The sequence below is a fragment of the Lagopus leucura genome, unplaced genomic scaffold, assembly GCF_019238085.1.
Source record: "Lagopus leucura isolate 7727_CA_CO unplaced genomic scaffold, USGS_WTPT01 Super-Scaffold_702, whole genome shotgun sequence".
In the NCBI taxonomy this organism is placed as follows: Eukaryota; Metazoa; Chordata; class Aves; order Galliformes; family Phasianidae; genus Lagopus; species Lagopus leucura.
Genome location: NW_024962254.1, coordinates 8,696,908 through 8,767,534, shown reverse-complemented (window position 1 = coordinate 8,767,534; position 70,627 = coordinate 8,696,908). Strand labels below are relative to the sequence as shown.

The window sequence follows — 70,627 nt, the reverse complement described above, 5'->3', positions numbered from 1 at the left end:
TAAAAGTCAACTGCAGGAGAACTGACTTCTCTTGGTCTCAATGGCACAAAACAGCTTGCTGGCAATCATTTTTTTTGTGCAGATATTTGTCAGTTTCAGATATTATGCAGTTAGGCAGGAATTGTCTCTTCTCACACACGGTGTTCTCTGGTACTGTTACTGCTGATGAGACAGGAAGAGTAAATAGTTGGCATCAAATACTGACTTTAATTGTGTTCTGTGCAAATGTGAGATTCCAGGTATTGTACTTGCCTTTACTTTGATTTATGCCCAAACTTTTATCTTCTTGACAGAACTGAAACTTGCATGTTAGTTCTAGGCTAGCACACCCGATTAAGCTTGTTTTCATTTCATGCTCTGGAGAGAACACCCTGAGTATGTTTGTGAATTTTACTCTCATAAATTAACCATGAAATTCACCTTTTCTTTCTTTCTTTCTTTCTTTCTTTCTTTCTTTCTTTCTTTCTTTCTTTCTTTCTTTCTTTCTTTCTTTCTTTCTTTCCTTTTTTTTTTTTTTAAAGCTAAAGATGTTACTTACATCTGCCCCTTCACTGGAGCCATCAGAGGAACCCTTACTGTTACCAATTATAGACTGTACTTTAAAAGCATGGAACGGGTAAGCCTTTGTAACCATCTGCTTCTGTGGGCTGTTCAGTCTTGAGGACTTAGGTGTATTTTGGTTTGTGGTTTTTAGTGTAGTTGTGTGTGAATGATAGCTGTATGTTTGGGAATATAGGCATAAGGGAACAGGAGCTGGGATTTTCCCCCCTCCCCTTTTTAAACTCACAAATCTCAACTGTCTACAGGACCCTCCTTTTGTCCTAGATGCATCTTTAGGTGTTATCAACAGAGTGGAGAAAATAGGAGGTGCTTCCAGTCGTGGTGAGAATTCCTATGGACTGGAGATTGTGTGCAAGGTAAACATTTATGTTTTACAGTGAGAGAAAGGGAAAATGTATTTTAAAAGATTTTCTCTATAATATTGTAAGAAGTTCTGGAAAACCTGTCAAATGTCTGATTTTGAAAATCACTTCCAGGACTCTCTAGCTCCACTCATTAGAGATGAGATCCAAACCTTTTTTAAGGCTTTGTGCTAGGTAGCATCTTTTCATAGTGGAAACCTAAGTCTGTATCACAGTAGTGCAATCCTCAAGTCTTTCGCATTGCTTACCAGGACTTCCCAAGAAGACTCTACTCATTGTGCAGTATGGGATGCCTTCAATGCGATTGCACTTCAAGAGTAAAAAAGGGGTTCATGATTCTCATTACCTTGTGTCCAGCTGCTGCTGTGCTTTGTGGTGAGGAACTGGAGAGTAACCTTCAGCTCCCCTTGAGGCTACTCTTGCATTTCTTTCAAGGTAGTAAATTTTTAAAGTGTGCCTCTCAGGAGCTGTTGGAGTCATTGAAAATGCAAACTGTAGTGGAAATAATTAGTTCACCTCCTAGTGTTTACTTATTGTAGACCCCAAAGCAGATAAAGGCAACATCTGTTGTCCTAAAATCCATACCTCCTCTGTTCACCAAGGCACAACCCCTTTGCTTTTCTCAATGGCAGCTTGGGGAGAGCTAGATTCTGAACCTCGAAGGTCTTAGGATGTTACTTTCTGCTTGAGAGCAGATGGATGCATGAAGATGAGTCCCAAGCAGTGCTGGGCACTGCTGTGATTTTGAGGCACCAGGAAGCTAAGCAGACTCTCAAGCTGTGGGCATGCTGAGTCACAAACAGTTGATGTAGCCTGTACCCAATCACCCAGCTGCTTCCTCAGCCTACTGTAGTCGTAATCCTCCAAGGCTACCATGGGGGTGCCTGTGCTGGCAGGCCAATTTGTTCCCTGTTCTGCTTTGGATTCTTTGTCCTCAGCCGTGTTACCCATATGCAAACTTGCTTACACAGGCAGGTTTAGAAAGAACTGTATTATTTCCCTGGATGGGAAACTCAGGCACAGACTAAAAGATAGATTTCTTGGTACTACACAACATACATATATATTGCAGCCCACTTGGCCCAGGGAATGCACAGCAGTTTAGTACACATAGAGCTTATGCATTATGAAATTTTGTGTGAGCCCTGTCACTTCATCTCAGTCTTGTTAGACAGTCTTTGCCATTTTCCTGATTCTCTGACTTACTGTTCCATCTTCATGTACTTGACCTTGATGGTTCACTTCCTGCTGGTGGCTGTTAAACTGTTTACTACAAATGTTTGAGTTTGTAGACCTGAGTGGAAAATCATGGCAGTATAGAGATGCTTTATTTAGTTCCTGAATTTAATTTTGTAGATGAGTACAGAAAAGATGTCCTGGGTTACCCCTCGTTGTGGAAACTGCTGCCGTGCAAAGTGGAGGAGTTCTCAGTTTCACTCAGCCTTCCGAGTGCTCTGAGTTGCAGGTTTTAAAGGGAGCTGGCATTTGTTACTTTGCACTATCAAAGTAGCAGCTGGGCTTCAGCTTCCAACGTGCAGTAGCTCTATGGAGATGCTTTGTGAGACTGTCCCTTCCAGTAGTGTTCTAGCACAGCTCAGCTTGGGAGCGCAGCAGGAGCTGTCTCGCAAAGTCCTGTCAATCTGAGATAGTTGTCCCTAAGTCTCTCCCCTAGACTTTTAGCAGGTAGGGAGCTTCATTTGGAGGCAGGGTACTGCCCGTGCACTCCCTTTACTCCCTTGTGCTTGTGGCAGGCTTTGTGAAGGCTACAACAGGTCATCAAGCCAAATCCAGAGCTGCTGTATGACACTGATCAACATGCAATACTAAATCAGTACTGTAAAGAACATCATGATAGAACATCATGATGTGACTTTTGTTTTGAATGCTGACTTTTGGAGTTCTGTTGGATGTTAAAATGGTTTAAAACCTACAGTTTGATTTCCTTTTTTTTTATTAGGACATTAGAAACTTAAGATTTGCTCATAAGCCTGAAGGGAGAACTAGACGATCCATATTTGAGAACCTAATGAAATATGCTTTCCCAGTTTCAAATAATCTTGTAAGTATGTTTGGTTTTATTTTGTTTTCTTCCCATGTTGTTACCAAAAGGTGCAGAGTGGCAGTGAACTGTTTTGTTGAGTTTCACCTCCCAGGTGGAATATTCACATGATGTGTTTTATGTTGAACAAGATGAAATGCTGATTTTAAACCTGTCTGAAGATTAACTCAGTCAGAATTGTATAGAAAACAGGAAAAGTCTACTACCTGGGTTACTTTGTTAATGAAGAATAACTTTCTGATTATCCTCATAGTGGATGTAAAATATTCCAAACACAGTGACATCCATCAGAGGTTTACAGCTAATGGTGACTGCACTGCTTCCAAACCTGAAATGCAGTTCATCTGTTCAGTCATTTTGTGACTCTGCAGTTGTTGCTTCAAATACTGATTGAGTCATACAATCACTGGATGGTTTAGATGGGAAGGGGCCACCTCTGGATCCATCTGATTCATTCTTCCTGTTCAAGCTGGGATACCCATGTTGCCTGGGATCATGATCATGGAAGGATCCAGTTTTTAATATGTAAGAGTGTTCTTGCACAAGTAGTCTTTTCTTTCTCTCTTATAACACAGTTCTTTTGCCCATGAAGTACTGGGTGATAGACAAGAAAGACTGGGGTAGCTGGTATAAATGCTGTTGAAGAAATGACCTCCTACAGTCAGCGTGTTGATCTTTTTAACAAAACCTTAAAAGAAAAGTAATACAGTGGGGGAAAAAAAAGGACCCATCAAGGATTCTTATTTTAGATGTTAAGCATCCTGGAAATGGACACTGAATGGGCTCTTAATGGCACATTTTCTTTTTCTCAGCCGCTTTTTGCATTCGAATACAAAGAAGTTTTTCCAGAAAATGGATGGAAGGTGTATGACCCTATTTGGGAGTACAGAAGACAAGTGAGTATTGTGTCATACCCTTCCTCATCCTCTCTGTTTGTCAGAATGAGGCTCTGTGCAGCAATATAGAATTACAGGTTGTGTGAACAGAGAATTATCCTACTGACAAATGTCTCGCAGACCGGAATAGGACACTGTTCTCCATAGTGCAGTGATTGATGATGGCAGTTTTAGGGATAGTAGCATCCACTGACGAGAGATTATTCAGGCAGCAGAAAGATGACTTTAGGTTTTGGTAGGAAAAAAGACTATTGCTTTGTCATCAAATTGTGCTGGTGGTAAGAAACTGACGTTGGTATTTTGCACTTGTGGGCATCTCATTGTTGAGTTTCATGCCTCTATTCTTGCTTCTATTAGTTTTAATTATTTTCAGCTTTCTCTAAGATATCTCAAACAAGAACTGGAGGGAGGAAACAAATCTGAGTGTAGAATGCCTTCATTTTTCTGGGGAGTCAGAGTAGAAGGCAGTCTGAAGAGCAGACAGTTTTAATGTGTCCAGAATAGACTGGTCAGAGGGTTTTAATGAGCACAAAGTGACAGGCTGTCAACTAGAAATACCAGGCTAAAAAGCTGAGTGCATCTCCCTAGGGAAAAAAAAGACGGGGGATTTTTTTAATTTTGTATTTTTAACAACAAAATAGCTCTTTTCCTGCAGTGTTCAAATTGAGGAAACAACAGTTTGGTGATGATTCTGTTCTGGATACAGTAAACTTTTGCTTCATCCAGATCTGTCAGGATAAAGTCAATTTTCCTGTGTAAAATGAGGTCATTTACAAACATATAATTTAAAGCTTTATTTGGATCTTTCCCATAAAACAAAATAAGACAAGACCTATGTCCCAGTGTTGTTCATCTGATTCCTGACATCTGAAATCTAAAGAGGGAATCCATTTTACTAGCTTTAGTCTTCTAAAATCTGGGCATGCTTACTAAATTGCCTATCTGTGCCTATCATTAACAGATGGGGAGAGAGAGCTTCACTGTTGGAGGTGATTTGTTCCCTTCTAAAATAGCTACCTAAGATAGATCGCTGTCTTCTAAATTGCTATTTGAAAGTGAGATGTATCATGCCCCCACTGTCTTCACTGCAAAAGAAAAATATATGTTTTGCAGTGATACTACAATATAAAACCCCAAAAGAAACAAATTCTCATGTGATCAGATTGACTTTGACTTGTTAGACCAGATATTGGCAATCAAAATAATCTCAATTGAAAAGCACAGCATTCATTCAGCTAAGCTGCAGATAATAAAGATGAGGCACAGAGGACATTTGAACAAAATCTGGATAGAAGAAAATAATTTCAAGTTATTAATATAATTAATATAATTAATCCAGTTTCTCAATCCTGGTGAGCTTAGAGTTTTTAGAATGTAGGCTTTCTGTTCATATTACCTTTTATACTGTGACTCTCAGTACCTTAAATTTGCCATGGGCTTGGTTGAACAGTGGAAAGATACAGAGATTTACATGTAGGTGATTTGCAGCTTTTCTTGGCCTTTCTGCAGAGCAGATGAGACTCAGGGTCTTGGAGTCTTGAGGTAGCAATACAGCGTGTTGGTACGTTGTTGTGACATTGCTGCAACATGAGCTGCTTTTGTAATGACTTTTGCTCTTGCATCATTTTTGAGTGGACAAGAAAAGCTTAGCCTGACTGCTTTTCTGTCAGGAAACCAAACTGCTGTCCAGATGCTAACACCATCAATAATTTGCTTGCATTGATAACTGCGAAAATGAATCCAAATGAGTTTTGTTTGCAGCCATGGCCTATCTGAGCTTTACACATGCTGGACCACCATCGTTCCCATTCCAGATCACACAATCTATCTGTCCCAACAGCTTATCTCCAGAAGTGACCGACGCCAGCTGCTGAAGAGGCAAACCATGCTGCAGTAGGCGTTTGTGTTGTAATCTGGCCAGGAGGAGACTTTCATCCCTTTCATTATAATTGATTTAAGTCCTGCAACATGAAGTTTTATGTCCTCTCCAAAACTTTAAGATATTTCAGTCTGTTTATTTAATTTTGGCATTTATAACTATGGATGCTCAATTTATCTGTGTGAATGTCTTAGCCTTCTTTTCTTTGTCCAGCCAGGTTCTGTTAAAGCAATAACTGCTACAACGGTAAATCAGGATTATGTCCTGAAATGGCAGCAGGGATTTGTTAACAGTGAAACAGAACTGGCATCATCTAATCAGATAATGGGATTACCTGTCTCTGAGTGTATGAATTATGATCAGAAATAGAAAAGCAGGACATGTGCGCTTTCTGCAGGACCTTTTGGAATTGGTTTAAAAACTAATACAGAAGAGCTGGCCTAGGGCAAAAGCGACCCAGCGAAACAGTCAGGCATTAACTTGGGGCATGTTGGGCAAAGCCACTCATTTCCCTGTGGGAGCAGGAACGCAGAGAGAGGGGAGCAGAGCAAAAGCAGAAGCCAACCACAAGGCATCCAGAAAAAAACTTTTTGATGAGGCTCCATGGTAAGATCTATGTCTGCACTGGTAGACATGGCAAGGTCTGTGTGTGGTATCAATTTTTTTTTCAGAAAAGTGTGTTGATATGATAGAGATTGTAGCAATTAGGGGCTTACTGAATGTCTTTCCTTACTTTGCTGCTAGTGTTCTTGGGAAGGATGGAAATATGTAACTTATTAAAAATCTGTGATTGTGTAAAACTATGGGGAGTAATAAACAACCTGTGGAGAACAAAAGGAACTTAGAGAGGTTTGGGATTTAGTCAGTAAATGGAATCACATGTGGCAAATGAAATTTAAAACTGAAATTGCTCCCTGATTTTTATTACACGCGGGCTGGCAGAGTATAAAACAGAATTGCAAAGTGAATAAGGCTCAGCTGAAACCAAAAGGCCTTGAGGTGCCTTTGGAGTAACTTAAAGCTTTCATTTTCCTTAACAAGGTGGGGAGGATTTGGAAAATATTACAAGCGGTTGTGAAGCTGGAAATGTGTGATGTTTCCCTACAGAAGTCTTGCTTGTCTAATTCTATGCTCTGGTCTTAAGTACCACAGAGCCACAGTACAGGGCTGTGGTTGCTGCTTTCTGAAAAAGCATATAGCAATGAATAACTTAGAAGAGAAGCTGAAAGTACCAAGCGTTAGTTCAAGCCAGAGTAGGAAAGGTAAAGCATAAGAACGGAGACCTACAGGGGAACATTGGGTACATTTCAGAGAGGATAAAGAGAATTGAATTGTTAAATGTCCCATGTTTTAACTGCAATCCTGCTTACGTGAGGTATATCTCTGCTGCAAAAAGGATTGTCACTTCCCTTGTGCTAAGGGACGACCGTGTGGGCTGAGCACACAGCTGGAGGGACCAGCTTGGCTCTGGCAGCTGTAGCCTGTGTTGGTGCAGGTATGTGCGTGAGCTGAAATGTTCAGCTTCTTGATATCTCCTGGGCCAAATCCGTTTTGGGAGAGGAAGGGCTGTAGGTAACTTAGGACCCTTCTTGCCGTGCCTGCTGCAGCTGCATAGGCTAAGCTCAGAATCAGTCTGCTAGGTCTAGTAGAGAGAGATGTCTTGCAAGGACCTGATGTTTTTGCCAGTTAGTGAAAGATCATCATGTGTTTAAATTTAAACACGCGTGTATGCTTTGCAAGGTGCTGATTTCAGTGCTGTGCTGGCTTGTGTTAGCTGTTGTAACTTGCAGATGAAGTGAACCCAGTCTTCTCAACATGTAGGTCAAGTGATAACTGAGTATGGGTGATGAAAGTAAGGTGTGAATGACTAGCCAGAGGGAAATTGAGTTTTCTTTGTGCATGGAGATGACACAGTGACTGTGTCTGTATGGTTGGATGATGTGGCCATAAGGAGTGCTCCCGAGCACTGCCTTCATTACAAGTTCCAGGCGTGGCTTCAGTCATTCTTTTGAGTGAGTGTATTTGAGCATTTTTCACCATGCATGAAGAGGCTGTGCCAGTAGACTGAAAATATAAACTTACTGGCTAGCACTTGGATTTAACTAACTACTGGGCTGAGTATTAATTCTTACTCCAAAGAAGCCATCAGTGGAGACTTTCTTGACCAGGCAGGTGTATGTGAGAGAAGAAGGATCAGCCTATCTGCACCTTCCTTGGTTGAGTCACTGTTGCTTTCTTCCACCAGTAATGCCAACACCAACACACAGGATGACTGAGTTGTTGGCCTTCGAACAATGGCTGCCCACTTGTTTTTTCTTTTAGGATTTTACATCTTTTCATGGTGGTGTTATATCTCTTCAAACCATGAGTTACCAGTGATCCCCATCTCAACAGTCTTCTTTCCGTATCTATAATTTTATATTTCTTATCTTTCTGTAGATTTTCTCACAACACTTCCTCATAACTCTGCCAGTCTGAGTTACAGATGTGCACTACACCCTGGGAGAGGTGATTTTGAGCCACGATGGAACAGAGTCGAGAGAGGTTTGGAAGGCCAACCTGCCTTCTCCCAGGCCATTATTGGGTACAGTTCAGAGGCTGCTGCAAGCCAAAGATCACAAGTAGACTTACAACTTACCAGTAAACAGTGAAATGCATCTTATATGAGGAAATGCCAGTGTGCTTTATATTGTGTTTTTTTCTATTGATTCCAGCTGGAAAAATTGCAAATCTGAAGCAACATGAATAATTGCACCACATTGTAGCAAACGTCCTGGGAAGATGCAAGTTCAGCTCTCTTCCAGACTACTTTGCTTATTTCTGCTTGCTTCAAATCCTTAGGGGAAGTCACAGTCTGAATCCAAAGTCCTCTATGGGTGGTGCTCTGATTCAGGACATTCCCTATGATTCAAAGGAAATGAAAAGCTCAGTGACATGCACCCTCTTTTCTTTCTCTGGGGGTTGTCATGGATTTTCTTGGCCTGGGTTATTGCAGATGCAAAATTTCATTTGGCAGAAAAAGTGTCCGTAAGACCTTGAGCTTTGGAGGTGGCAGTTCTGGACTAAGCAGTGTGCACTGAAGCCAGTCTTCCTGGTGCAGTGAAGATGCTTTACATTGCTTAGTCTTTTCAGTGAGTTTCAGTAGAAGATACAGAACACATTGCAGCACAGTCACATACTCATTAGGATAGGACTGAGAACAGTTTTAGAATGGGACCAGGAGATCCCATCCTTCGTATGTACAGCAGGTGGGCCTCTGAGCATGCTGTACCCATCAGTAAGCTTGAGCTGTGTGCATACACAGTTTGTTTATAGTTTCTGCAGCTTTGGTTTCAGACAGCACCAAAGCCATCTTCCTCCGAGTTTTCTGTGTACTCATGATCCTGATGGTTTTGCTAATTCCTTGTAGTAGCATTTCCTTCCCAGGGTGTGCCCCAGGGCCAGAGGAGGTTCACAAGCTGGGTGTGACCAGTATTAGGCACAAGGTCTGTCTCCTCAGATTTCTGAGGGTGACCTGTTCTGACAGCGTGACTCACCGCTCTGCTGGGGAACTGGATGCAGTCTGTGTGGGTCAGCCGTATGACTGCAGCTCATCTGACTTGTGTTAGATTTGTCATTTATTTCCTGTGGGAGCCATGGCAGGGGAAACCAGTCACCCACCACCTTCCTTGAAGCGAAATACTGTTTTTAAGAACAAAAGCGTGTATTATTTTAAAAGCTGATCTCTCTCTAAGACTGACTGCCTAGCAGCCTGCCCATATGCACAGAGGACCTGCAGTAGATCTGTATTCTCACAGCCTTCTTCACTGATGCTCAATGTCAGCACTCACCCTGCTGCAGCATGTGGCTGTTTAAATCTTTCCTTGCAGGCATTACAGTAGCAGCCATTCCATTTTGATCTGTTGCCTCTGCACATTGGCGAAACTAAGTCTACAGATTTTCAGGACCTTCACTCTTGTGCTTCAGCTTGTGCTATTCTGGACTGTGCTGAGTTGCTTCCTCCCAGGCACGCTGCGTTCAGCGGTGTGCTTGTGTGCACTCTGTGACTTCTCCTCCATCCTGTCTGGTAGCTCTGCTTTCCATCCCCAGTTGCCACCCAGCCTATTTGAGCTAAGTGCTGCCAGAGAAGTGGGGGCTGACAGTCACTGCTGATGCCCTGCTCCTTGCTCACCTGTAACACCATCATGGAAGCAGAAGAGATGTTAAAGAAGCCCTTGGGGGACAACCTCATCTCTTGCTTCATCTGCAGCCTCTACGGTTCATTAATCCTGGACAAACCATCCTGCAGTCCTCTAATTTTCTTTTGTCTTCAGCAACCTGAGCAAAACATCTGCCCATCCAGAAAGGGGCATGAAATGCAAGTTGCCAAGATAATGCAATCCTGGGGTCCAGCTCTAAATGCCCTTTGTTAACCAAAGTTGCCTTGGATTTCTGGTCTTGGAATTTAACTGTGGTGAAGCCTCAGAGCAACTTGTTTGCTAACCTGCTGTTGTTTCCTCTTAAGGGAATTCCCAACGAAAGCTGGAGGCTGAGCAAGATTAATGAGCGCTATGAGCTGTGTGATACATACCCTGCCATTCTAGCTGTGCCCGTAAACATTCCTGATGAAGAATTAAAGAGAGTGGCATCTTTCAGATCAAGAGGACGAATACCAGTGAGTGTGACAAAAAAAGCCACTTTGGTGTGGTTTTGTTACATACCTTTGGGCCATAAATAATGCTAAGATCAGGTTAAGTGGATTCCAGGGAGCAAATAAATGGTCAATGGATAATAAAAGTGACAGCAACATGTCTGAGGAGTTAGAAAACAGCATTATCTGCTGGAACTACTCTTGTGAAAGAGATGTAGACTAAACGAAAAGGAGAAGATAAGATAGCTTAGCACAATCCAGACTGAATCTCAGTTCAGTTCCTGGGACACACAGTAGCCCTATTTGGTTGTTTACTGTTGTCTGGCCTCCTCTGACACTTGAGGACAGAGGAATACTTATCAGTACTCTTAGTGAAAATGTTTATTGTTTCAAACTAAGACAGAAGACAGCAATATGATGGCTATTGCAGCAGCAACTGAAAATGTACTTTTCCCTCTCATACTTACAGAAAATTAAACCTGTTCCAAGAGTTCTTAACTTTGACATGCTGAAACATAAGGTGAGACATAGCCCAGTGACGGCAGACTGTGAAGGTGTTTTTGTGACTCACACAACTGTGAGAAAACAGTCAGACTTAATCCTGTTCAATCACCTCCTGTTTGTTTCGACTTAGGCAGTGTAACCAGAATGAATAAGTGCAGAATGAATAAATGCAGTACATTTGGTTCATTTGATCATGACTTAATAAAATCCAGCCTTTTGGAAGCAGGTAGTGTAGGGAAAGCTCCCAGAACAAGCCATTGTAGGTAGAACACTCATTTAATGAATCCTTATTGTCCCTCATTTCTTTTTCGTTTCTGAAGGTACTGTCATGGATTCACCCAGAAAGTCAAGCAACAATTACTCGCTGTAGCCAGCCAATGGTGGGAGTAAGTGGCAAACGAAGCAAGGAAGATGAAAAGTACCTACAAGCCATCATGGATTCTAATGCTCAATCCCATAAAATCTTCATATTCGATGCAAGGCCTAGTGTGAATGCTGTAGCCAATAAGGTCAGCTTTTTTGTTTCCTTTTACAAGAGTTGTGAATCCAGTCATTTAGAACACACATCCCACCAACATTTCAAATTATTCCTGAGAATCACGAAGGGGTTTCCACTGAAAATACATACAGAGTGATCTGATTAATTAGTCAGACTTCTGCACCTGCGCTAGTATCAGTAGATATCATAGAATCATGGAATGGCCTGGGTTGAAAAGGACCACAATGATCATGTAGTTTCAACCCCCTGCTATGTGCAGGGTCACCAACAACCAGACCAGGCTGCCCAGAGCCACAGCCAGCCTGGCCTGGGGGGATGGAGCATCCGCAACCTCCTTGGGCAGCCTGTTCCAGTGCTTCACCATCCTCTGTATGAAAAACTCCCTCCTAATATCTAGGCTAAACCTCCACTGTCTCAGTTTAAAACCATTCCCCCTTAATGCATAACTTGAAATGAGATTAAAAGGGAGAAATCAAGGCCGAAAGATGAACAGGATACTGATACAGACTCCAGCATGCTGGATTTGATGCATCACCGTTTTTCAAATCACATGACTGGAAATCTGCTTCCTCTGAGAGTTTCAGAACTCCTGTTAAACTTGATGGGAGCAGGGAATGCTCATCTCTTCTGAAGATAAGGCATTGTGATCTTTAATTTCAGAACATTACCTCGTGTTCTCTAATGTCCAGAAGTATCACTGTTGTGATATTTCTGCTGTTGTGTCTCATGCCATCACTCTGAGCCATGTTGTAATGGTAGAACTACTTTGCTGCAGTAAAACTGATTTTTTTTTTAATCTGTCTTTTCAACTACTTAAGAAAGGCAATTACTGTGTGGGATATACTCCTCTATAATAGTATGGTAAATTTGTAAATGACAGAATAGCGAATCTAATGAGCTAGCAGCTTGAATGGGGATAAATGATAATTACTGAGAAAAAGAAAGCTTGCAATGTGATATTATTCAGTGATAATTACAGCATTCATTACTGTTGCAGGAAAGAGACACAAAATGTGTCCATGTATATATTTGTACTCAATTGTAAGATAAATCCAGTGCTTTAGATAGCATAGACACTGTGCTATTTTGTCAGCTCATATTTGCTCATACAAACTATTGTAATAAAATATCAAATATGCTTTCACTTAGTGATTTTAATGCTTTTTTTTTTTTCTTTTTTTTATTCTTCAGGCTAAAGGAGGAGGCTATGAGAGTGAGGATGCCTATCAGAATGCAGAATTAGTGTTCCTGGACATTCACAACATTCATGTCATGAGAGAGTCCCTGAGAAAACTGAAAGAAATTGTGTATCCCAATATTGAAGAGACTCACTGGCTGTCTAATTTAGAATCAACTCATTGGCTAGAGCATATCAAGGTATGCTTGTCTGCATCCACTGGATGTAACGGAGTTTGTACCATTCTGTCACGGATTTGACCAGATCAATCTATGTCTGTGACAGGGGCGACAGGCCTCTGCCCTCCCCCCCCCCACCCCAGTCCCACAAAATGGGAAGGAAGGAAGGGAGGAAAAGAACAGCGGCAACAATCTATGGAGGAAAACTTATTTTACTATAATATTGGAATACAAGATAACACAATAGATACAATTTAATTGCAATTGAGATGAATAAATCAGACAAGATGAGAGAGAGAGAGTTCCCGGGACCGATTCAAACCTGAAAAGCTTGGAACGGCTAGGAAAGCACCCTCCAGCACCCACTGCCAGGCAGCAAGAGAGCGCCCCCCCCCACCCGGAAGGGCCAGATCCCGTGACTTCTGTAATGTACAGGGATAGGTACCTGGGATTGGGCAGTGACACTTTAATGCCCCGTACACTACATGATGTTTTGATGTGGAATACTGAAACCCAAAAACAAAAAAACAAAAACAAAAAACATAGAACCATGACACATTCTGTCTATTGGGAAATGCCACTAGAGCTAACTCCAGTGACAGATCCTCAAATAATAAGAAATTTAATTATTTAAGATGAAAATTTAATAATTTCCAATTTAAAAGCAACAAAAATACAGTGTCTGGGGATGGGGAATTTAGAAGAGATGGCAAAGAGTACCAGAGAGGGGGTGACAAAACATTGAAAGATGGTGTTTTGGAAGCATACTGTATTTCTGGGTAACATGTAACCATGAAAGCACTCCTGAGAACATAGGAGTCTGTTTCCAACCTCTCAGCTCTGGGATCCTTGCCATCCAGGTGTTGCTGCCTGGCCCAGACCAGCAGGTGTTGGGTGTTGATGCCTTCTCAGCCTTTCAGGAATTGGAGCAGAATCAAAATGAATGGGACAAAACGCTTCAGCTTGTACAAATGTTCATCTTCAAACTAAGCTTTCTGTCCTAAGAGATGTACAGCTTACACTGTCTGTCAGTTAATACAGAAAGAACTTGTCCTGCTTCTCAAGCAATTGGAAGGCAGCAGCCATTTTGAGATACAAAATGCTCCTGAGCTGAAATCCTGGCCTCTCCAAGGATGGCTGAGCTTAATGCAGGGTTTTTTTTACAGGGGTGCCTACATTATGGCTTAGATGTGAACACATTTTTGTAACGATGACACCAATTTGCTGCCCTAGTTATAAAGAGGTTGGAACTGATTTACCATTCTCCTTGAGGCACATAGAGCCCTTGGTTTGTCCTATGCTGTCAGTAGCTGTTTGTCATGCATAATTTCTGTTCCAAAGACATTTTTGTAACTTCTTTTTTTCTTGTCCCAGCTCATTCTTGCTGGAGCCCTGCGAATCGCCGACAAGGTGGAGTCAGGGAAGACATCTGTGGTTGTGCACTGCAGTGACGGCTGGGACCGGACAGCCCAGCTCACCTCTCTCTCTCTGCTGATGTTAGATGGCTACTACCGAACCATCAGGGGCTTTGAAGTGCTAGTGGAGAAGGAGTGGCTGAGCTTTGGACACAGATTTCAGCTGGTGAGTTATGAGCCCTTGGAAAGCTCGTAACACAGAAAGCTTTTGTATACCTTGAAGGGATTTTCAAAGGAGTTTAGCCTTTTCTGTGAGAAGTCTCCCAGCTGAACTTGCAGAAGAAGGGTGAATGCTACTGCTCCTCTTTTCTGTCTATAATGGCTATCATGTCTTAACCTCCTTGGAGACAGCCTTGCTTAGATAGGAGGAACAGGAAGTATTTACCTTCTCAGCTCCTGTGCTCAGTCTTAAACTAGCAGTGTGCGCTGGGTTCAGTATAAGCTGGGAATTGGCAAACAGTGGGGTGTTTTGTTTGTGTTTTCAGTTCAGTCCAGTTTTTAAGGCTGCCTGGATGTTGTCAACAAATACCTTAGTACTGAAGAGGTTGGGGAATTTTGCAGTGGCCTTGAGCTCACATTTTGTTTGGGCACATTTTGCTTTTGGGGAAGCTTTTAATGTTTAGGCAAAAGACCAGCAGTTTGAGATCGTGGATGTGTGCAGAGGGGCAGCTTTGTGAACCTGTGACTTGGCTGTTTGTCATGATTTATACTAGGGGAATGCTTCAGTAGTGTCCGTTTGGTCTTTGTTCCTATGGTGTTTTGATTGTAGCTGTTCTCCTGCGGTTGTTTAGTTTGGCAAAGGCTAGAACAAGGTTTGTTTACAGCAGATGCGGTGGTGGTAATTTGTGTAGTCAAATGCTGTTCCCCCCCTCTGAAGAAAGTGGTATAACTGAGGCACTGTGTAATTAAGGTTCTGCTTCAGCAAAACCATTACCTGGTGTATGCACTATGAGGATTCTTACTTCCCTGTCTGTACAAAGGAGATAATGATGCTGATTTCCTCTGCTGAGAGGACAACAGTGTTACAAGAAGAGGTAACTACTTTACCTCCATGCTCGTTTGGTCTTTGTACAGAGCTCAGAGCTCATGGGTAATGTATAGCACTAATGTACTGTCTAATAGTAAGGAATCATGCCTCGCATTCCTGTCCAGGGCCACACAGCGTGGTCGGGGTTGGAGGCCTACTTCTGGGATACTTTCTTAATTGCATCTCTTGAGGTGGCAGGAGATGGGCTGAGTTAGTGTTTGTACAGCACTTGGAAGCTGCGAGGTGCTGTGTGACGGTTATCACCACATGCTGTGTTTGTAGGTAGTGTTCAGATCCAGCAAACTCTACTACTGAAGTAGCCAGGACGACAGCTGCAACTGAAGCAAAAAGCATTCTAATTTTTTTTTCCTCTGAACTTTGGCTATTAGCTGAAATCGGTGCCAGCGTAGCATCTGGAGCCCTACTCAAACAACTCGTTTTAATTTAACATGAAAATATCATCATAAAAAAATTTCACTTCAAAGACTAAGGGAGTAGCTATCCTTTACTGCTTCACCCACTAATACGGAAGGAGCAAAATCAACTCATTTGAACCTGTTTGGATCTGTTGGTGCAGTCTTGTGTGACTGAGATGAGCCCCGAGCAGCTTCCCCATGAAACTCTGTGCATCTCATGTTCTTTGTTGTGCTCTGTTCCAGAGAGTTGGCCATGGAGATAAGAATCACGCAGATGCAGATCGCTCTCCTGTCTTCCTCCAGTTCATCGATTGTGTCTGGCAAATGACAAGACAGGTAAATTGCTGAGCAGCACATCTGCAAGGCCACTGTACCACAGTGTGGCACAGGGTCTGGCCCTAGGACCTGCACAGGCTCTCCTTCCTGGGCTTCTGCTTTTGTTTTGTTGGACTCTGACAAGTGTCTTGACTGTCTCACTTTAGCAGGGAGCCTGAATGCACAGCTGTGCAGGAAGGCCATGATGTACTCTTGTGTCAGATTAGCTAGCCAGTGGGCACTGCTTACATGAATGCTGCTATGGTAAATGTGAGCTTGTGAGAAGCATGTCACCCTGAAACAGAAAGGCAGTGTCTTCATATTTAGTGGGGTAGAGACAGACACCTCAACCACCCTTAATTAGCCCACAGTATCTTCAGAAACATGAGTAACCTGAGCTACTAATTTCAGTTTCTGACATCGTGGATGCAGACGTTTGCTCACACTGATCCCATAAACAAACCTGCAGGGAATTTGCTCTAAAGTGACTTTTTCTGAAAACTGATACATTGCTCCTCATTGATACTTGAGTTATGGAGCCAGGAACTGCTCCTCAGTTTAGAAGAGATCCCCAATGGCTAGTGGGGGTTTTCCCCACAGCTGTGTGGAACCTGGGATTTCTTAATGTCTGCTGTGATCTCTGTACTGTGTATTTTAAAGCCAGTGTTAGCAGTGGTCAGGCAGTTCACTGAAAAAGATAGGCTCAACATGAACCATGATGGATGAAATGGGGAAAAAGATACCACAATATATGAAGCTGTACTGTATCCAAGCAGAGAAAGGGGGAGAATTTACCACCCTCTAAAATCACTTCTATTCTGCTGTCCTTGGCATCCTGATGGTGAGGTGAGAACTGCAGCCAGTGCAGTCAGAGAAAAGTGTTTTCCAAGGGAGGAAGGCCTCCTGCTGTCCTCTCCATCTCTGCATTATGCTGCATGTATTCCTTTTGCCCCTTTGTGGAGCTCCAGTACTTCTCCCCATCATGGATCTCTCTGTATTTGTACATCAGCAGCAACCACAGCCCCTGTACACCTCCATTCATCCCACTGATCTGTGTCACATGGTGCCTCTCTGCTGTGCCCTCTGCAAAGCACTCTGTTGGGCACACACGTTATTCCCATTTGGCCCCAGGGGATTTCCATTCCTTGATGCTTTATTTCACATATGCTCCAGCCTTTTGTTTGCAGTGTGGTGGAATGGTCTGTCATTGGGGGCAGGCACAGCAGAGCAAGCTTCAACTTGAAGCAGAACTGAATGTGTGTAAACACAGCGGTCAGACCTTTCATGCCTCTGGCTTTTGCTCAGAATACCTCTCTGCACATGTAAAGCAGCTTTCCAAGAGAGAAACCCTTGCTCCTGGGAGGAGCAGTTATGACCCCAAATATCCAGCCAGCCGCAGAACAGAAGCAAATGCTGTCTTAGAAATGAGAGGCAAGCAAGCTCCTTATGGCTGTGGGAGAAAGTTTGTGACTGTTGTAAAATCCCAACCCATTTTCTGGTTCTGTCTGAAGTTTCCTACAGCATTTGAGTTCAACGAGTACTTCCTGATAACCATCCTGGACCACCTGTACAGCTGTTTATTTGGGACGTTCCTGTGCAGCAGTGAGCAGCAGAGAATAAAGGAGGTAAGAGCTTCTCTCTGAGATGAAGACGTGATACTGTGATTGCTTTAGCTGGCCAGATGGTGCTAAAGAAATTGCAGCTGGTTGTAGGTACTGCCAAGCCTCCATCTTAACAGCTGGGACATTCGGGGTCTTTTCCACTTTGTGTCAGCTGCTCTCTGTGGGGATGTTACATTTCAGAGCACTACCCTTTTGCTCACACTCCCTCTTTTTAGTGAGTTCTTCAGCTACTTTCTGGTGGCTCAGCAGCTCCTGCTGTCTCCAGAGTACTTGGAAATGCAATTTTTCTTTGACCTTTGGTTTAACATAAACTTATCTCTGGAAGCTGGTACCTTTTTCCCCTCCCTTTTCCTTTAGGTTTAAAGTAATGAGCACATTGTCATTCTACACACATGGGTTACAAACAGTAACAGGTCTCAGTGTACATTGTTGCAGTGCTTGCATTTTTCTGGCAGAGGACAGAGCTTCTAGTTAGAGAAAGAACGTGGCTCTGGGCCCTCCCATCAGCCAGCTCTGCCCTGCACTCTGATATAGGTTTGTTTGAGATTGGTTCCAGTTGGGTTGTGTGCAGCTGTGCACCTTCAGATCCATTCAGCACTACCCTGCTCACCACCAACCTGAAGTCAGGCAGAGTGACACTCATTCTCTCTCCTCTCCATCGATGAAGGATGTTATCGCTGAAACATTGCAGCCTAACATCCCAGAGGACAGTGTTGTGTTTGACAGCACACTGGTTAAAAAATAAAATATGAAACAATTGCTGTAATGCAGAGTGATAGCATTATACTGAAATCAGTCCCTGTTTTTTGAGTCCACAGTGCTTGAATTTCCAGAAAAGAAAACCTCATGCACTTTCCATTTCGCTGGGACTATTCATGGGCCTAATTAGTTCACTACATCAGGACTTCAGTCACATGGATTTTTCTTTTTTCTTCCTCCCCCCCCCAACCCATTACTTGCTCCAGCAAGTCCTCCGGGACCTCTTTAAAGAGGTGAAGTGTAACCAAAGCACCGAGAGTTCACATGCCAATTCTGAGCTGTGTCCCCTTGTGCCGATGGCGACTTTGGGGCCATGCTGAGAAGCACAGGGAGTTTCCATGCCAGGGTGTGTGCGTGCCTGCCTGCCTGCATCCATGTGCTTCGATTCCAATAACCACATCAAAAGAAGAATTCTTTTTAAAGCTACAAGAAGGCAACCAGATCTGTATTAATGACAGGCATATGTAATGCTGTTTAAGTACTCATAAATGCTAGTATGGGAATTAAAGCCTCCTCCAACCCTTCCCTTACAGAGCCTTCCAAAAAAGACCGTGTCACTTTGGTCTTACATTAACAGCCAGCTGGAGGACTTCACTAACCCCTTGTATGTGAGCTACTCCAACCACGTCCTGTACCCTGTGGCCAGCATGCGGCACCTGGAGCTGTGGGTCGGCTACTACATCCGCTGGAACCCCAGGATGAAGCCGCAGGTACAGCCTTGTTGCAATCCCTTCCACAGATCCTGCCGTCCTTTCCCTCTGTGCTTGTACTAATACTGTCATTGTGAAGCTCAGGGCCTTTAAAGCACAAGAAATAATGCTCAGATTTAAGCTGCCACTGCTTAAATCTAAAAACAAAAGCCAGAGTTAATACACGAGCAAATGAAAAGAGCAGCAAGTACAGATGGTGGTTAGCTGCAGATCGCCACCTTGTGAAACTTGCAGGAGCTGAAACTGCTCCACAGCTTGTAAAATTTCATGAGGAGCAGGAAAACCATCATCTGAAGAGTTTCTTCTTCAGAAAAGAACCTGAGAACCTAAAACGTCTTTGGCTGTAGGCTCTAGATCTGAGCTCAGGGGCTGCAAGTAGATTTCTGCCATTAAGAACCTGCTGCTTACTTCGGTTGCCTAGGGCCCAGGGGTGCGACCCTTGTTTATGGCCTTGAAATTTTACAGCAGGAGAACTGGCTTGCCCAAGGCAGACGCCTGAGATAAGCAGCCTGAATGTGGCCCTAAATGCTTCAATCACTTTTATGTAGGAAGGGATAGAAATTCTCAGACAGTCTAACTGTAGTTAGCAGTGTTTTGCAGATCTGGAGCATTAGACACAGGAACCCAATAAGTGCTTCTCAGTACTGTTGAACTGACTGTGTGAAAATATTTAGAAAAACATGTACTTTTCCTCAGAGTTCTGAAACTATGGCCAGACTGAGGTGCCAAGGCTGGCATCTCCCAGAAACAGCAGAGATTAGAGCTCTGTCACCTGTCAAGATATACGTTAGGTTTTGTTTCGCCACTGTTACGCTACATGTGTTGGGTAAAGCAGAAGTGCAAGATCGGTGGCACCATGATGAGGTTCAGGCTTGCACACTTGCCTTGCAGCCCTCAGCTCCAGCTTTTCTTGCAGGAGCCTGTCCACAACCGCTACAAGGAGCTTCTTGCCAAGCGGGCTGAGCTGCAGAAGAAAGTGGAGGAGCTGCAGAGAGAAATCACCAACCGCTCCACCTCGTCCTCAGAGAGAGCTGGCTCTCCTGCACAGTGTGTCACTCCTGTACAGACAGTGGTATGAGCTGGACTTGTTAGCAGAGTACCTTCCCAGGACCATCAGGACTGCTTTCCTGAACTCTCTGGATTTCCTTTGTAGTGTCTGGGGGATGCCAACCTATTTATTTATTTCTCTCCAGGGTAATTTATTAGTACTGTATCACTAACAGAAGCTTAAGCAAAAGCAAACATAGCCCCCTATGCAATTAACCTTCTCAGTGGCTAGATTATAACACAAGCCAATTGCACTTGCCACTTAAGAGAAACATAGAGCTCTTTCCTTGTTCACTTACGTGTTGGAAATCACCTTGGTTTACAAAAGGGACTGTGTGCTAGAGCTAAGTGCTATATAGGAAAAATGTTGCCTTGGGAGTTTGAAAAGGCCCCCCTTTGCTAAAAGAACTATAGAATCTCACCGTGTGAAGTCGTGCAACTGCAGTATTAACAGATGCTTAGCAGTGTGAGAATGCCAGCAAACCAAGGGAGGTAGCGCTAGAATCCAAAACGTATCACTGTTCTCACTTTCACTGGATTTTGGGAAGCCATGTAAAATGATGCCTTACATAAGAAGGGCATCTTCTACCACTACACCACATGGTGGTAGAGGAGCAACTTACATGACTTAACTTTATAGGACAATGTTTACTTCCATCTCTGCAACTCTAGATTTTCGCTTATGGTTTACAGTGAGTGTGCCAGGATGTAAATTAAGCACCTTTATTTCAGAGGGAGGGAGCAGAGCATGGCTCCCCCGGGGCTTCCTGCAGCTCTTCTGTTCTCCAGTGCCTCATCCACAGCAGGAGGAAGGTAGTGGAATGCCAAGGGGTGCATGTGAGCTGCTGGGATCAGTCATTCCATTTTGCTTGGGTAAGCATTACTTGTGAGTTTAATGCTTCTGTGCAGGACCATAGCAGCGTTTTTAAGGTATTTCAGCTTTCTGCTAACTAATGGAAGCAGCTGTAACAACCAAAGAAGCCTTTCAGCCTGCACCGCAACTGGTACTTAATATTCCAGTAGACTACAAAGCATAGTGGTTTCTGTACCCAGGCTTTTAAGTCCTTTTTTTCATCATAGCATACTTCGAGACTAAACATAAATTCAATTTTAATACAAACTTTTATTGTAGGTTTTATTGTAGAAGTAGATAAACATTCAGTGAAACCATAACTGCTGCACTGCTTGTCAGACACGTAAGAGGCTGTAGGTGGCAGGGCTTCCAGTGAAGTTGTGTATCTGCAAGGAGCTTTGCTCCAGGCTGCTTCTTATCTCTGCACTGAGATCATGGCTTGGTCTGAGTTCCAGCATTGTTTTTGTACAATAGGAGCCATACTGTGGGCAGCTGCTTAATATACATATCATGCTTTTTCTCTCAGCCTTTCTCCCAAGACAGATAAATATTTCTTTGAGAGGATATAAGAGTGGACTAATTTACCCATAATTCTTTCAGAATCCTCCCATTCTTTCACAGGGAGGAATTATTTCCAGCTGCAGTGTATTTGTATGATTAACAGGCTGTAGTTCATATCTCATTAGGGCAAAGAATCCACTCAAAATAGCTTCTGAAAGACTTAAATTTGCTTTAAGGGTGAAGGGCAGAGTTACTGTTAAGTACAATCATTGTATAAGATGGGTCATAGTATTATTCTATCTTAGCAAACTGACCACGTGTGTATATTTTGTTTTTTTTGAATTAAGACTGGTTGGTTTAACACTAATAAAAAATGATAAACGGATGAAGTTTTTCCTGTGCTCATGTTTTCTACTATGTGGTTATCAAAGCCAAAGCAGTTGTACACACACAATAAAACAGCACTGAATTTTGGATTTGACATGCTAGTCTTATTCATCTCTACTTGTGCAGATTGACCTGCAAGATGCTGTTGTTTGAACTCTGAAATGCAGAATGATAGGAAAGTAGATTACCTTTGGACAACTCTATCTGTACAGGATGACAAATAGTATTTAGCTGCACAGTATTAAAAAATACCTTTACAGTGAAAAAATAACCAATTTCTGTAGTTTACAGTGCTTTAGTACAGTCGCTTCTGTGGGAAAGGAACATTCATATTTGTCTATGTAACACAAGCTAAATCCAACTTCGCTGAGATGATTTAGAATCAGCAATTCAAGGCATGCTCTGTGACACTCGCTTGTAGTAGAAATAATTCCACCTTGGGTATCTCACTTGGAAGTCAATCAATCTAAGCCCTCTTCTGCATTTTCCAATTCATCTAAGACAGCCTGACACAATTCTGACATTAACCTTCCTTTGAGCAAGCTAATCTCCATCCATTGTTTCCATGGAAAATCTGTGATGATAGTTTCAGCCCCTGGTTGTCAGGACCCTCAAGGATGAGTTGATGCCCAAGTGATGCTCCAGCTACACAAAGCACATGTCCCCAGTTTAGTGGAGCCAGGTCACTCCAGATGTGGTAGGCAGCTTCCAACTTCTCATAGCTAAAACCTCCTGTGTCTCAAGTCATAGAATGGCCTAGGTTGAAAAGGACCACAAAAATCATCTAATTTTAAACCCCCCCCTGCTACATGCCACATCCAGCCTGGCCTTGAATGCCTCCCTCTCCCTGCTGGCCACCCCTTTTTTGATGCAGCCCAGAACACAGTTGGCCTCCTGGGCTGCAAGCACACACTGCTGGCTCATGTCCAGCTTCTCCTCAAGTCCTTCTCCACAGGGCTGCTCTCAACAAGATTTTCCCCCAGTTTGTATAAATACCTGGCATTGCCCCAACCCAAGTGCAGCACCCTGCACTTGGCCATACTGAACCTCATTAGGTTTTCATGGGCCCACTTCTCCAGCCTGTCCAGGTCCCTCTGGATAGCTTCCCTTCCCTTCAGTGTATCGACTGCACTGCTCAGCTTGGTGTCATCTGCAAATTTGCTGAGGATGCACTCGATGCCATCATCTATGTCATTGATGAAGATGTTGAAGAGCCAAGACCAACCCCTGAGGGACACTGCTTGTGAGCTCCACCCTGACACAGAACCATTGATCACAACCCCTTGGCTGCATCCAGCCAGCTAATTCCTAATCCATCAAACAGTCCGTCCTTCAAATCCACACCTCTCCAATTTAGAGAGAAGGATGTGCTGAGGGACCATGTCAAAGGCCTTGCAGAAGTCCAGGTAGATGACATCCACTGAAGCTGTCACTCCATCATAGAAGGCCACGAGATTGGTGAGGCACAATCTGCCCTTGGTGAAGCCATGCTGGCTTTCTATGGAATTACTATAAGTGGGTCAGGGGGGAGAACATCACCCCCTTAGACAAAATGATCCCCAGACAGATCCCAGGGTTTGTGGGATCTCCGTATTATGAACTAGCAGTTATCAATGAAAAATGGGGTCCCCTTCGTGTTATGGGAAATATCTCCCTATATCACATGGCAGATTACTTTCAAGGACTTAGCAAAGATGTACTGATCACTAATGAAAGACAATTGCCTGTCTCCACAATGGCACAGCCACTGTTAAATGCTTTAAATCATGCTGAAATGAGGAATAATACTTTAGAGAATGAAAATCAACTTTTGAAAGACCGTATTGAAAAGTTAGAGCAAGAACTTGGCATACTAATAGGGAAGAAACCAATTCTGCATCTTCCAATAGATCAAGCTCGTAACATTTCAATAGACAATGACCAGACTCCTGCATCAGGTTCCATTGATCAAGAAAATAAGAAATCTAAGTTAGATCTCAAACCTCCAATTTTGACAGATCACTAGAAGTCCGTCCTGTCAGAAGTCCGTCCTGTCAGGGGTGCCGCCTGATCAGTGGCCCCCTGCCCAGACTCATCTGCATGTAACAGCCCAGCCATATGCGTATGGCCAAATAAATGGGATATACCTCTACACACAGGCATGTTGTCCTCCATGGAGGACCTTCAAAATTATATCCGTGAACTGGACGTAAGGGAAGCTATCTATGAAGACACATTTGATGGCACTGGTATGGTCAAATTCTCAGCAGGAATGAGAGACTTGATTCTACAGCAAGCTCCCTCTCATCTCTATGGTACTTTAGTCTCTATATTAAATCCCCTGGTGGCCTCAGAAGCCGTAGTCCAGCAGGCTGCCCAGTTAGTGGACAACCTGGGAGAAACAGAACGCCTGCGGACTAGGCGCAACATTTGGATGTTGGAAGAAGCAGAGGTCCTGCCAGTAAGTAAAACCAAAATGCCGGCTACTCGAGCTCCTCGATCGGGACCCATAAGGGTCTCCTGAAAACAAATGTTTAATGATTTAATTCGGGCTGGGGTCCAATTTGCTAACATTGACCGCCAGCCCAACCATGTCCTTCTCCAGCTTTGGAGACAACTAAAGGACAATCAGAAGTTCCAGAACAACCCTAAGAAATCAAGGGTGAGGGTTATAGAGAGGGTTCCAACAACAACATGGAACCTAGAAGATTTTGTTGTTCCAAATAGGAAAAAAAAGCCACCTCAGGTGTCTCGGGCCACAATGCCTGAGCCGTCAGAAGCAAAAGAACTGGCCCTAGCACAATTCATGCAGTGACAAGGGATGTTAGTCCCCATAGGGCCTCCAGACAGGACCAGAGGCCCTATGTAGAATTAACGATTTATTGGTCCCGAAAAAATATTCAGAGAGTTATGGCACTAGTAGACACAGGAGCAGAAACATCAATTACCTATGGAGATCCGAGGAAATTTGATGGCAACAGAGTGATGATTGGTGGTTTTGGGGGACAGACTATTCCTGTCACCCAAACATGGTTAAAATTGGGGGTTGAGCATCTCCCACCTCGGGAGTACAAGGTGTCTATTGCCCCAGTCCAAGAATAGATCCTGGGCATAGACATTCTATGGGGTCTGGCTCTCCGAACAACTGTGGGATTCAGAATTCGACAGAGATCTATCAGTATCCAGGCGGTACAGGCAGTATTAAGAGGCCATGCGAAACATGAGCCTGTTTGCCTGCCGAAACCGCGCCGGATTACTAATGTTAGACAGTATAGACTCCCTGGTGGGCAAGATGAAATATCGAGAACGGTGCAGGAATTAGAAAAAGTGGGCATTATAAGACCTGCACACAGCCCGTATAACTCCCCCATATGGCCAGTGCGAAAGTCAGGTGGCACATGGAGGATGACAGTAGATTACAGAGAATTAAACAAAGTTACACCGCCTATTCATGCAGCCGTGTCCAGCATTGCCTCCCTAATGGACACATTGAGTAGGGAGATAAAAACCTATCATTGTCCTAGATCTAGCAAATGCATTCTTCAGTATCCCAATTGCTGAGGAATCGCAAGATCAGTTTGTGTTTACGTGGGGAGGCAGGCAGTGGACCTTTCAGGTCCTGCCACAGGGGTACATGCATTCACCAACGTATTGTCACAATCTAGTGGCGCGTGACCTGGCTGACTGGAGAAAACCTGATGATGTTAACCTATATCATTATATTGATGATCTCCTGTTGACATCCGACTCACTGGAGGCAGTAGGACAGGCAGCAGATTCATTAACTGCCTATTTACAACAGAGGGGATGGGCTATAAATCCCCAAAAGGTGCAAGGTCCAGGCCTGTCCGTAAAATTCCTGGGGGTGGTTTGGTCAGGAAAAACCAAAGTGCTACCCAGTGCTGTTATAGATAAGGTTCAATCATTCCCAGTCCCTACATCATCGAAGCAGCTGCAAGAGTTTCTAGGTATATTGGGTTACTGGCGTTCCTTTATACCTCACCTAGCGCAGCTGCTAAGGCCTCTATACAGACTCACAAAAAAGGGGCAGCTATGGGACTGGGGGAAAAACAGAACAGGACGCTTTCCAACAAGCAAAACTGGCAGCTGAACAAGCCCAGGCATTGGGTGTGTTTGATCCTACCCTCCCAGCCAAGTTGGGTGTCCATGTTACTCAAGATGGTTTTGGTTGGGGCCTGTGGCAACACCAGAGTTCTGTTTGGATCCCCACTGGTTCCTGGTCTCAGGTCTGGCATGGAGCAGGAGAAAGATACAGTATGATTGAAAAACAGTTATTGGCTGCCTACTCTGCATTACAGGCAGTAGAGCCAATAACTCAAACGGCTGAAGTTTTAGTTAAGACCACTCTGCTGATTCAGGGGTCGATGAAAGATCTGACCCACCTCCCTAAGACAGGGGTGGTACAAGCACAAACAGTGGCACAATGGGTCGCCTACCTCAGCCAAAGGAGCAGTCTGTCTTCATCACCCTTGAAAGAAGAACTCCAGAAGATCCTAGGCCCCATGAGGTATCACAGTGATGCACCAAAAGAAATACTGGTCGCTCCACCAGAGAAGAGTCCTGTTCAGGAAGGAAAATATCCTATCCCTGAAGATGCCTGCTACGCAGACAGGTCCAGCAAAGGCAACCCAAGCTATTGCTCTCCACTTGCATACCACCCTTCCACTGAGACAATCTGTTTTGATGAGGGGGATGGTCAGAGCAGCCAATGGGCAGAACTGTGAGCCGTGTGGATGGTTATAACCAAGGAACCCGGTGAAGGTATCCTGAACATCTGCACAGATAGTTGGGCTGTGTACCGGGGCTCAATCTTTGGATTGCAGTGGTCCGCCCAGTAATGGACTACCCATGCCTGGCCAATCTGGGGCAGAGATGTGTAGTCAACAGAATAGGTAAAGCAGAGGCTGTGGAGGTCACTGGACAGTAACACGATCCGCAGGGGCCCCTTGATTGATGGGAAACCATGGTAACACATTTCCTGAGGATAAGAAAGGAGAACAAGCAAGACCATATATGAAGACGACAAGGCATGATATACGTCTACTGGGCATAGATAACCATAACGAGGGTGATTGGTAGCACTGTCATATAGGGGAAAGCTATAAGAAGAGTGTGTTGCTTGCAATAAACGCCATTTTGCCGCTCACCACATTGGTGTCATGAAAAGCATGTGAATCGGCCAGGGCTGTCGGAACACTTCACGAGGGGACATCAACCAGGGGTCACCAAAAGGAAGGCAACAGAGATGTGTGGTTAGACATATGGAATCCAGTCAAACACAGGACTGCATGTGTCTACCATGTTTCTGGCCATCAGCCCCTACAGCCACTGGGAAATGATGAAACTGACACGCTGGCCCGAGTTGGCTGGATTGAGAATTTGCCAGCTGAGAACATTGCCCATTGGTTACATTAGAAGCTACGGCATGCTGGACAGAAGACAATGTGGCCAGCTGCTAAAGCATTGGGGCTGCCCATACAGCTATGGGCAGGTATATTGTCCAAGTATGCCAGCATTGCAACGCTTGCTCCAAGATGAGACCAAGATCATTGCCCAAAACAACAGCCCATCTTGCTAGGGGACACAATCCTCTCCAGTGATGGCAGGTTGATTACATCGGGCCCCTTCCTCGCTCCGAAGGGGCAAGATATGCCCTGACCTGTGTCGACACTGCAAGTGGGCTGCTGCAGGCCTATCCAGTACCAAAAGCAAACCAGGCATATACCATCAAGGCACTCACTAAACTGATGTCTGCCTACGGGACACCTCAAGTCATCGAGAGCGACCAAGGGACTCATTTTACTGGTGCAACGATACAGCGCTGGGCAGAAGAAAATAACATCAAATGGCGATTCCACCTGCCATATAATCCAATGGAGGCAGGCCTCATTGAACATTATTATAACTGTGTACTTAAGACTGCCCTGAAGACTGACTCCCAGTCCCTGCAGGGGTGGACGAAAAGATTCTATGAAACCTTGCAGGACCTGAATGAAAGACCCCAAGAAGGCAGACCCAGTGCCCTGAGAATGTTGCAGATGACATGGGTCACCCCGCTTAGGATCCAAATTACAGGCACTGATCATCAGGTAAGACCCCAGATTGGTAACAAAAATAATCTTCTGCTCCCTGCCCCTGAGAATTTAGAGCCGGGTACCCATAAAATAAAATGGCCCTGGAAGGTGCAGGTAGGACCCAAGTGGTGTGGCCTACTTGCACCTTGGGGGAGACTATTGGAGGTGGGAGGCTCAGTAGTCCCTCCAGTAATAGGTACATGGCCTACTGATATTGTGGTCAACACTCCAATCTTTATTGCTAAAGGAACCCCCATCATGTCCCTGTGGCAGATCAGGACACCTCCTTTGGTGCCTGATATCGTTATGCACCGCAGATATCTGGCCAGAAGTTGTGGTACAGGCAGCCAGGACGTGCCCCAGTACAAGCGGAAGTGTTGATCCAGGATAGAAATACGGCCTGTATCTTGCCCTGGAGAGCAGACCTTCCCCTCCTGGTACCTCTGAAACATCTGTATTACTCCCCGTGAGTCTGTGAGCCTTCAGGACCACGGGAAGGAACAAAATGCCATCAAGCGTTCCAGTGTTGCTGTCAGATCACGTACAACACCCGGTGATGGTCTGCATGGGACTGATGGAACATAGAATGGACCTGCACCTCATGGCTGCATGCCTCCAGTCACATCATCGAGCACTGGCCCATGAAAGAATATGGACATTCACTGATCATCACTCGTCTTGAGTTGTACCAACATGCGTCACGATGAAAACTGTATAAGCATCGCGATACAGCAGATCTCTGTATTAGGGAAAGCTTACCCTTTAGTCAGCCTGATCATTGGTTCACGCCATGAAGGGGTGGAGTGTATGGGAACTGCTGAGTCACAGCCTGAACCTCTGATTGATCACCTGAGGTGAGCCATGAGTCAGCCAGAGGAGCACAGGTGAAGGCAATTCAGCTGCTGGAAGCTCCACCTCTCCTAGACTCATTTAAGAGCTGACTTGCAGTAGGGAAGGATCTCTCCTGGAGCTCCACTCTGCTGGAGTTTCATAGCGAGCCCAGGATACAGGTAAGCATTCCATCTATTCTCTTTTGGTATAATAACTGCTTAGCCAAACTCTCTGGTATATTTCATAATTATAACATCTGTACATTCATTAATTACACGCTCGCCAAGTTGAGCTCTATCTGCACCTTGCCTTTCCTAACCCTATCTCTACAAAGGCAGACAACAGCCCTGTATTCCTCTCAGGATACACAACCCTGCTTCTGCTTTCTGTACATTTCCCTCTTTTCTCTCAGTTTAAGCAGCAGGTCCTTGTACAGCCATGACAGAAGCCTGCCTCCGCTGCTCAACTTCTGCTGCTGTTGTGCTCTCAGAAGGGTGTCCTTAAAGAGCTGCCAGCTCTGTTCTGTGCCCATGCTCTTAAGGACAATTTCTCAGGGGATCCCACTCAGCAGTTCCTTGAGCAGCTCGAATTTTGCTCTCCTGAAGCACGGGGTCCTAGCTCTGCTTTTTGCCAGGCTCACATTCTTTAAGATCACAGACTCCACAAAGGCATGGTCACTACAGCCCAGGCTGCCTCCAATCTTAACCTCTTTAATGCTCACTAATGCAGAGGAGAGCACCAGGTCCAGTAAGCCTGAGGTTGGTCTATCTATTACCTGGACCAGGAAGTTGTCCTTGACAGACTCCAGGAATCTCCTGTACTGTCTGCCACCCACCATGCTGCTATCCCAGCAGGGTTGAAATCCCCCATCAGGGCAAGAGCCCATAAGCACACCTCCCCCAGCTGAAGCAAGAAGGCCTCATCAGCAGCCCCCTCCTGCTCAGGTGGCCTGTAGCAGATCCCAACCACTACATGCCCTTTACTGAACTGATCCTTGATTTTTTTTTTTTACCCACAAGCTCTCTACCTGATCATGACTGTTCCTCAGACACAGCTCCATACAATCTATCCACTTTCTAAGATAGAGGGCAACTCTTCCACCCCTCCAACTCTATCTGTCCCTTCCAAAAAGCCTGTAGCCCTCAATCAGAGTATTCCAATCATTGGCATCGTTGCCTTCTCAGAGGAGCCCTCCCCACTACCTCCAGGACAAGTCTGGGGTTTTTCCTTACCGCCTCCCAGGGTGACAGCATTTCCAGTTCTCTGTCACCCAGTACACCTCCTTCCCCCATATCTAGTTTAAAGCCCTGCTAACCAGCCAGCTTGTTCCCAAGGATATTTGCAGTCCTTCTCATCAGTTGGCTCCTGTCTGTCATCAGCATTCCCCCTTGCTCAAGGCTGCACCCCAAGCCATGCTACCCAAAGCCCTGAGTATGACACCATTCTGAAAGCCATTCATTCCCTCCTCCATTTGTGCAGATCCATCACCAACTGAGAGGACAGAGGACAACACAACCTGAACTCCTGATCCCTTCAGAAGTCTTCCCAGAGCCCCGAAGTCCTTTTTGATCATCCAAAAACTTCTTTTGCCTACCTCTTCATTTCCTATGTGGAAAACTAGTAATAGATAACAATCAGAGAGCTTGACCAGGTAGGTGATGTTCTTAGCAACATCTCTCACCTGGGCACCAGGCAGGCATGCACCTCCCTGTGGGATGGATCTGAGCAGCATATTGGGCCCTCAGTTTCCCTCAGAATGGAGTCCCCTGTGATGACAACCCTTTTTTTTCCTGACTGACACTGTGGCAACACAATACACTGTGGCCTTAGGCAACCTCTCCTGCATAGATGGACCCTCACCAACATCTACAGCCCCCAGTCTGTCCAGCTCCAGAGCCTCATACCTGTTACATAAGGGCACCTGGGAGGGTGGGACAGGCAGAGGGCCAGTACTCTCGTTGCCCCAAACAGGGACTTGTTTCCATCCCTTGCTGTCTCTGAGGTCACCTCCCCCACCTGACTGTGAGATGGCAGATGATCCCCCACTGCCTGAAAAGCATCACCCCACACCCTTCTTGTAGGGATGGCTGAGTGCAACTCCACCAGTCAGTCCCCCTCTCACCACCCTGGATGCTCCTCAACACTTCTACTTCCTCCCTTAGCTCTACCACCAGGCTGAGCAGATCACCCACCTGCTCACATCGCACACAGCTGGTATCCCTGCTGCCCTCCTGTTGCAGTGACAGGGCCAGGCATTCTCAGCAGCCTGAGACCTGAACTGCAGCACAGGCTTACATACTTCCAGTCCAAGTCTCCACATCCCTTTTAGCAACAGGATCAGTAAGCAAACATAGAATCATCAAGGTTGGAAAAGACCTCTAAGATCACCTAGTCCAACCATCAGCCTGTTCCCATCATGGTCACTCACCCCATTCCTCAGTGCCAATCTCCATGGCTCCTGAACACCTCCAGGTATGGTGACTCCACCACCTACCTGGGCAGCCTGCACCAGTACCTCAGCACACTTTCTGAAAGGAAGTCTTTCCTAATATCCAACCTGAACCTCCCCCAGCACAATTTGAGGCCATCACCTCTTCTATTGCTGTTACCTCAGAGAAGAGGCAAACTCCCATCTCACCACAGCCTCCCGCTGTCAAGGCAGTTGTAGAGTGGTAAGGTCTCCCCTGAGCCTCCTACAGAGGAAATAATCTCAGTGAAATTGGAGACCTCACCTACAAGTGGATGCACTGCACAGGACCTCCCAAGTGCCAGCAAAGGTTCTCCAAATCCTCACTGCAACTGGGGCTCTCCAGCAACTGTGGATCTGGATGATGGTAAAACATCAGGGCAATTGTGATGTATCTTTCTTAATCACTATCGCTATCCTCATGTAGTAATGGTTAGGTGCCCTGCTCTATATTATTCTTGCTGTATAATTTCACTTCTCTCATTGCTTTAAATTGAAGTAAATACATTTCAACTTCATCTGTGACCTTTGTACTGACTACTTCCACTGGCAAAACGCACTCTCAGCCATCTCTTCTCCAGGCTGGTCTGGAGCCTTAAAAGCCCCAGGTCTTTAAGCCCTTCCTCATAGGGGAGATGCTGCAGCCCCCTCATAATCTTTGTTGCCCTCTGGTGGATTCTCTAGGAATCAGTTTTTAAACTGAGGAACCCAGAATCGTACCAAGGCAGAGCAGAGGGGGAGGAACAAATCCCACAACCTGCTGGCCACACTTTCTAAATGCATCCATATGCCTTTCTGTATATCCTAGCAACATCCTAGTACTCTTCTTGAGTTGCCTGCCCCTTCTTCCAAAGTTGGTAAACTCTTTGTTTCCTCTCTTGAAGACTCAGCAAATCTCCCTGTTCAGCCAGCTCAGTCTTCTCCCCCACAGTTGGGCACAGGGGCAGCCTGCTCCTTTAAGACTCCCTTCTTGAGCGATGTCCAGCCTTCCTGGACCCCTCTGACCTCCAAGACCATCTCTCAAGGAACTCTCCCAACCAATGTTCTAAATAGAACTCTATCACTCCATAGTTGCTATGCTCAAGACAGCTTCCAGCCACATCTCTCTCCAGCCCTTCCTGCTTTGTGAACAGCAGTTCTAACTGAGCGCCCCCCTGGTAGGCTCTTATCAGCTGTGTCAGGCAGTTATTATTTTCCATACACTCCAGGAACCTCCCAGACTTTTCTCTCTGCTGTATTTTATTTCCAGGAAACGCTGGGTAAGTTAAAGCTCCCCATGAGAACAAGGGCTAGTGACGGTTGGACTTTTGCCAGTCACTTGTAGAATGCTTCATCTGCCTCTTCATCCTGGTTGGGTGGTTTATAACAGACTCCCACCAGGACGTCAGCTTTGTCAGCTGTTGCAGTTGCTGACAACAGTCAGCCTTCCCCTGACCCTTACCCATGAGGACTTCATAATTACCAACACTAAACCTGTACAAATTCAAAACATTCTCCAACATTGAGAACCATCCCACTGCCACTCCTTCCTTGCCTATTCCACCTGAAGAGGTTATAGCCATCCATTGCAGCACTCCAGTCGTGACAGCGATCCCACCATATTTCTGCGATGGTGACTAAGTCAAAGAATCACAGAATCATTAAGGTTAGAAAAGATCTCTAAGATCATCTAGTCCAACCATCCAACTACCACCAACACTGCCACTAAATCGTGTCCATCAGCACCACATCTGCACTTTTTCACATCTAGGTGCAGTGACTCCACCTCCACCCCAGGCAGCCTGTTCCAATGCCTGACCACTCTTTCAGACAAATCAGTTTTTCATTTTTCCTAATACCCAACCTGAACCTTCCTTGGAGCAACTTGAGCTATTTAACTTGTCCTGTCACTGTTACCTACAAGAAGAGGCTGAATCCCACTTCACCACAGACGTATCACAGAATCACAGAATTGTAGGGGTTGGAAGGGACCTCCAGAGATCATCGAGTCCAACCCCCTGCCAAAGCAGGTTCCCTACAGCAGGTCACACAGGTAGGCATCCAGGCAGGTCTTGAACATCTCCAGAGAAGGAGACTCCACCACCTCCCTGGGCAGCCTGTTCCAGTGCTCCGTCACCTCACTGTAAAGAAGTTCTTGCACACATTTGTGTGGAACTTCCTATGCTCCAGTTTCCAGCCATTTCCCCTTGTCCTGTCTCCACTCACCACTGAAAACAGTCTGGCCTCGCCATTCTGCCCCCCACACCTTAGATATTTATAGACCTGGATCAGGTCCCCTCTCAGTCTTCTTTTCTCAAGGCTGAACAGACCCAGTTCACTCAGCCTTTCCTCATAGGAGAGATGCTCCAGGCCCTTCACCATCTTCGTGGCCCTCCGCTGGACTCTTTCCAAGAGATCCCTGTCTTTTTTGTACTGGGGAGCCCAGAACTGGATGCAGTACTCCAGATGAAGCCTCACCAGGGCAGAGTAGAGGGGAAGGATCACCTCCCTCGACCTGCTGGCCACGCTCTTTTTAATGCACCCCAGTAAGCCATTGGCCCTCTTGACCACAAGGGCACACTGCTGGCTCATGGCCAACCTGTCGTCCACCAGGACACCCAGGTCCCTCTCTGCAGAGCTCCCCTCCAGCAGGTCATCCCCCAACCTGTACTGGTGCATGCAATTATTCCTCCCCAGATGCAAGACTCTACACTTGCTTTTGTTAAACCTCATCCTGTTTTTTTCTGCCCAGCTCTCCAGCCTATCCAGGTCTCACTGAATGGCAGCACAGCCTTCAGGCGTGTCAGCCAATCCTCCCAACTTCGTATCATCAGCAAACTTGCTGAGGGTGGCCATTATCCCCTCATCAAGGTCATTGATGAAGATGTTGAACAAGACCGGACCCAGCACAGACCCCTGAAGAACACTGCTGGTTACAGGCCTCCAACCAGACTCTGCACCACCAACAACAACCCTCTGTGCTCTGCCAGTCAGCCAGTTCTCAACCCACCTCGCTGTCCACTCATCTATCCCACGCTTCCTCAGCTTTGTTATAAGGATGTCGTGGGGGACAGTATCAAACGCCTTGCTGAAATCAAGGTAGACTACATCCACTGCTCTCCCCCCATCCACTCAGCCAGAGACAACATCATAGAAAGCTACCAGGTTGGTCAAGCATGACCTCCCCCTGGTGAACCCATGCTGACTATTCTTGATAACCTCCTTTTCTTCCAGTTGTCTGGAGATGACATCCAGCACCAGCTGTTCCATCACCTTTCCAGGGACAGAGGTGAGGCTGACTGGCCTATAATTACCTGGATCTTCCTTCTTGCCCTTTTTGAAGGCCAGAGTGACATTGGCTATCCTCCAGTCTTCAGGCACCTCCCCCATCCTCCAAGACCTCTCATAGATGACAGAAAGCAGTTCAGCAATCACCTCTGCCAGCTCCCTCAGATGCATCCCAGCGGGTCCCAACATACTTAAAAATATACTTCAAAAAGCCTTTTTTACTTTCCTTTATCCCCTTCGCCAGATTTAATTCCAGGCAGGCTTTAGCCTTCCTCATTGCATCCCTGCAGGCCCTGACAACATTCCTGTATTCTTCCCAAGTAGTCAGACCCTTTTTCCACATTTCATGGGCCTTCTTCTTTCCTTTGAGTTTGTGCATGAGCTCCTTGCTCATCCACACAGGTCTCCTGCCACCCTTTCCCGATTTCTTGCTCACAGGGACACACTGATCCTGAGCATGGAAGAAGAGCTGCTTAAATGCTGACCAGCTCTCACAGGCCCCCTTCCCTTCTAACACCCTAGCCCATGAGACAGCTCCAAGTAGGTCCCGAAAGAGATCGAAGTTGGCTCTCCTAAAGTCCAGGATAGCAATCCTACTTTTTGCTTTACTTCTTCCACTCAGGATCTTGAACTCCGCCATCTCGTGGTCACTACAACCCAAGCTGCCCCTGACCTTTACTTCCCTGACAAGCCCTTCTCTATTAGTGAGAATAAGATCCAGCAGTACCCCTCTCCTCGTCGATTCCTCCACCACCTGCATCAGGAAGTTGTCTTCAACACATTGCAGGAACCGTCTGGACCGCGCGTGCCTGGCCACATTGCTTTTCCAGCAAATATCTGGATGATTGAAGTCCCCCATAAGCACCAGCGCCTGGGATTGTGATGCTGCTTCCAGTTTCTTGTGGAAGGCCTCATCAACCTCCTCCTCCTGACTGGGGGGCCTGTAGCACACACCCACAACGGTGTCAGCCATACCAGCCCGCCCCTTGATTCTCACCCACAAGCTCTCCACTGCTACACCGCTCTCCCCCAGGTGCAGTTCAATACATTCAAGCTGCTCTCTCACATAAAGAGCAACTCCACCACCCCGCTTCACTGGCCAATCTTTCCTAAAAAGCACATAGCCCTCCATGACAACATTCCAGTCATGCGAGCTGTCCCACCACGTCTCCATGATCGCAATGAGATCGTAGCCGTGCGACCGCACGCAGATCTCCAACTCTTCCTGTTTATTTCCCATACTGCGCGCATTAGTGTATAGACACTTGAGGGAGGCAGCATTCCCCTGCCACACTCCATCCCTTCGAACTCCACCCTCATCACCCATCAAGTTCTCTTTTGAACCTCGAACTACCTGCACAACCTCAGCAGCCCTCATTTTATCCCCTTCCCCCTTCTTACCTAGTTTAAAGACCTTTCAATGAGGCCCAGCTCCTGGGCTAGGATCCTTTTACCCCTTGCAGACAGGTGAGCTCCTTCTGCAGCCGTCATGCCAGGAGCCGAGTAAATTGCCCCATGATCAAAAAAACCAAAGTTCTTGTCCCTGCACCAGCCTCTAAGCCATTTATTGATGAGGAGGGTTTTTTTTGATCCTCTCAGCGTCCTTCCCTGCCACTGAAGGGATAGAAGAGAAGACCACCTGCACTCCCGCACCATCCAGTACCCTCCCCAGACCCCTGAAGTCATTCTTGATTGCCCTTAGGCTTCTCTTGGCAGCATCATCACTGCCAACCTGAACTACCAATAAGGGGTAGTAGTCAGATGGGCGAATAAGCCCAGGCAGCTTTCTAGAGATGTCCCTGACCCGTGCCCCAGGGAGGCAGCACACTTCCCTCCGGGTGGGGTCAGGTCGACATATCAGGCCCTCAGTTCCTTGTAGAAGGGAATCACCTACAACTATCACCCTCCTTTCTTTACCGGAAGAGGCGGTCTTCAAGCATGGAGCCGACTGTCTCTCCTTAGCAAAGCTCAGAGGCTGTTCCACCACCTCATTCTCAGCCTCCTCACCCTCCAGTTCCAGGGTTTCAAACCTATTACTTAGAGGCACCTGAGGAACAGAGGTAGGTCTGGAAGGGCGCCGCCTGCGTCGCTGAGGTGGGACATGCTGCCATTCCTCCTCTCAAGTCAGCTCTCTCGGTTTGACCACGGCAAGGGAGAGAGGCCACTACAGGCTGGGGGTTGCAATCTCTGCTTGTTTCTCGCAGAGTTACACCACCAGTCTATCTCCCTCTCGCAGTCTCTAATGGATCTTAACCTCTCCACCTCTTCCCTAAGCTCCGCCACAAGGCTGAGCAGCTCATCCACCTGCTTGCACCTCCTGCAGGTGCCATCCCTCCCATCGTCCCCCCCAGCAGACTCAGGCACTCCCTGCAGCCAGAGACTTGAACTGCTGCAGTTCGGGGCAGTCCCTCCATCTGGGTCGCCAGTCTTCTTGGTCTCTAGCAGATGGCGGGCTTGCTCCATGTTTGAACTTACAGCCTCCGGGTCAGCAAGTGGGAGAGCAGTCACTGGAGCAAGTACAAGAACACTGACACGTCCTGCCGCAAGACCCACCTCCCACACCTACTGGTGCAGCAATGGGCAGCTCACACACTGCCTGCCCTCCCTGTCAGCAGTGGGAAGCAACACCCTTTTTTCACCAGGCACGTTAGGTGGGCAGGAGCTTACTTCAGGGAGTAATAGAATCACCGAGGATGGAAAAGACCTCAAAGATCACCCAGTCCAACCATCCAACTACCACCGATATTTCCCCACTAAACCATGTCCCTCAGTACATCTAGATGGCTGCTGAGCACCTCCAGGACTCTACCAATTCATGGGGCAGCCCATTCCAGCACCTGACTACAATTTCAAAGAAATTTTTCCTGACATCCAACATGAACCCCCACCTCCACCCCCAGCACAACCTGAGGCCATTCCCTCTAGTCCTACCTCTACTTATGTGAAAGAGGCCAACCCCCATCTTGCCAAGATCACCTTTCAGGAAGTTGAGAGAGCAACAAGGTCTCTCCTGAACCTTTTCTTCCCAGGAGGAAACAATCCCAGTTCCTTCAGCCTCTCCCCATAAGCCTTGTGCTCCAGATTCTTTGCAGCTTCGTTGCCCTTCTCTGGACACACTCCAAGGCCTCAATGTCTTTCTTGTAGCGAGGGACCCAAATGTAAGCACAGCACTGAGATGCAGCCTCATCAGAGCTGAGTACAGAGGGATGATCACCTCCCTGCTCCTGCCGGCTGCGCTGTTTCTGATACAAGCAAAGACACCACCGGCCTTCTTAGCCAGCTGGCACACTGCTGGCTCGCATTCAGCTGAGTGTCGACCAACACCTTCATTTTCTCCATGCAGCTTTCCAGCCACTCTGCCCCAGGCCCGTAGCACGGCACAGGTTTGTTGTGATGAAAATACAGGACCCAGCCCTCGGTCTTGTTGAACTTCATCCCACTGTCCTCAGCCCAGTGATCTAGCAACTCATAATTCTCCTGACTCACAACAGCCCCAAGCTCCTCCTTCCTGCTGCCCTCCCTTCTCCATACTGGTGTGGACACAATCCAGCTGGGCTATCAGTCTCGCACCTAACTCTGACGTGCTGCCCCTAACCTCATCTCTAAGGGGAATGGAGACAAGACCAAGAAGCTCCTTCAAACTTAGTTGAAAGCCCCCTCAATGAGCACTGCCAACTCCTGGGCTGGAATCCTTTCCCCCCCGTTGAGACATCTGTCACCAGTAGGCCTTGTTCTGTATAAACTGCCCTCATGATCAAAGAAAAAAAAAATCCACTGATGGCACAAACCTCTTAGACACATGTTGAACAGTTGTGGTTTCCTGTTCTTATCATCTTTCCTTGCTTCTGAAGGGATCAAGGAAGACACCACCTCAGCTCTCACTCCTCCAGCTAGTTGCCCTAGTACCTTAAAATCCCTTGAAACCCTCAGACCTCTCTGCACCATCACTGCTGACTTAAACAACTAAAAGCTGGTCCTTGGATTATTACCTCACAAGACCAGGGAGGTTCCAAGTGGCCTTTCCCCTGGGGAGGGTCCAGTCAGTATATTGGGCCCTCTGTTCCCCTCAGAAGGGAGTTGCCTATGACAACTACCCTTCTTTTGTTCCCACAATTCATTCAACAGGCGAGCTGGCTTTATTATTTTTCAACTGTATAAACAGATAACCTGGTCTTCTATGCATTAATAGGAAATTCTTTACATTATTAACATAATAAATAACATTTACTCAGCTGTGTGAGCACACTACTACCAAAATAGACCTCTCATTAAAGCATATATTTCAAGTTAAAAGCAAGATGCCAGGACCAAATAGCATGACTTGGCATTTGCAATTTAAAACATGTTTCATCTCCCTCCCTTACCACCCAAAGCCATGGGCCAGACGAGGGGATATTAACACCACATCCTATAGCCTTTTCATTAAATATGAGCTCTGAAGAAATATTTCACCCTTCAGAATCAAAGCAATCCCATCATTAAAGCAAAAGCATCTGTCAAGTCACTTCTGCATACTCAAGCATCCATTGCCATTCATGCTGACTAATGGAACGTGCAGGACTAGGAACACTTTTTGAGGAGAACTACAGAAAAACACTTCTGAAGGAGTTTACCTGTTCTCCTTATTACAATCACAGCTTGAATAATTGCAGCTGGGCACACAACAGAACAGAAGCCCTGAAGACTTAAGGACCTGCTGTTGTTTTCAAGAGGATGCATCTGAAGCCTCCTAAAGCACAGGAGTTCCACAACACTGATATCACAGTGGCATTTCACACAAGCCAACCCACATACACAGGGGAGTTTGGTATGCAGACCAAAGGGAGACAAAGGGAGGGACTGCTGGAATCCTAACAGAGGGAAATGGCAGAAACCCACGCTTAGATCCAGTGGCCAGATACCTTAAAACGTGGAATGAGTTTTAAACCAGACCATACAATCACCCACAGATGGAAGAATTAAGGACCTCCATTTCAAAACCACACTTAGCACACAGTAGTCTCTCACATGGCAAGAATGGCAGCTGCTTTATATCCAGAATGTGACTGGGATGGCTTCAGAAACATCTTGCGCACAACAGTCAGTAGTCCCAGCTGATATCATCCTTCTGTAGTGAGGTTTGTATAGTCTGCATGTCTCTCAGCAACTGAAGGTTTTTACGGCTCTTCTCTCCAGGTTTCACTTTGATGGGACCAGCATCCTTTCCTTTGGTGGTTACAGTTGTTGTTACTTTAACCTCACTCACAGGAAACTTGCTGTCTTTTCTGTGCTTAGCAGAAGCCTTTTTGGACTTGCATTCTCTTTTAAGTCTCTCAAGCTGAAAGTAAAGCCCAAATGAGAACATTAATCACTGACATTGTTTTGGTTTTTTGGCAATTCTTCCAGACAACTGAGAAATCCCACCACTCAGCTCGGTCAGCTACACAAACAGCTTCTGCACTGCCCTGAATAAGAAGCATCTTATTTTCCTTACATGGCACTGCTATATTCACCTCTTCAGAGCAGTGCTCAGATTATAGTCTGAACTATAAGGTTCACTCTTTAAAAATCAAAAAGTTGATTATGGTTTTATGGGGAATGCCTCCACCATGAACAAAAAAGAAAAAGTATTGATTTTTATAATCCAGTCATTAAAAAACAGACAAAGGATTTTCCACATATGTACTTCTGATCTTAGCAGCTTGTCACTGCCAGAGATAGATCTTCAGGGAGAATACCAAGACACCACTTAGACAAAGAGCTGGTATCCACACAGCTCTGCAAATCACAGGCATACTCAGCAACAGTTAGCACAAGGTTGTATGGCAACTGGACAGTCCAAGGTGCAGACACATTCACACCAAACTGCAGAACGAGCTGTATCCTTAGCTCCCCCACATTAGATAGAAGTCACCTCTCCCCGCCCAATTTATAAGAATCCACATTGAGGAGAGTCAGTGAAAGCCCATGGGAATCAGCTGAGCTTATCAGAAGTTTAGAGTTTTCTTCAATGCAAAGAAAGAGCATTGCATGAGGCCATGTGCAGCTGGTTGTCACTATGATCCTCATACAAAACAGTTGCTGTGGTGAGATGTATGCTGAGAGTGGGACTGATCCAAACATGCAGCTACTTGGTATGCCAGAAATACCTCCCAGACTGAACACTGAGGTCCAGCACCTCTCCCATTCCATTCCCACTCCATACGCTCAGCTTGCAGACCACTCACCCAGTTTACATGTGAGACTTAGAGACTTTAGAGACTTAGCAGCTGTGAAAGCTTGCTATTGTACTGCAGGTGATCTTTTCCCTGTTTTGCAGATGAGAGGAGTATAAAATGTCATGTAAGATCAGATGCAAAACTCTGCCCAGGACAGAATGGAGAGCAGGCAAATGGGTAACATGGTAAGGCAGAAAGCATCCTTCTGCAGGAATACTGGAATAGAAAGATAGCAGCACGCAGACTGACTTCGGAATGCGAAGCTAAGGCTAGGCACTATGCTATAATAGTTATTTCTGCTTCACACTATGGCTGCTACATTAGAATGTACAATACAGTAATAAAGATGCAAATTCACAGAAGCATGATCATAGGCAAGTAACTCACCTGCAGCCAATGCCTTCGGACTTTGCTGATCTGATCTGCCTTTGCCTCCATCTTTCCCACTAGTGCCTCCAGTTCCCTTTCCAGATCTTCCCTTACTGCAATGGTTGGAGCTTCCTGGACAAGCTTAGACAGCTGCTGGTGATCACTAACACAGAATACAGACAGATCAAAGCTTGCATTAGACTTAGTGCTGGTGTACACAGCCACAGTAGCAGCAGCCCAACAAGTTCAGCATGCCATAGTGAACCAATAAGAACAGTTTCGTTAATGAGTAGCATCATTAAGTCTGCACACCCTGGCAGCAGGCTGCTGCAAGATGAAGCTGTCAATAACCAACAGTTTCAAACTTCTACATGCACATTTAAAATTAAAATTAATGACCCCTTAAGAAAGAGAACTCAGCACTTGTTCAGTTACTACTTTACACATTTGTTTCTACTGCTGCTGGGCTGTCAAACAATTCACAGTCTGTTAGCCAGGATGAGCAAGAGAGTTGGTAAAGCTGTCTTTCCATGGAATGTTTGTCCAATGCATTGGAGGCTGTTGTTATACTTCTCCCCAGCTCCTCAAAAACATGATACCACTGCACATAAACACACATCTGGAGTCCCAAGATTACCAGAATCAATCTGTAACTGCAGAAAGAAAGGAAAGCCTCTGCAGCTAGAACAAATAGATTATATGCCACAGACTTCCAAACACAAATGCCTTCCCCAGCAAGACTTTCCAACTTCAAAGCAAAAATATAAAACATATGCATTCGTTGTCTGCAGTGTCAAATACATCAAACTTACAAACTCATCTGCCCAAACTCATCCTGTAAAGTCAGCAGAACTTCTGAGAGCTCTTCTTGTGATGAAGAATAGTCCTTTGGCAGCGGTGGCTTTCTGCTTCTGCTGGCAGGACGACCAGCACTGATGGATTTTGCTAGTGGAGCATCATTCACCACACGATTATTGCACAAAGCTTTTGTGTGATGCTTCATGAGGTGTAGGACGTGTTGTACATTGGCACCAACTGAATGACTGGGACTTGTAGACTAGAAGGAAAATACCTCTTTTAAGTGACATTGTCATCAACCTACTTATTTTAATGAAAAACACAAATGAGGATTTATTTGCTGCCAATGTACTTTTATCTTTGAGTGCGCACACATAACAGGAATAGCCTGACCAGCAAGCAGCACAGAAGACCCATGTTAGGAAACAGCAGTTCAGCAAGCTTTTTAAGATAAACTGGAATAAAAGAGCCAAAAGAAAACAAGATCTGACCACTGGGTGTCAGGAGTGCACCATGCCAAAGCCATTGAAGGAGCTGCAGCTACTGAGCATTAAGCTTTGGAATTTGGCAGCTCACCTTCCCAGCTACAAAGGGTACATCACCCAGACACAGTCTGTAATGGGGCTGCGTAGTGAGATGGCTTGTAAGAGAGCATTTCTGAAAGGAAAGAAGAGAGAAATGTTTATCAAAGATGACACTACAGCAAACCCACTGTTCCTCAGCTTTCTGATAAAAGAGGCAGCCTACTTTCTGACTGCATGCACACATTTATTTCACTTCTCAGTAAACACCCTTCTCTTTCCCATTACCTTCTCTGGCTGCTTAGTTTTCTTCCTGGGTTTTCTTGCTTTCGGAGAAAGCAGTGGTGATGCTGCTTGAATCAACAGTCTGTTGGTTTCCAGGCCTGTCTGAAGCTGCAATTAAGGGAATGAGGGAAATGATTAAAATTACATTAACAGACTATCAGAGAGGAGGTGCTCAGATTGGCAACACAGCAGCTTTTAAAACACAAGCTCTTTGAAAGCAAGGGCTGCAAGTGCATAGATGCTTCTGCAGCCTAATCTAAACATCAGACAAGAACACTTCCTTCAGTAACACTTCTCATCAATAATCCCAGTAAGTTAAAGAATGAGTTGTGCTGAATAACTCCCAAGGAAGCAGGTGTCAAAACAACAGCTGTTTTATACTTAACAAAATACTAAGGAAGTCAAGTGACCAGCCCTCCTCCACTGATTTTGTGGCATATATGCTCTGCTGCTGCTTCTTGCAGCCTTAGAAATCATCTCCCAAGCAATCTCAACTAGAAGCAGTAACAAAACATTCATGATTAACTTGAGCTCACCACTTACTGGAAAGGTTACAGACAGAGCCTGCCATGTTACTGAAATACTTTTTCAGCATACAACTGCTCAGTATGTAATGACCACAGAAGAAGGCCAGTGTCCTCCTTTACAGATTCACAATCTCTCTTTTTGCCTCCTTATGCAGTGTTTCTAGTTAAAATTATAAAGGGAACACACTTCTTGACCTTGATCTATTTAAAGCAGATATGTTCATACACCTTGGCTACAAATCAGTCTGAATTTCTTTTCCAACTAGCTTCTTTTATTAAAAAAAAAAAAAAACCAAAAACAAAGTGCATAGTGCACTAAGTGCATTAAGTGCATAGATGCTGCTAGAAAAAGGTTTGCAAAGCACTCAGAAGAACATCAGGTGAGAGGATGGCATGAAGACTACATCTGCAATCTGTATGTAGCAGACATCAGCAAATTTAGTTGAGAAGTTGATGAATTAGGAAGAACTAATTACAGTGCACAGCAGTACAAAAGAATTTTCCTGCTGTTACCTCAGCTGCTTTTTCCTGAACGAGCTTCCTTGCGTGTTCCTCCTCCTGAAGTTTCAGTTCCAGCTCTTTCATTTTTTTCTAGTCAAAGTTGAATGAAAACAAAGGCATTACTGGCAAAGCAAATTCTTTCTTCATGAAGTGCACAATACTGAGAGGTTCAGCGGAAGTTTATCAGCTCAACTTGCAATGTTAAGACTTCAAAACTAAAATCGCTGAAGCAATGTCACCTATATACACATAAATACAACAGTGTAGTGGTTACACTTCAGATTGAAATAGTTTTTCTATTTTTTACTTCCAGAATTGGTATATAAATTTCAGTTGCATCCTACAGGAAGAGTAATACATGAGGTTGAACTCCGATGATGTTTTTGACCATACAGTCACCTTTTTAATAAAGATTAGAATGGAAAGGCAACTTAACATCACCCACCCATCACAATGTGTCAGTTTTTGATTCCCACATGGACAGCTGCACAAAGATTCCTGTTTAACCTGCTGCACGTGACAGTTTTAATACACAAATGCTGAAGCAAATCTTTCGTTTGAACTGAAGACTGACAGGAAGTCAAACCAGTGCTTTCACACAGAAATGGACCAAGCATCCACTTGGTCAGCTGTCTCAGCTGGAGGGTACAGCTCAAGTTGTGCAGCAAGAATGCATCTCACTACATCTTCAGTGAGAGACCACTGTGGAAATTCTGGGACACTCCCAAAGTATTTTTTTTTTCTTCCCTACAGTCAAACAGCATTCTGAAATCCCCTTTCCAGGCTCAGCTCTCACAACAGTTACATCCCACAGGCAGTGTAGAATCCTGGTCTATGACCAAGAAGTAAGCAAGCTGGTGGCCTGGCTAGTGGAAACATAGACCTTCCCTGACCACATTTCCCATTGCATAAGGTAACAGGACTGCAAGCTGGCACCAAACTGATTAAAATGCTCTGCTCAGTCACTGCTAACCATAAAAAAAAAAAATCCACATGTAAAAATAGGAATTATTTTAACATGTTTTTGTCCATTTTTGAAGTTACATAAATTTCATGTGACCACACACACGATCACTGAAGTAAGTCTCAAAGGACTTGAAATGGAAAGGTATGAGAGCTCAATGATACAGGATGCCTTCACTCCCTAGTCGTTGGCTGCTAAGACAAACACCCAGCCATATCTACCAGACAAAAAACATCCGTGGTGTGAAGGCAGCTCCCACCTCTGTGCTTCACTGCCCTGCAAATCAGCATCTGCTTGGCAGCTGAGCAGCCAGCACGTGCATAGCTCCAGCAGGACAGCTGCTGCTACTCACCACCTGGCAATTAAGGGAAATAAGAAAAGCAGGAGGAATAGGTAGCACGTAGCCACAACACGATGCTCATTACTTCTGCTGTTCATTCACAGAACAGCATTCTGGTTTTGTCTCACAGTTAGCATTAAGATGACTAGCAACAATTCTTCAAAGCATATGACTTGCACATATACTCAAATTCTAGCTGATATGCAGAAAATCAGAGCCCTTGCCATGCTTGTAGCCTCCACCATCAGACACAGGCATGCTCAGATCCTCTCAGGCAGCTGTCCAGGCACTGCAGGACTGCTGTTACACCGTTCTTACACCACACACTTTTGAGTTAAGGACTCTGATGAGGAGACCATCAGATGAATGCAAATCTCAGTATCTCCTTTTTACAAGCAGTAACATCTTCATGTGGCTTGAAAGCAATACTAGGTAACAGCTCTACAAATCTTGGTGATTAAAAACCACGCACACAACTTCTGCTCTGTCAGAGTCTGAAATTAGAGGCAGGGAAATCATTGTTCACTCAGAACCTCTCCACTTTCATACTCTTCAGTACACCATGTATGGAAATAGCCCCTACTTCTCACATCAAACGAGGTTTGCAGATGTTTTTGTGGTCTTGCCACAACTAAAGCAGAAACAACAGCTGCAACTGTTAAGATAACACTTGCACAGCAAGGTTAAAGCAGAAACACGGCTGACAAGCAGAAGCAGTCCAAGCTGCTGATCTGGGAACAATCCATGACAGCAAGAGGATCACAAGGAAAATGACCTTCAGAGCTAAACCCAGATTTCTCTGTTCCAAGAGCTGATTACTGTGTGAATTTAGTATCTTTGGTCCAAGAGAAATAACTAAATTTAATGCTGAAATTCTCTTCAGCAGCCAGTCGCAAGATAACAAATAACCCCACCTAACTTCAGCTGCTCCCAGTCCAATGCTTGGTAAATGCTCATTAGAAGCGATTCCTGTTGCTGAACCTCTTATTTCAACCTTGACTCTGGAGGAACCTACACAGGAATACTAAATATGGGCAAGAATGCCTGGAAGACACTCATAGTTTGACCTGGGTAAAGAATAGACTTCTTTTTATTCTATAGAAGGAGCTCACAATGGGGTGTCAAGATCTTGACCAACTTCCTACAGCTGCCTTGGAACAGAGTCTGTCAGGAAGAGCTGTGCTGTCTAAAGATCCGTAGAATCCTCAGTTGGATGATTTGCTACCTTACACACTCTTGGAAGAGCACTATATCAGCACCTGGTGAGGGCTGCATGCAGGTGGCAAGCTTACAATTTTGCTGGAGTCCAGAACTATCCCCAGTACCACACCCCAACAACATCCTGTCTGCTCTTGAAGGGGACAGAATGTCAGTGGGTGGAAGCCTCTCCCTCGTTAAAGCCTTCTGTAGTTCCCATACTTCAGCCGTGTGGTGTCTCTCCAGCAGCAGAAAGGATGCAGATTGGATTTCAGAAGCCAACAGCAGGGATGGTACACAGAAAAAGATACGATGGAACATGGCCATACTGAACTTTTAAAAGCTATTGGTTCAAACTGTATCTTGAAAAAGCAGATTAAATGCATTGACAACCAGCCAGGGCTGGAGGGCAGGCAATGCCAGACTGCAACAGGCAATGCCAGAATTCTGCCCACAAAATAATTGCATTTCTTAAGACAAAGGTCAAGTGGCAAAAAAAAACAAAAACAACAACAAAACAAAACCACCAACCCCAAACCAACTAAAACCAAAACTAACAAAAAGCCAACCACACTACACCCTCAAGTCAAATCAGCTAACATCCAGTAGGGTGCAAGGTACCTCAGGGAGGTCAAGAGTTCACAAACATCCACAATCCTACATGCCAACCAAACACAAAAGACAAATACCAACAGATATGGTTAAGTCTAAACAAAACCCCAAGTGCTGCAGGGTGCAGTGACCTACAGCCTGACTGACCATGAAGACTTCCATTTTTACAAAGATCTTTACCTGTTCTTTTTCACTACAGGACATTCTATTACTCAAGCTCTGTTATTGTTATATAGCTACAAAGTGCTGCATACAATAAGCAAGATTTATCTGTTACAGCACACACAACAGACCTCTGCTATGGACTGCATTGCAGTAAGCCTGGTGTATTCTTTCTCCAACATATCCAGCTTCTCCAGTTTCAACTGAACATGTGACTGATCAAGCCGTTCTCTCTCCAATGACTCCTTGAAGGGAGAAGTAAAAAGGAGAATGATTATAAGCACAGCAAAACAAGCATATATATAGCAAGCTTTATGCATGCAACATGAAGAAGGACCACAAAACAACTACTTCATCTGTCTGATTTTAAGTAGTGCAACAACTAAGGAGCAAATAAGCATTGTTGGCACAGCTGGGAACTCTGTTCATGCTGGGACCTCAAACCCAGCCAGAATGAGAAAAATTCTGCAGCCTCCCTTCCATTCCATCCCAAATAGGACAAAAAAAACCCCATTTTATTAGTCAGTAATTAGAGGCAATTTTCTTTATTTCTTCAGTAAATGTTTAATAGTCTGAAATAGGGGAGCCACAGAAACCAGTGAACAGAGAGCCCTACGTGATCCACATACATACAAAAGAAAGTTTAAGCTCATTTCTGACATAGGACAAATCCCCACAATAACTGATGATAGGAAAAACAATTCACCATCATTTCTACAGAATTAATATTTCAGATCCAGTTTATCAGGGAAAGTACTAATTGAAAGAAAATCTCAATAGATTTGAAGACCAATCACAAAAGGGAAGGTTTGTCCACTGACTGTCAGTTATACTCCAAGGCATATGGATGAGCTTAGGCAAGTGAGAATTACTTGCTGGTATGCGACTCACTAATACCAGAGCCTTTAGTATTGCCACAGAGACAGATGCACAAAGGTTTAAAAAAAATAAAATAAAATACCAGGGTCCTAATAATACTGAAAATGATATAAAAGCCAGCTCAGACACCCGCGCTTGAAGGCATTAACTCTACGAAATCATGACACAGTTCATACAATTATGTTTCTCCCACATTTAATCCTGAGAACACACCTGTTTCTCCAAGAGCTGTGTCTTCTCCCTTTCTGCATGCTGGATCATTTTTCTCATGTAGTCCAGCTGTTTCTCCAACAGGCTGTACCGAGACTCAGCAGCTGCCAGCTGAGAAGCCAGTTCTGAAGGTAACAGAAGGCCAAAAAGTGAAATTAAAGTGCTGCTCGTAGGGGCTGTTTTGGGACATTTTTAGGACACTTCAAAAACAAGCAAGGAAAGGCTCATCTAAAACCCAGACGATGCTGAATCAACTCATACACGCAGCAAACCCCCCAGAACAAAGCTTGCTTTTAAAACAACTGCTTCAAAACTCCATGCTTCACTACAAAGTAAAGAGACTGAACAAAGTCAGCTAGAACAGCTTCATGCACTGGTGAAGGCCAGATTACATCCACATCAGTGTGGATGAAATTATTACCTACAGCAACCAACCTTGATTTTTCTTTGACACTTCAGTTCTGTCACGCTCTCTGTGCTGCATTTGCTCACTCAGTACTTTCTTGTAGTCTGCTGTTTCTCTGCTGAGGTGTTTGACATTCTCCTCTGCCTGAAGCCGTTCCAACTCCAGCCGACGAATTTTTTCCTGAAGATTCTTCAGAGCAGAAAATATTGCTGTAATTGAGTGAGCATCTTTTGTTAGTTGCTTTTACAAGCACAATTCAAGTTTGATGTTACCTTGAAAAATGTGCTACGTAAGAAAGCCAGAACTCCTCCCCACCAGCCAGGACTCCCTCCATGAATTATTGCTCAGGTAAATATTCTGCAGATTAAGTGCAAACAGTGCCCCTTCTGACTTTTGTCAGCTGGAAATTTAAAGTGACAGCTGAACTATTAAAGCAGTGGCAACTTCTCCATACATTTGTTATGCCTCCACAAGCACATGCAGAAAACATTCCTATTGGTGACCACAGAGGAGTATAAAGGTCAGAAAGTAAGAGTTGTTTATTTCTCCAAGCAGGAGCTAACCTGTTATACCTCTGCTATACCTGTTATACTCCTCATGCCCACAACACACGTGCCCTCTCTGTGCTAACCAGCTTCCCCATTTCTGTTCCCTTCCCTACTCCAACAATTGCTTAAAGCCCTTCTACACTCATCACAGAAAAAAAAGCAGCTGTAACATAACTCTCACCACCTTGCCATCAGACCACCTGCCTGTTAGCTGTATTGTTTCATTCTGCAAAGGGAACCACAAACATAAGCTCCTTCCCCTACACAGTCCTACTGAAGTATAACATGAGAACACCAGCACAGACAGCTGATAGAGCAGATGTGATTCATGTTAGCCTGCTCCCTTGTGCTTAAACCTGCTCTAGAGAAAGGAGGCATGAACACAGGAAAAAAACTGAAACTGCATTTTTGGTTGGGCATCACATTACAAGAAAGGAAAAAAAAAAAAAAAAAAAAGGATGTGTTTTCCAAAGTGAAAAATGCATCAAAGCTCGAAATGCAGAGAACTGAGCAACCAGCTTGCTTGCTATAAGGCAGTTTAAATGGTTCAGAAGGGAATGACAGCAGTTACAGCTAAGGGGAAAGTTGTAGATGACCTAATCCAACTTGCAGGACCAGAATCACCAACTATACCCTCTTCTCTTGATATTACCATTACCAGGCCTCAGGTGAAACTGGCATAGCTGGAGCTATCAACAGCTGTTACATAATCCCAGGGGCTAAATTAAAACCTCGAGTATTTACAGTAACAAGGAGCAAAATAGATCAGTGAAGCAATTTGAGCAATGAATGGATAAAGGTGGAATCCTACAGGATGCCAAGTATCACTTCAGAACAAAGAAATATCCAAGGAACAGTTACTTTGTACCAGCCTTCCCGATTAGAGTATTAAAACAACCACCTACCCTGAAACAAACACAGAGCTCTAATCAAAACAAGCAGAATTTACTCTGCATAGTTTCCAGGTTTTAAATACGATTTTTTAGAACAGGGAGGCAGGAGCAGTAAGGAAACTTCAGAACAACCAGATCTATCCTCCCATTTGAAATTAACTCCCAAATCTTTATCCTTTCTAGAATATACACTCACAGAAATGTTAGGCCTTGTAAAGTCTACACAGACAAAAAAAAGATATTTGAGAAACTGCCTGTTTGATTTTATTATTTCCTATATGCACTCCTATTTACATATATACACATTTAATAAACCACGTCCCTTTTTATAAATTGTCCCCCTACCTGCATTTGTTTCCAGAGTTGCAGATTACTTACTTGAGAAAAGCTGGAAGTAAAAACTTAAGCACCAAAAACTGATCAACACGAAACACCATGTACAAAAACACACCTGCATCACTTACAAGTAAGCTCTTTGCAGCACATCCAGTTTTTGTGTCATACAAGTCCTTGAGCTGAGCCTGCAGCCCTCTCAAACTGACTGCATTCTGCATGTCAGAGCATATATTACCTTTCATCCAATAGATCATTAACATCCAGGTCTCTAAACTCCAACATGAATTACAACATTGGAACAAGTACTTGAGCCTATCATGACTTTATTTTCATAGACTAACTTAAGGTTCATCCTAAATCTCATTCCCTTTTCCCTTCATAGGGAAGAAAACAGCAGATCTGTCACAGCCTCTGTGCAATGCCAGTCTCCAGGGGGTGTTTTCTCAAGGAGCCTGTCCCAGGCAGCTCACATAGAATCATAAAATGGCTTGAGTTGGAAGGCACCTCAAGGATCATCAAGCTCCAAACCCCTGTCACAGGCAAGGTCACCAACCACCATATCTAATAGTAGACCAGGCTTCCCAAGGCCCCATACAATCTGGTCTTGAATACTTCCAAGGTTGGGGCATCCACAACCTCTCTGTGCAGCTGTTCCAGCCAGGCTCTGGGCAGCCTGGTCTGATGGTTGGTGACCCTGCACATAGCAGGGAGGTTGAAACGAGATAATTGTGCTCCTTTTCAACCCAGGCTATTGTATGACTCTATGATTCTTACCTCTGCTGTTGCTCTCAGGATAAGGAACCACAGGTTTGTGAGGGGAGCGCAGCAGATCGGAATTGATGAAGGGCTTGTGCTTTGGGTAGTCCAGGTAGGAAGCTGCAGAGTGTCTGTCTGTGGCCGATGCAGACTTCGGAGCTCTGCACAGCTCACCCTGCGAACAAAAAAGAGCCGTTACGGCACGCGGGTGTCTGTTCCTCTGTGACAAAGAAGGCAGACCGAGATGATGAAGCGTGGAGAAGCCCCGCCACAGCACACGGCAGCGGCTCCAAGGCTGCATTCCTCCCCTGGCAGCCTTCACACCGCAGCCTCCTTCCTGACAAAAATAAAGCACCTCGAAGATAAAGTTCTTCAAGCTAGCTTTTAATTCCTGCTTTTGCGCCGCAGTATCGCTTACGGCGGAGCCCCGATCCAGAATCAGCCGGGCGCGCGTTACAGGCACGGACATCAGCGCAGGAAAAGGGAAACGGGCTGAGCGAGGAGACAGAAACGTACAACGGCCGCTCGGAAGCGACAAGTGCCAAGGCGCGGCCCCAGCCTCAGTCCCCGCGGTGACCCGCCGGTCTCACCGTGCGCTGCTGCCCCCGCACCGCCGCCATGTCCACCGGAGCCGCGCGCTCAAGCACGGCCTTTTCGCGCACGGCCCTTTGAGACCGCGGCGATGGTGCCGCCCGCTCTTGTCACGTGACGCTTGAGCGGCGGGGCGGCTCGCCAATGAGAAAGGAAGAGCGGAGGTGAGCACCGCCCCCGAATGCTCGCCGCGTAGCGTCACGCATTCAGATTTGAGTGACGTGCCGATCATCCAATAAAAAAGAAAAACAACGCTTCTCAGCCAATCGAAGGACACGAGACGGTCGAGGGGGCGCGGACTCTCTTCACCAATCGCGTGAGCCGAGAGAACGAAACCGGGAGGGGCGAGCGGCCGCGGGATTTGTGTGCTGCACGAGAAGCTCTCTGCGCACGCGCAGCGGGCAGGTAGCGGAAGAGGACGGTCTTTGTCAAAGTGAGCCCCTAAACGTCGGCCAATCAGAAAGCAAGAATCCCCAGGCGGGACCTATCAGTGCCGCGAGCAGCGGGCCATCCAATCGACGGGCAGCGCAGGGCGGCGCGTTCGCGTCCGGATTGGCGGCTCCGAGCGGCGCGGGGGCGGCGATTGGGCGGCGAGTTTTGAAGGCCGGTTTGGCGCGAGGCGGTGATTGGCTGCCGCGGGAGCTCCGAGCCCAGGGTGGAGGGAAGGGCGGGGGGCGCGGGGTGACGCCGACACCGACACAAGGGGGAGGCGGCGCGGCGGCGGCGACGGCGCGTGGGGCCTAGGGCGGCGCGGGGCGGCGCGGGACGGGCAGGAGCGCTCCCGGGCACTGCGGCGGGAGGGGAACGGGGGGCGCGGGCGGCACCTCGGCTCCGGGCCTCGCCCCGCACCTCCCTCATCCCCTCCCTCGGGCCCGCCCGCGACCGCCCCGCCGGCAGCGGCGCGGATGGCGGCGGCGGCAGCCCCGGCTCTGTACGCCTGCACCAAGTGCAACCAGCGGTACCCGTTCGAGGAGCTCTCGCAGGGGCAGCAGCTGTGCAAGGTGCCGGGGAGCGGCGGGAGGGGCAGGGGGCGGGCGGGCGAATCCGCGTAGGGAGGCGCCGCTGCACGAGGGGCGCCGCGGGCGGGACGTGACCGCTGTTCTCCCCCAGGAGTGCCGTATCGCCCATCCCATCGTCAAGTGCACCTACTGCCGCTCCGAGTTCCAGCAGGAGAGGTAGGGCGGCGGCCGGGCCCTCTGGGGCTGGAGGGTGGGCGCTGAGACCGACTGCCCGCACGCCCGAGCGCGGAGGCGGCGCTGCATTCGGGGGGTGCTGGCGCGGAGCCCCACTGACGCTGGTCTTGTCTTTAGCAAAACGAACACCATCTGCAAGAAGTGCGCCCAGAACGTGAAGCAGTTCGGAACGGTGAGCGGCGCCGAGAACACGGCGGGTGGGCGCCGCGGGGGGAAGGGGGGAAGTTGGGAAAGGCGGTAAGGAATTTTGGAAAGGTGTGGAGGGAGGTGGATCTGACCCTGTGACCTGCCGTGCTGAGCTCACGTCTATAGTGCTCCGTCTGGGCTCCCCAGTTTGGGGGGGCTGCGTAGATGATGATGGGCCTGGAGCATCTGTGTGAAGAAAGGCTGAGAGACGTGGGGCTGTTCTGCCTGGAGAAGAGAAGGCTGAGAGGGGATCTCATCGCTGTTCATAAGTGTCTGAAGCATGGCAGTCAAATGGATGGGGCTGGGTTCTTTTCAGTGGTGTGCAGCGACAGGTGAAGGGGTAGTGGACACAAACTGGTACACAGAAAGCTCCATGCAAGCACAAGGAACAACTGCTGTTCTGTGAGTATGACAGAGCACTGCAACAGGCTGCCCAGAGAGGCTGCAGAGCCTCTTTTTCTGGAGATATTAAAAACACACCTGGATGCTTTCCTGAGCAACCTTCTGTAGGGAACCTGCTTTAGCAGGGGGGTTGGGTTCAATGGTCTCTGGAGATCCCTTCCACCCTCTGTGATTCTATGATTCAAAGGTGAGAAAGGTTACTGATAGATTTCCTTCCTGGCTTCCAGTTTGTTTTGTTCGCTTTTAAGTCCCTTGTGGTTAAATGCAGCTTAACAGTCATTTATAATTGCGGTATAGTTAGAAAAAACAATGTTAATTCACTTCATGCATGTAAAGAAAGTCTTTGCCTGTTCTCACGAACACACGCTGACAGCAGAAGGGCCGTTAGCTGCCTGTGTTCTTTATGAGTGCTAAATGTGTCAGTCACTGTGTTGTGTAGTCACACTGTGTTGTGTAAGTCTGAAAATTGCTGTGTGTTAATCATATTAAGCTACTAAGTAGGACAGATTTTGAGTGTTAGCTGTATTCGTGTTACTTTAGGTTTCCTTGTTTTAAATGTCAGCTCCAGTTCTGCTAGAGAAGTTAAACTTTTTAATAGGTGAATGCACACACTGCATCTGTGTGCCCTGCAGACACAAGTTCATGGAAGGTATCAGGATAATCTCGTTTGTGAAACAAAACCTCATAACTTCATCTATTGTAGATGAAATTTAGCTTATTGGAGAAACGTATCAGCTGTTGGCATGTAGGCAGGCATTTAGTGAATGTAAATGTAAGCCAAACAAAGCACAGTATTTGAAAATCTTGAGATGTAGCACGGTAAAGTGCAGTGCAGATCCAACGTTTGTACCTGGGTTTTCATGGCAATTCCAGGATGGTTTTTGACCTTTAAAGGATTATCTTTGTTGAGAAAAAAGTAAGTACTGGAGAGAGAGATGGTTGGAAGAAAGGTTTAAGATGCATCATTTGAAGCCACTGAAGTTTGGAAACGTCCTCATCCTGTGATTTGAATTAACTGTGCTAATACTTCACAGTTTCTTCAATGAACTAACCTCCATTCAATTTGTCTGTTTTTCAGCCCAAGCCTTGTCAGTATTGTAATATTATTGCAGCATTTATTGGCACAAAATGTCAGCGCTGCACCAACTCAGAAAAGAAGTATGGCCCACCTCAAACATGTGAGCAGTGCAAACAGCAGTGTGCTTTTGATCGAAAAGAGGAGGGAAGAAGGAAGGTAAGCTTTGTTCCAGAGCTGTCATGGCTTAGGTTGACAACAGATGTTCCCATTTCATAAGAGACATCTTAATTGTGTGCGATGGGTTGAGAGAGGTTACATGTTGTCTAAGCTGAGATAAGATAAGCATGCATATCTTGTATATACATAGTGCTGTTTTATACTGAAGGGATGTTTGGATTTTTCCTAAAGATAACATGAGTTGAAACTTTTCTTTTTTTTTGCAAGTATTAAAATATATATTTCTAATGTAAGTGTAATTGGGAGAAAAAACTCTTATGAATTATTTCCCAAAAGGTCGATGGAAAGTTGCTGTGTTGGCTCTGCACTCTGTCCTACAAACGAGTGCTACAGAAGACAAAAGAACAGAGGAAGAGTCTAGGATCTTCACATTCAAACTCCTCAGCTTCATCTCTTACTGAGAAAGACCAGCACCATTCAAAACACCACCACCATCACCACCACCACCACCGTCACAGCAGTGGTCACCATAAGTAAGTATTTCAAGAAATGGAATGGTTGGAGGTACGTTTTCCAATTGTGTGCTGTGAGGACTGAGGTGAAATGGAAGGAAATAAGAAAGGCCGCTTAACATATGTCATCAGAAGTAGGAGCAGAATGTTTTTCTCCCATTGTCTGTGGAAATCTTTGTATTCCAACAATTTGGGTGAAGAGAGGACAGGGAGATGCAGAAATTCTCAGCGACCGTCAAACTGCTTGATGTTAAAATTGATAACAGAGAAAAGATACCCACAGGATGGCCACAGAAAAAGAAGTTACTTAGGGATAAACCTGGATTTCTAAGCAGTAATTACCGTGTGCCAACTGCTATTTTGCATGCATTTACCATGGGCTGAAAGGTGTGTGTTAGCAGATTGATATTACAGTAACTGCTTCGCTCAAAATCCCCACCCTAACTTACTTAACTGTGCCTCGTTTGTGTGCTCATAGTTGTGAAATGGAGAAGCAGAAGAAAAGGTATGAGATCACCATCAGTCTAGGACCAGCGTGCATCTCTTTGCTAGTGATAATCAAATCCTGCAGGGTTTCATTATGCTGGCATAGGAAAATAGCACTCGGTTCAGTTACTGACACAGAGAACAGCTCACATGGTTCTTCCTATCTCCTGCAACATTTTTCTGTACGCCATCTCTGGCTGTGGTAGAAGCAGCATACAGCCTTTAATTTAGATACCCAGCTTAACAAATCACAAATTCCAAGGTTGACTTGTTTCTTATACTGTGGTAATAGTGGCCATGATTTTTATTTTCATTGATAGGCTTTGGGCACACTTCAGAATTGCTTGATTTATCTTTGTGTCAGATAACAGCTAGTATGGCAGCAGTGGTGATGACCCCATCACAAGAACAAACTTCCATTCTAAGCTTTGCTTTTCCTTTTTGACTGAAACTTGTTTGGTTAAGTATGGCTTAAAAAAAAAAAAAAAAAGAACTGCAGTGGTATTGAGAAATGTAAATATGCCCAGTTAAAAAAAAAAATCTAGATTTCTTTAGAAACCTGAAGAAAATTCTTCTTTTCCTTCAGAGAATTACTGTACTGTTTTCTCTAATCTGTGAAAGTCAAGTTGCAGCAAGCTAAACCTAATGTAATGCATGAGGTACAGTAAGAGTTTTATAAAGTTAGCTCTTTGTAAAATGGAGCTTCTAATGTTCTCGAGTTAACAAAATGAGCATATTTCTATACAGGTCGTAATGTTGCTTGTTTGGCACCTTTTTTCTGTAGGCTGCCCTGGGTCCATTGCTTCTGGTCCAATAAATAAGACTTTTCCTATCCGTTTCAGTTATTGTTGAGGTGAGAGAATAACACAAGGTAGAAATGAAAAATCATTGAACTATTTGATTCAACGTGGTCTTCTCAGTTTTACTGTTCCTCTGTCAGTGGCATTAAGTGAAGTTACTTCCCAAATGATTGAAGACAGACGTTTAGACTTGAAAGATAGATGTTTTCAGGGATCTAAAATTGAAGGCTGCTAATATGCCATCATTAAGCACCATTTTAGGCTATGCTCACTTTAGAGTATGGGAATTCCGAGACAGACTGGTGTTTTAGACCAGCTTGCTGAGCACAAGATTAGCCATAGGATATACACAGAAATTGGGAAATACGAGGAAAAAAACCATCAGTCATGAAATCTTGCATGTTGTAGTAATGTAAATATTTAGACAAAAAAAAATTTCAGCATCTTGACATTATAAAGAGGGGTCATGAATGGGACAGGTAATGCTGTCCAGCTGAATATTTAAAATAGGTAATTTTTTACTTAAAGAAAAAAAAAAAAAGGTTGGGGGTGACTTTTGTTAAGTGCAGATATGATTTATATAAACTTAGAAATAATGGTACTTTTGGTCAGTTATACCAAGGATGTTTCGTTTATTTCAGAATCAGCAGTCTGAGTCCAGAACAAGATCAGGGACTATGGAAACAGAGGTAAATATGGTATTATTTGTTGATTTCTTCTTAATTTATCTTGCCATTTTTACTTAAAGGACTTTTTTTTTCTTGCCTTTCTGGCTAGTCTCTAGTATTACAGCAAGGAGCATGAGTTAGTGATATTACATGTACCAAATGGTGAATTAGAGGGTTATGTAGCACGAGGCTTTAGGTTTACATTTTGTTTGATTTCAGCCATAAATCCTCTGCAGCTATTCAGAATGAAACTCCAAAGAAAAAGCCCAAACTGGAATCCAAGCCATCAAATGGAGATAGGTAAAGTTACGTTTTTGTAAAGCTGAGGTGTTTCAACCAAATAGAGCTCTGATTTGTTGCCAGCTGCTTCCTTTTTTTTTTTTTTTGCTGTCTGAAGAGTGAGGGAGGTGCACCTTGTCCAGGCACACAGATTACTGGGTGGCATCTGAGTGCTGTCTGTCAGAAAACTGGCACTGCCTTCCTACTTTTAAGCTGCCTGGGACAACATTAAATAGAGGTGAAATAATGAGGCTTTGGTTACCGATGAAATGCTATTCCCTGACCTTTTTTGGATTAGATGCAGGGTTGAACCTGTTGCTTAATGCTGAGCTAGTATCCAGAGAAGCCTTTTGGGCCTTAAGGTGTGAGACCGAATCGTTATTCTGTTTCTGACCAAACAGTTGGGATAAATGTAAAAGGGGCTGCTTCAACCAAAAGGTATTTCTCCCCCTCAGAGCTAATACTGAATTATATTTCTGCAGGTGTATGTAATGTGTGCCATTAGTAAGGTAATTTGCCAGTTGCATCCAATTCTGTCAGGTACATACTTTTTTTGCATCGGTTCTTAAGGATGTTTGTAGAATTATTAATTGTCCAATTTGAACTTTGAAAAAAAATGTACTGCTTCTTTTTTCTATTGATGTCATAATTAACTTTTTCTGTTTTTAGTAGCTCTATAAATCAGTCAGCAGACAGTGGGGGAACTGACAACTTTGTCCTCATAAGCCAGCTGAAAGAAGAAGTAATGTCACTTAAACGCCTTCTGCAGCAAAGAGATCAGACTATCCTAGAGAAAGATAAAAAGGTAAAAATTGCATTTGCTTAACAAGAACTGCATCACTCTGTTGTCTGTTTTGTAGGCTCCTACTCGTTTGAGAAAACAAAAATTAGTTGCAGGTTTTTTATATAGTAACAAACCAGATCTTACCTTTTCAAGGACAAGTCTGGGACTTCTGTCTCATGAATTCCTCTTTGACTCAGAGCCGAATTATATTAATCTTACCTAAACTGCCAGTGGTTTGTGTGTTTTACATGTTTGAAATTGAATCATAGCAGAGGTCCCAAATGATCTGTGTAGGCTGATGGGCACACGAGATAAGAGGAGGAATACGAGTAGTAAGTATTTCAAGCTTAGCATAACTTTAGTTCTAAATTAAAGCTACTGTGCCATAATTCATGAGATGGTATACAAATTTACATGTACAGTTTATGTAAAGCAAATGTTTGGATTTTAAAATACTGGTAGTATGTGTGTTGTGCAGGTTATCAGGTCTTGGTCTGTGGTCGATGATGTGGATAAGCTTGATGATAAGCTTGGATTAGGTGCCTGGCAGTCAGGAAAAGTTAAGTGAAATATAGTTAGGCTCAAATGACTGCAGTCAAAACTCATAAAAGAGATTCAGCTTTCAAAAACAAAAAAATATGTACTGTGATTATCCTTTATTAGAGCTTATTTCTTTGCCATCTGATTAATTAGAATCATAAATGGCTTGGGTTGAAAAGGACCACAATGATCATCCAGTTTCAACCCCTGCTATGTGCAGGATTGTTAACCACCAGACCAGGCTGCCCAGAGCCACATCCCGCCTGGCCTTGAATGCCTCCAGGCATGGGGCATCCACAGCCTCCTTGGGCAGCCTGTTCCAGTGTGTCACCACCCTCTGTGTGAAAAACTTCCTCCTAATATTTAACCTAAACCTCCCCTGTCTCAGTTTGCAACCATTCCCCCTTGTCCTGTCACTATCCACCCTCTTAAACAGCCGTTCCCCCTCCTGTTCATACACTCCGTTCAAATACTGCAAGGCCACACTGAGGTCTCCCTGCAGCCTTCTCTTCTCCAAGCTAAACAAGCTGAGTTCCCTCAACCTTTCTTCATAACTAGGTGCTGTTAAGACACTGACAGTGGTTCTAGATTATTCAGTGTTGAGGAGGTTATGGAATTGTATTGAAAATAATTTACATTTGTAATATTTTTCAATTAAAAGTTGATTATAGGTGTGCATGGTGGTTTATCAAAAGTTTAATGGTTAAGACCGGCTCGCTGATCCTGGAAGAAAATCATTTCCAGTTTTAAACCATCTGCAGTACCTGCATTTCTACACTTAAATCTACTGTGTGAGGGATATTGAAACTCTTCATTTTGTATTGCTCTTACAACATGCCTCGTGTTACTGCTGTTGGAAATACTTGCAATTTCAAACCTTTAAGTGCTTAATGTGAAAGAGCTGGGTAGCCTGTCATGAAGGGTGTAGGTAGTTTCTTCAGAGAACAAGCATTAAGCTCTTACCTCTCTCTTATAAAACCTTCAGAAGGTGATGAGTCGGGAGGAAATGCATTACCTATTTTTAAATTTCATCTACTGGGTAAAGCTATCAAAAACTTTGGGTAAGTAAATGTCATCAAACTTCTGTATAGTGACTTGTTTTATGCTGTTTCCATAGGGAGAGCATCTGATAGTGTTAATATCCCCATTGCTAAAACTGACATAATCGTGAGGCATACCTGGAGATTGCAGTTGTAAATAAATACCGTAGTTCCTGAGATTCCAAAAGATTCCATAAAGATTTCACAGGCTGATTAGAAGACATACTGCAGCAGTCCAAGGAATCTTCATGGAATTTATGTTTTCAGTTGACAGAACTGAAAGCAGACTTCCAGTATCAGGAATCAAACTTGAGGACAAAGATGAACAGCATGGAGAAAGCTCACAAAGAAACTGTGGAACAGTTGCAGGTAAGTGGCTGCTTATTGGTGCTAGAGAAGGGCTCGAAAAGGAATTTTTTTCTGTTCTCTGGTGTTTCATCAGTTGTGAGCGAGCTGCTGGTCCGATTTAACAGTTGAGTGTAACACAACCAACTGTTAAGCATGTTGGATTAAACTACATGCCTACTGTTAAGCAGGAAAAACTCCTCAGAGAGCTGTCTTATTAACCACAGAATGAAGAACTATTCAGTACAGTGACTCCAGTCCTGCCTTTTGCTGTTCAGGAAATGGTCTGGTATTGAATGTGGAGGTTGGTGGCCCTGCACGTGGCAGGGGGGTTGGAGATTCATGATCCTTGAGGTCCCTTCCAACCCTGGCCATTCTGTGATTCTGTGAAAAGTGGTTGCCTTTTGTTGGAAGGCGGAACATACGTGTTGAGGCTCTGGAAACAATCATTATCTTTGAGCTTTCTCAACATACGCATTTGGAAAATCTGTTTCCTAAATGCAGTGAGGAGTTAGCACGTTCCAATACCGTCTGAGGCTTCTGCTCATTGATAGCACTTCTTTTGTCTGTATTGCAGGCCAAAAACAGAGAGCTGCTCAAGCAGGTCGCAGCACTGTCCAAGGGTAAAAAGTTTGATAAGAGCGGCAGTATACTGACGTCTCCTTGAGGAGGTGGTGATTCATGGCTCTGCTCAATGGGAGTTGAGTAATTCTGCGAAGCCCTTAAAATCCTGTGTAGTCAAGAACTATTTTTGCACACCAGATGAGTTGGCATGTTTCCTACACGTTTTTATAATTAATGTGCAGCTTTTTTTAGTTACCGTTCGGGTAGAACACTTCAACTGGCTTGAAGAAAGTTTTTTATTTTTTTTATATTGGAAACTTTTTGCCAGCAATAGTATTAAAAAATTGTGTAGAGAACGTAGCAGTGTTCTCTCTAAAAGGACAACATGCAATAACAAACTAGGTGTACTTTTTACGAAGCAGCAACGGATGTTTTTAAGCTATAGTGATGTCAGCCAAATGTTTATGAGTCTCCAGTTACAATGAATGCTGGTTTCTGGCAACTGTTCTTTTACTTTGTATCAAAAAATAAATTTAGAGCGGAAATCATGGTGCTCAAGTGAAACTAAAAAAAGGCTTATATGTATTTGTAAATACAGCTGTAACGGTTATATTCTTAGTTATAACAGTTAATTAGTGTTTTACATTCTTGTGATAGGGATTTACAGAAAGACTATCTATTGTACAGTAACAGAGGCAGTGTGGTTTTTGTAAGATTTACTGTAGATTTTTCTTGCAAGTGCCTTTCTCCAACTGTTTATTTATAGGAATGTTGGTATTTTGTACATAAGGTTTTTATGTTTTAAAATCATGTTTAATAAATGTTTTATGTAAATATAAATGTGTGTACAGAGGAGTCGGAATCAAAGATCAAAGTGCAGCGCTTGGAGCAGCAGTGAAATTAGCTCATAGGCAGGCAGCGAGTCTTGGCTGTAGATAACCTTTGTAGCTTGTCTGTGAGGTGTGGAGTTTGGTAGTGCTGCTCATGCCAAACACTTCCCAAACAAACAAGAAAAGAAATGCTTTTTTGCCACACCGAAGTTTGGTGGTTTGTTTGTATATTTTTCCATTTGACACAGCGCTGATTTTGAGTCCTGAGCAGACGTTGTACCCCCTATGTTGCAGCCTTCATTAGTGAGACACACTCAGATTTAAAGTAAATATACTTGTGCGCATTCACCATTGTCTGAATTAATTAGTTACTTAGTTGTCACTTTTGATTACTCTTAATGAATTGCAAGGTTCTCATCCCCTGGTAAAGATGCACAGTGTGAAAAGAGCAGCCAAAACGAATGGCCTTGAAGTTAAGGGAGTGGATATGGTGTCAGAAGGAGGGTTTGGGGTAGATTTTGGTTCTGAATGACATCAGTTTAGGTTTAGCTTTGCTCTTAATGGACATCAGTCATGTTCAGGAATTTCTATTCAGTGTAGCCTCGTATGCCCTGCTGTCTCTGGTCAGGAAGGTGAGCTACAGCTCAGCATAAAGTGCAGTAGGCTTAGGTGAGTGAAGGCTTAGCTCAGCTCTGGGTACAGCTTGGTACAGGGTAACTGCTTGTATTCCAGTAGGCTTCATTGTGTACAGTAAACTACAGGCCTCCAAATAAATGAACCAAAATGTAACCTTACTTGGCTGTCCACCTGCCTGTGAAACCTCTCAGTCATTTGAGCAAGTTCCAGCAGTGACAGACTACTGAATAATTTGAAAAACTGTGCTAGCTTGTTTCATACGGTGTGTGTTTTTATACATTTGTACACTGATATCAACTTTGTATGTTTAGAAATGCTCCTTCATTAAAATTGTTAAACTAGGGTAGAGAATTCTGCTATCCTTTTGGGATACTTGTCTTTTCTCCTTTGTAAGATACAAATTTATGACTTTCACTAATTCAGAGTAATATTTTGATACTGTTGTTTTTTTTCCCCACTTGAATGGTGACCCATATTCAGTGAAATTGGTTTTAAAACACAACCACACAGAAGTTCTAAAAAAGCTCCAAAATGCCCACTGAATTCCAGAACATCCTGTCCTGAAGCTGTGGATTATTAACAGAGTAAACTGATGTTTAAACGTGGATCTGCAAGGAGATTGTTGTAACATATTATGGTTTCCAGCCTGTTCCCAGATGCTGATTATCACTGACCAGTAATGGCCATTTTGGATCAAGCTGTTGATATCTTTCAAGCCTGCAAATATTGCAGCCCCCTCTTGGATGCTGCATCTGAATACATGCTCTGCAGTGAAGCTATTCAGCTGTTCTCATGTATAGACCATTAAAACACTGTACTGGCACACATCTGACTGCTGACATTTTGTACCTTTTCTAAATCCAATGTTTCACAATAAAATCTTGTCAAAACGTGAATTTGTCATTTTAAAATTACTCTTAAATCTGTATTTCTCGTGTCTTAAATTCAGTCAAAAAAAAAAGGATTTAACTGCTATCTTATGGAATTTAACATCTTTTAAAACAGGTTTTCTATCTTAAAATGAGGAGGTAAGATAAGCACTCGTATTCAGTAGTGCCTGAATTTCTGTCTTTGCTAACTATAAGGTTGTTCTTTCTCTACATGCACACAAGTCAGGTGATTCTGAGACTGGAAGTGAAGCTGAGAGTTTCTGCACCCATTTCAAGGAGGGAGGCACCCATAATAACATGCTGCACTCTGCATTGGTAAGTCCTGGTCTTTGGATTTTATGTGCTGCAATTCATGGAACTTGTTCTTGTTCTTCTCTCGGGTATAGAAGCATAGCATCCTTTGAGTTTGGAATGGACCTCTGAGGGCCATCTAGTCCAACTGCCCTGCAATGAACAGGGACACCACAACTAGATCAGGTTGACCAGGGCCTGATCCAGCCTCACCTTGAAGGCCTCCAGGGATGGAGCATCAACCACATCACTGGGCAGCCTGTTGCAGTGCCTCACCACCCTCACTGTAGAGATTTTTTTCTTTATATCTAACCTAAATCTACCCTCCCTGAGCTTGAAGCCGTTTCCCCTTGTTCTGTCACCACAGATGTGGTGATGTGCAGTTCCTGCTGCTTTCCCCATGGAAAAAGTAAAATGACTTCTGTTGTCTCACACAGAAGAAGTAAGGGAAACCAGGCAAGGGGTTCATTGGGGTAGGAGGCAGAGAGGTTTGATGTGTTCCTGCAAAAAGAAGATAAGGGCGAATGGTAAGAGGCATCTCTGAAATGTTACCCATTTAAGTGCTGTGCTGAATGAGGGCTAGTTTTCTTCAAGCCAGCTGTTATCTGTGTGTGCTAAAATGGCAGTTCCTTAAGGTAAGATGTGGAGCTGCTTACGGTGTTTTGGTTTTGTTCTTCTTCTCACGGTAGGAGAATAAAATTCAAGAATTAAGCAGAAGGAATGAACTTAAAATAGAAGGATGTATGATGTAGAGCACGTAGGAGGTTAACTGGTACTGTGCAGGCCTAGAAAAAATAGGTGAAACAGTAACAGAGTGCTGTCAGAAACATGGAGACGTGGCACTGAGGGATGTGGTTCATGGGCACTGGGGGGTTGGGTTGGCAGCTGGACGGGAGGACCTGAGAGGTCTTTTCCAACCACAATGATTCTGTTGATTGCTATAACTGTCATGGTAGAAGATTCAAAGTATAGCTGGAACTCATTTTGTCTGATCTGACATGTTAGACAGAAACAGTCCTCAAACACAACGGTAAATGAATCAGTGATGTTTTCCCTTGCTTTAACCCAAACAGAGAAAACAAGCCTGGATTTGCAGCTTTTCCTGTTTAAAAAAAATAAAAATTCATTATGGTATGTTGGCACTGCTCCAACTGACCTTCTTTCTCCTGGGAATTTCTCTTTGGTGTCTCTCCTTTTGGTGAGTAAAAGCAGTTTTGCATTGTGACTGAATGGATGCTGATATACAAAACAAGCCAAGTGGAAGCAGGTTTTGTTTTTTTCTGCTGGTAAGACTTTCTGACTTTAGGAGCACTTAGATAAGTGCCTTTAATTTTAGTTTGCAATTAGAAGAGAAACCTTCCAACTTCTCAAAGATACTAATGACTGAAGATAAACCTGCATCATCTTTACATGTTTAAAGGTTGGTATTGGAGGCATCAGCAGAAGATGACTTTTATGGTGATGGGTTTTGATTGCAGAATGCTTGTGGACAAACAAAAGTGAATGGAACAAAAATGTCCAAACAGCTTTGGGCCTTGTGATCGTATTATGGGTTGGTTCACAGAAATTTGGTGCATTCCTACTGTGGCTTTTACAGGTATTAGAATTTGCAGCCTAAGCTGATGCTTAGCTCCTGATGTAATTCCTTTTTCAGTAGCTCACATAGCAATTTATTAACTGAATACTGAAAACCTGGAGACACTTTCCTTTACTTGAATTAACAAATAAATGTTTTACTTTATTTTAACAAAAGAAAAACAGAACGTTCACAATTTGTCTTTCATTATTTACATCAGTTAATGTCTTTTCCCCTTCATCTTATGGACATTTTGGGGGTGAGTTGTATTTATAAATTGAGAAACTTTTAAAACTTTTTTTAGACTACTCCTTATTGCTGCACGCTTGCAGAATTGTGTGCTAATTTCCCTCTATATCTGTATGCTCAAAATTTTGTTGCAACATAACTGATAAAATTATTTCCTGGGATGTTTTTGTCCAGCCGTGGTCTGCTCTTGAAAGTTTTATATGCCTATATTGATTGGAGCTTAACATAATTTACTATGATAGAATCACATTTTGGGTTGGAAAGGACCTTTAAGATCATGTAGTTCCAACCCCCTGCTATAGACCAGGTTGCTCACAGCCCCATCCAGCCTGGCCTTGAATGCTCCCAGCTATGCTGTATTAGAGCATAAAAACAAAACAAAACCTTCCAAAAGAGGAATACTTATAAGGCTGTGTTTGCTAGAATAACATAAACCATTGTAGAATGGCTAGTCTGTCAATCTAGCTGACATTTCACTAAAGCAATTTAGGAACTCTCAAGCAGCATACGGTGCTGTAGTTGCATAATATCTTACTGAGTGCAGCTGGTAACAGTAATTTCAGCCATTCCTTCAGGATCTGCAAGAAGTTGCTTGCTGGTGACTTGCCTGACTCAGGGTGTATTATTCATAGAAGTTACCTTGGTGCAAGTTATCTTTGTATCTTACAACAATACCATCCACAAAATATTGAGAGTGAGTACTGGATTCTTATTCTTCCTGGAAAAGCATGAGGTTGTTTTGGTTTAAATAGAAGGAAAAATTGCCTTGGAAGAGACAGTTGAAACTTTTTTCTCATATTCCTCAGTTTAAGATCCTTCAGTCTTTCTTCCTGTTATAACTGTGCCAGTTTCTTAGGGTGTTCCTTTTGTTTTGCATTAAAGGTAATTATATTTAAGATTTTTCTTTTAATGCAAACACACCTTTGGATCTTGTTCATAACAAGGAGTGAACCACTTTCCTTTCTTCCTAAATACCACATTTATGGACTGAATCTAGAGCTGAATGGGGATGACTGCCTACATAAGAGTAACCACTAGATGCTGCTTAAACCACAGTTTCTCAGAAGTATATGGCTGTAAATGCTTTTTGCATGCAATCTGGCAGTTAAAATGGATAGCTCTTCCTGTCCAAATGCAAACTGATGCCATTTGAACTACTGAAGTGGTTGTGTTTTGGAATATGTTTTAGCAAATATGAAGCATATTAAGAATACTTAATTTCATTAGGTATAAATATATCCGTAATTGGAACTATGTCGTGATTTTCTGACTGATTTACCTTAAGAAAAAAGCACCCCCATTTTATAGGTGAGGAGGCTGTTCCGTGGAATGCCTCTTGACTACTGTCCCACAAAAGACAGTGTTAGAATGCTCCTGGACATCCAAATACTGTGGAGACTGGATATGCTTTTCCTTTGAGAAAAGAACTGCTCTGGGTAAGTTAAAGTCTTACTTAGTCAATGTAGATGCTTAATATATCCATAGTGTTGGCTGACTTAGCGTCTGAGTCTTAAGGTCATTCGTGTAAATGATTTATTTGTACAGCAGTAAGCATACAAAAGTGAGAGAGATATACTTTTGACTTGGAGTAATGAGATTTTAACTATACTGTTTTCCTCTTTCTCTGAGCCTGACACACTCCTGATGCACATTTTTCCCAAGTCTGATGCACCTGAAATCTTGCAACTTCGTAGTGAAAAGAGAGAGGTCACTTCATCATTTAAAAATTCAAGCTATCTTGGATTCATAAAGATCTAACTAGTGAAGGGAAAAAGGGTTTTAATTTGTCCACTCCATGGGCATTCTTTTCATTGTATTTATTCATTCTACAAGCAGTAAGGCCGCTTAAGAAGGAAGATCCAGGGAACTGCAGGCTGGCAGTCAGCCTCACCTTGATCCCTGAGAAGGTGATGGAGCAGTGATTCTGGAAGGCATTTCCAGGCATATGAAGGACAAGAAAATCACCAGTAGTCATCATCCAGAATTCAGCAGAGAGAGGCTATGCTTGTCCCACCTTCTTGACCCAAGTTTCTGCAGTGAAATGAACAACCTGATGAATGAGGGAGAGCAGTGCAGATGTCTGCCTGGACTTCAGTAAGGCCTTTGACTGTCTTCCAAGAGGTCTGAACAAATAGTAAGCTGTTGTTTGGACTGCAGTGAGGAGGACTGAAAACTGACTGAGTGCTGGAGATCTGAGAAGTTACCTGCACAGAATGTTGTTGGAGGCTGTTGGGGGTAACTAACTGTACCTCAGGGATTAGTGCTGGTTCCAATCCTATTTAACATCTTCGTTAATGATCTAGATGATGTGGAATAGTGTACCCTCAGCAAGTTTGCTGATGACAGAAAACTGAGAAGAGTGGCTGAGAAGTGGGCCGTGCTGTCAGCAGGCTGGAGAGGAGGGCTGGAAAGAGTCTCATTAAGTGCAACAAGATGTGCAGTCGTGCAAGTGGGTAGGCTGAACCCCTGGCACCAGTATATGCTGGGGATCATCCAGCTGGAAAGCAGCTCTGCAGAGAAAAACCTGGAGGTTCTGGACACCAAGTTGAACATGAACCAGCAGTGACAACACTGGCAAGGGCTGCCCAGATAGGCTGTGGAGTCTCCTCCTTGGAGTTTTCCAAAGCAGCCTGACATGGCCCTGGGCACCCTGTCTGGGTGTCCTTGCTGGAGCACAGCTTGGAGCAGGTGACCTCGAGAGGTCTTTCCAACCATTCCATGATTCTTTGATCATGAAATCCAAACAGGGTAAACATATTTTTCTTCATCTAAACTCTTAAAATACATGCCTTTGATGGGGGAAGAATGGATAAGTCATTTTTTCATGTTCTCATTTTTATTTCGTGTTCAGTTTAATAGAATTACTAAAAAAAAAAAAAAAATCACCTGTTGTGTAGTGGAGTGTTGTGTAGTGAAATATTTTAATTATAAATCAATGATTGTTTTGAGATCACCAAGATGGTTTGCTGAGCTTGTAAAATAAATAGTTTTGCATGAAGAGGCATTTCTGTAAGTTATTTTGGGAAACCAAGTAAACAGAGCAGGGAACAGTAACTTCCCATCTATTTGTTTCCTGTTAGCCTGTTGCCAGCATGATATACTGAATTTAGAGCATGCTCTTTACAGAGAGAGTGGTGAGGTGCTGGAACAGCTGCCAGAGAGGTTGTGGATGCCCCATCCCTGGAGGTGTTCAAGGCCAGGTTGGATGGAGCCCTGGGCAGCCTGGTCTGGTACTAAATGGAGAGGTTGGTGGCCCTGCATGTGGCAGGGGGTTGCAGCTTGATGATCCTTGAGGTCCCTTCCAACCCTGGCCATTCTGTGATTCATGTTAATTATTTTTTTCTTTAAATTAGAAAAAATCTGAAAAAAATGGAGTTCCAAAGAATACTCACCTTACTGCCCAAATCTTTCCAATGATTTTTGTTGTTAATAGCAGCACAAGTTTGGTATGTGGACTGCATGGTGTTAAGAATATGTATCATTTTGTGATGTTTTCCCTCTTTCCTTGGTCACACTTCTTATCTTTAATTAAACATGTATGTTTTAATGTAGAGTTGCTTGTGAAATGTTGATACATGACAGCATATACTTTTTGAACACCGTGGTTTAAGAGCATTTAGTGTGTTTTCCCTGTCCTTTTAAAAGTTTTTTTTTCCATTTATTCATGACATTTTTTGATCAGGCCTTGTGTGTTAATTTAAATATAGTTTGCTTATTCATCAAAATGATGGGTCAAACCATCTGAAAATGCAGTATTTTGGAGCTAATGAATTTTACATATTCATGTTATTCTATACGTTCTATACATAAAAACAAAGTCAAAGTACAGAGCATTTCCTTGCTTCTTTCTTTGTAGCAGGAGAGTAGAGTCCTGGAGTTCAATGTTGAATGTCGTTTTCCCAATAATCAGTTGCTTTGGTAAGAAAAAGATGCTTTTTTTTTTTTCCCAAAAAGTGTCTCTGCAATAGCATAGAGAATATTGTTCCTGTGTGAAAGTGCAGACAAGTGGAAGCCACAGCAAAATAAATAAATAAATAAATCTTAATCCATTTCTAATAATGTCTTACTTGCCATTAAGTTGAGTAAACAAATTGATAGTGGGAAAAATACTAATCCAGATCATTTTGAAAGCAGTAAATAGAAATTTTATGGTGATTCAGAGTGTGTTCATCAAGTTGATTCTGCTGTCATGATTGCTATCAGGCTGATAACCATCTGATCTCTTAAAAACAAACAAAAACATTACCATGTTCTACAAAACTGCATGACAACACGTTTTCTGTACTTGAACTATAGTTGGGAGCATAGATACTGATATATTATTTACTGGATTATGGTCAGAGCTTGTAACAACAGTAACTTGTGTAGTCCAGAAACATTTCAGTAGAAGGTGAAACATTTTTCTTAATGAATGGGGGATGTCCCTGTCTGTGGCAGGGGGATGGAGCTGGATGGTCCTTAAGGTCTCTTCCAACCCAAACCATTCTATGATTCTGTCTTCAATCTTCTTGACTCTTCTACTGCTCTTAAAAGATGTGTGGTTTTGGGTGCTGGAGCTAATGAAAGAATTGGTCTGGCTCTCTGTGGAAGTGACTTCAGCTCTCAAGTTCCTCATCTCACCCACTGGGCTGACTGAGGTCTGTGAATCAGAGCGGCGCAGCCTTTGGCAGTTCTCCAGCAGGCTGGCAGACGGGCAGACCAAGCAGCCACAGGTTAGTGTGTGATTGAGCACAAGTGAGGGGAGAGCGGTGAGCAGGGACCCAGGTGTAATGAAGGAGGAGCAGAGACTTTGGTGTCTCTGTGTTTATTTAGTGGGGAGAAGATGCTCTACAGTAGTGGTTCCCCATGTAAATTCTGGAGGCCTGTTGGAGGGCAAAGAAGCAACACAGGTGGTAGAACCATGAGGGAGAGAGCAGCCTGCTCTAGCTGCGACCTCATTAGCCTCACATCAAAGGAGACTTTTTAATGTCCCACGCGAACCTCAGTGGGCTGAACAATTTTAGCACGTTCTTGAGGCCTTCATGCTGCCCACATGAGGAAGACAGTCGGTCCAGGTTTCCCAACGAGCTATCTGATACTTCTAGTGAGCAGTTTAGGGTAAAAAAGAAAAAATAGTCCTCTGGATAAGCCTATTTTGCATTAGTGTGTATGTATCCCAATTTCTTAATGCACAAAGTGTTAACTCCCAGAGTAGCTTTTCCAATAGGCCTCAGTTTGACATATTAAAGTAGAGCTCCAGGTTTAAATTCTGGCCAGAATATGCCAGTGTATAATTCCTCCTGTATTCCTGCAGGAAATCCCTCTTTCTTGTCACTTTTCCAGTCTTTCAAGACGTGATTGCACTCACTGATGCAATTTCCAGGCTTAAAGGCAGAATTCTGTGCCCTGCTGACCCTGCATTAAGACTGTTGAACAGATCTTAGCAGAAAAGGAAAAGAGAAATGAATGGAAAAAAGACAACAACTGAGTAGCTCTGATTTATGGATATATTGAGAATGTCTGGCTGCCTGTCTTTTTTCTCACCCAAAGCAAAGCTGTTGGAAAAGCAAAGGAATCAGTATCATGGCTCTTAGTCCTGCATTCTGTTCCTTGTAGGGTTGTTTTCTTTTGTAGTCAGGATGACTCTTTCCAG

The 70,627-nt window shown here is 44.3% G+C and overlaps 3 protein-coding genes across 5 annotated transcripts in view; 2 read left to right on the top strand and 1 right to left on the bottom strand.

Annotated features, from left to right (window-relative positions):
- Window positions 1–21,892, top strand: part of MTMR2 (myotubularin related protein 2) — a 64,465-nt gene extending 42,573 nt beyond the window's left edge. Inside the window, exons 4-15 of the mRNA XM_042862484.1 lie at window positions 522–616; window positions 807–917; window positions 2,881–2,982; window positions 3,795–3,878; window positions 10,262–10,411; window positions 11,212–11,400; window positions 12,582–12,767; window positions 14,121–14,327; window positions 15,848–15,940; window positions 17,431–17,544; window positions 18,834–19,010; window positions 19,927–21,892. Of these exons, the coding sequence (XP_042718418.1) occupies window positions 522–616; window positions 807–917; window positions 2,881–2,982; window positions 3,795–3,878; window positions 10,262–10,411; window positions 11,212–11,400; window positions 12,582–12,767; window positions 14,121–14,327; window positions 15,848–15,940; window positions 17,431–17,544; window positions 18,834–19,010; window positions 19,927–20,088 (1,670 nt within the window). The 3' untranslated portion in view covers window positions 20,089–21,892. The remainder of the gene's footprint in view (window positions 1–521; window positions 617–806; window positions 918–2,880; window positions 2,983–3,794; window positions 3,879–10,261; window positions 10,412–11,211; window positions 11,401–12,581; window positions 12,768–14,120; window positions 14,328–15,847; window positions 15,941–17,430; window positions 17,545–18,833; window positions 19,011–19,926) is intronic.
- A 17,553-nt stretch (window positions 21,893–39,445) lies between these two features.
- On the bottom strand, window positions 39,446–51,629 carry CEP57 (centrosomal protein 57). Its single transcript, XM_042862611.1, has 11 exons — window positions 51,529–51,629; window positions 50,957–51,113; window positions 48,435–48,614; window positions 48,003–48,124; window positions 47,042–47,155; window positions 43,648–43,725; window positions 42,611–42,715; window positions 42,378–42,458; window positions 41,816–42,060; window positions 41,022–41,166; window positions 39,446–39,754 (listed from the first exon to the last, which is right to left on the bottom strand). The coding sequence occupies exons 1-11, from the start codon at window positions 51,556–51,558 to the stop codon at window positions 39,518–39,520; spliced, it is 1,494 nt and encodes a 497-aa protein (XP_042718545.1). The 5' UTR covers window positions 51,559–51,629; the 3' UTR covers window positions 39,446–39,517.
- Window positions 51,630–52,431: 802 nt separating this feature from the next.
- On the top strand, window positions 52,432–64,801 carry FAM76B (family with sequence similarity 76 member B). Of its 3 annotated transcripts, XM_042862578.1 has the most exons (11): window positions 52,432–52,530; window positions 52,640–52,704; window positions 52,840–52,894; window positions 54,389–54,544; window positions 54,842–55,038; window positions 56,945–56,992; window positions 57,191–57,271; window positions 57,920–58,055; window positions 59,882–59,983; window positions 63,102–63,194; window positions 64,244–64,801. In XM_042862578.1, exons 1-11 carry the CDS (start codon window positions 52,435–52,437, stop codon window positions 64,370–64,372), a joined length of 1,158 nt encoding a protein of 385 aa, XP_042718512.1. In that variant the 5' UTR covers window positions 52,432–52,434; the 3' UTR covers window positions 64,373–64,801. The 3 variants fall into 3 exon arrangements, with proteins under 3 accessions (XP_042718512.1, XP_042718514.1, XP_042718513.1); XM_042862580.1 differs by lacking the exons at window positions 63,102–63,194; window positions 64,244–64,801 and adding an exon at window positions 60,537–62,885 and having other exon boundaries at window positions 57,923–58,055; XM_042862579.1 differs by lacking the exons at window positions 63,102–63,194; window positions 64,244–64,801 and adding an exon at window positions 60,537–62,885.
- The last annotated feature ends 5,826 nt before the right edge of the window (window positions 64,802–70,627 follow it).

Bases quoted from the DNA above. Each gene is read 5' to 3' on its own strand.
- CEP57 (XM_042862611.1), bottom strand. From the start codon at position 51,558: ATGGCGGCGGTGCGGGGGCAGCAGCGCACG. The intron at 42,716-43,647 runs GTAACAGCAGGA...CCTTAATTGCAG, and splicing joins TTCAGGAAAAAGCAGCTGAG to CTTCAGACAGGCCTGGAAAC. The intron at 41,167-41,815 runs GTAAGTTTGATG...ATTCTGTGTTAG, and splicing joins GAGTTTGGGCAGATGAGTTT to TGATCACCAGCAGCTGTCTA.
- FAM76B (XM_042862578.1), top strand. From the start codon at position 52,435: ATGGCGGCGGCGGCAGCCCCGGCTCTGTACGCCTGCACCAAGTGCAAC. The intron at 56,993-57,190 runs GTAAATATGGTA...GTTTGATTTCAG, and splicing joins CAGGGACTATGGAAACAGAG to CCATAAATCCTCTGCAGCTA. The intron at 57,272-57,919 runs GTAAAGTTACGT...TTCTGTTTTTAG, and splicing joins AAGCCATCAAATGGAGATAG to TAGCTCTATAAATCAGTCAG.